Source organism: Bubalus bubalis, chromosome X, assembly GCF_019923935.1.
Source record: "Bubalus bubalis isolate 160015118507 breed Murrah chromosome X, NDDB_SH_1, whole genome shotgun sequence".
Classification (NCBI taxonomy): domain Eukaryota; kingdom Metazoa; phylum Chordata; class Mammalia; order Artiodactyla; family Bovidae; genus Bubalus; species Bubalus bubalis.
Genome location: NC_059181.1, coordinates 50,565,055 through 50,636,105, shown reverse-complemented (window position 1 = coordinate 50,636,105; position 71,051 = coordinate 50,565,055). Strand labels below are relative to the sequence as shown.

Below are 71,051 nucleotides of genomic sequence, written 5' to 3'. Positions count from 1 at the left end.
TACTCTCACTTGATCAATAATTTGAATTTTGAGTTGGAATTTGCATTTCCTTCAGAATTGTAAAGATATTGCTCTGTCACCTTGTTGGTTATCCATTTTAAATATAACAATGTACATGTCCCAAGCTTCTTAACTTTCCCTTCATTCCACCCTCCACCCCCCTGGCAACCATAAGTTCATTCTCTAAGTCTGTGAGTCTCTTTATGTTTTGTAAGTAAGTTATTTCTGTTTCTGTTCAGTTCAGTTCAGTCGCTCAGTTGTGTCTGACTCTTTGCAACCACATGGACTGCAGCATGCCAGGCCTACCTGTCTATCACCAACTCCCGGAGTTTGCTCAAACTCATGAGTTGGTGATGTCATCCAATCATCTCATCCTTTGTCATCTCCTTCTCCTCCCGCCTTCAATCTTTCCCAGCATCAGGGTGTTTTCCAATGAGTCAGTTCTTCTCATCAGGTGGCCAAAGTATTGGAGTTTCAGCTTCAGCATCAGTCCTTCCAATGAATATTCAGGACTGATTTCATTTAAAATGGACTGGTTGGATCTCCTTGCAGTCCAAGGGACTCTCAAGAATTTTCTCCAACACCACAGTTAAGAAGGATCAATTCTTCGGCACTCAGCTTTTTTTATAGTCCAACTCTCACTACTGGAAAAACCATAGCCTTGACTAGATGGACCTTTGTTGGCAAAGTAATGTCTCTGGTTTTTAATATGCTGTCTAGGTTGGTCATAACTTTCCTTCCAAGGAGTAAGTGTCTTTTAATTTCATGATGCAGTCACCATCTGCAGTGATTTTGGAGTCCCCCAAAATAAAGTCAGCCACTGTTTCCACTGTTTCCCCATCTATTTCCCATGAAGTGATGGGACCAGACCATGATCTTAGTTTTCTGAATGTTGAGCTTTAAGCCAACTTTTTCACTCTCCTCTTTTACTTTCATCAAGAGACGCTTTAGTTCTTCTTCGCTTTCTGCCATAGGCATGGGTCATCTGCATAGCTGAGGTTATTGATTTTCTCCCGGGAATCTTGATTCCACCTTGTGCTTCATCCAGCCCAGCGTTTCTCATGATGTATTTTGCATATAAGTTAAATAAGCAGGGTGACAATATACAGCCTTGACGTACTCCTTTCCCTGTTTGACATTCTAAAACACATTTACTCCCTACCCCTACAGTTTGCATTTTTTATGTCATATTTTATATCTTCATGTTTATCCCTTAAATGTTTATTGTAGTTGTAGTTGGTTTTACAATTTTTATCATTTTATTTTCATGCTAGCTTATTTAATTGGTTGAACATCAGTCCTTTGCTTTTACTATTCTGATTTTTTCTTTTCTATAAATTCTTACTACTTGTTACAGTCTTTTCTTTTCTACTTAGTGAAGACCCTTTAACATTTCTTCAAGATGGGCTTAGTATTGATGAAAATTTTTAGGTTTTGCTTGTCTGAGAACTTCTTTATCTATTGTTCAATTCTAAATGATAATATTGCTGGGTAGAGTATTTTAATGTTGATCGCTCAGTTGTGTCTGACTCTTTGTGACCCCGTGGACTGTAGCCTGCCAGGCTCCTCTGTAGATGGAATTCTCTAGGCAAGAATAATGGAGTGGGTAACCATTACCTTCTCCAGGGGATTTTCCTGACCCAGGGAGCGAACCAGTGTCTCCTGCATTTCAGGCAGATTCTTTATCACCTGAGCCACCAGGATATTCTAAGTTGCAGGTTTTTCCATTTCAACACTTTGATTATGCCACTCCCTTCTGACCTTCAAAGTATCTATTGAAAAATCAACTGACAGCCTTGTAGGGGTTCCCTTGTATATAACTCTTTGCTTTTCTCTTGCTACCTTTATAATTCTCTCTTTATATTTATTTTTCCTTTTTAATTATGCCATGTCTTGGTGTGAGTCTCTTTGAGTTCCTCTTGATTGAGACCCTCTGTGCTTCCTGTACTTATATAACTGTTTCTTCAGGTTGGAAAGCTTTCACCCATTGTTTCATTAAATACATTTTCAACTATCTTCTCTCTCATTTCTCCTGGAACTGCTACAAGGCAAGTATTGATATGCTTGATATTATCCCAAATATCCCTTAAACTGTTCTCATTAAAACAATTTTTTCTTTTTTGTAAAATTTATTTTATTTTTTAATATAAAATTTTTTGTTTTAATTGGAGGCTAATTACTTTACAATATTGTGTTGGTTTTTGCCATACATTCACATGAATCAGCCATGGGTGTATACATATGTTCCCCATTCATACTCTTCCTCCCACCTCCCTCCCCATCCCATCTTTCAGGGTCATCCCAGTGCACCAGCCCTAAGCACCCTGCCTCATGCATTGAACCTGGACTGGCGATCTATATCACATACGATAATATACATGTTTCAATGCTGTTCTCTCAAATCATCTCACCCTCGCCTTCTCCCACAGGTCCAACAGTCTGTTCTTTACATCTGTGTCTCTTTTGCTGTCTTGCATATAGGGCCATCATTGCTATCTTTCTAAATTCCATATATATGCATTAATAGACTGTATTGGTGTTTTTCTTTCTGACTTACTTTGTTCGGTATAATAGGCTCCAGTTTCATCCACCTCATTAGAACTGATTCAAATGCATTCTTTTTAATAACTGAGTAATATTCCATTGTGTATATGTACCACAGCTTTCTTATCCATTCGTCTGCCAATGGACATCTAGGTTGCTTCCATGTCCTGGCTATTGTAAACAGTGCTGCAATGAACACTGGGGTACATGCATCTCTTTCAATTCTGGTTTCCTTGGTGTGTATGCCCAGCAGTGGGATTGCTGAGTAATGTGGCAGTTCTATTTCCAGCTTTTTAAGGAATCTCCACACTGTTATCCATAGCGGCTGTACTAGTTTGCATTCCCACTAACAGTGTAAGAGGGTTCCTTTTTCTCCACACCCTCTCCAGCATGTATTCTTTGTAGACTTTTTGATAGCAGCCATTCTGACTGGCGTGAGATGGTACCCATTGTGGTTTTGATTTGCATTTCTCTGATAATGAGTGATGTTGAGCATCTTTTCATGTGTTTGTTAGCCATCTGTATATCTTCTTTGGAGAAATGTCTGTTTAGTTCCTTGGCCCATTTTTGATTAGGTCATTTATTTTTCTGGAGTTGAGCTGCAGGAGCTGCTTGTATATTTTTTTGAGATGAATTCTTTGTCAGTTGCTTCGTTTGCTATTATTTTCTTCCGTTCTGAAGGCTGTCTTTTCACCTTGCTTATAGTTTCCTTCGTTGTGCAAAAGCTTTTAAGTTTAATTAGGTCCTATTTTTTATTTTTTTCTTTTATTTCCATTACTCTGGGAGGTGGGTCATAGAGGATCCTGCTGTGATTTATCTCAGAGAGTGTTTTGCCTATGTTTTCCTCTAGGAGTTTCATAGTTTCTGGTCTTATGTTTAGATCTTTAATCCATTTTCAGTTTATTTTTGTATATGGTGTTAGCAAGTGTTCTAGTTTCATTCTTTTACAAGTGGTTGACCAGTTTTCCCAGCACCACTTGTTAAAGAGATTGTCTTTTCTCCATTGTATATTCTTCCCTCCTTTGTCAAAGATAAGGTGTCCATAGGTGTGTGGATTTATCTCTGGGCTTTCTATTTTGTTCCATTGATCTATATTTCTGTCTTTGTGCCAGTACCATACTGTCTTGATGACTGTTGCTATGTAGTATAGCCTGAAGGCAGGCAGGTTGATTGCTCCAGTTCTTATTTCTTAAGATTGCTTTGGCTATTCAAGGTTTTTTGTATTTCCTTACAAATTGTGAAAGTATTTGTTCTAATTCTCTGAAAAATACCATTGGTAGCTCAATAGGGATTGCATTGAATCTATAGATTGCTTTGGGTAGTATACTCATTTTCACTGTATTGATTCTTCTGATCCATGAACATGGTATATTTCTCCATCTATTTGTGTCATCTTTGATTTCTTTCATGAGTGTTTTATAGTTTTCTGTGTATAGGTATTTTGTTTCTTTAGGTAGATTTATTCCTAAGTATTTTATCCTTTTTGTTGGGAATGGTGAATGGAATTGTTTCCTTAATTTCTCTTTCTGTTTTCTCATTGTTAGTGTATAGGAGTGCAGGGGATTTCTGTGTGTTAATTTTATATCCTGCAACTTTACTGTATTCGTTAATTAACTCTAGTAATTTTTCTGGTGGAGTCTTTAGGGTTTTCTATGTAGAGGATCATGTCATTTGCAAACAGTGAGAGTTTTACTTCTTCTTTTCCAATCGGGATTCCTTTTATTACTTTTTGTGCTCTGATTGCTGTGGCCAAAACTTCCAAAGCTATGTCGAATAGTAGTGGTGAGAGTGGGCACCCTTGTCTTGTTCCTGACTTTAGGGGAAATGCTTTCAATTTTTCACCATTGAGGATAATGCTTGCTGTGGGTTTATCATATATGGCTTTTATTATGTTCAGGCATGTTCCTTCTAGTCCTGCTTTCTGAAGGGTTTTTTTTTTTTTTTTTTTTTTTTTTTTTTTTTTTTTTTTTTTTTACCATAAATGGATGTTGAATTTTGTGAAAGGCTTTCTCTGCATCGATGCAGATTTTATCTTTTAATTTGTTAATGTGGTGTATCATGTTGATTGATTTGTGAATATTGAAGAATCCTTGCATCCCTGGGATCAAGCCCACTTGGTTATGATGTATGGCCTTTTTAATATGTTATTGGATTTTGTTTGCTAGAATTTTGTTAAGGATTTTTGCATCTATGTTCATCCGTGATATTGGCCTGTAGTTTTCTTTTTTTGTGGCATCTTTGTTTGGTTTTGGTATCAGCGTGATGATGGCTTCATAGAATGAGTTTGGAGGTTTACATTCCTCTGCATTTTTTGGGAAGAGTTTGAGTAGGATAGGTATTAGCTCTTCTCTAAATTTTTGGTAGAATTCAGCTGTGAAGCCATCTGGTCTTGGGCTTTTGTTCGTTGGAAGATTTCTGATTACAGTTTTGATTTCTTGTGCTTGTGATGGGTCTGTTAAGATTTTCTATTTCTTCCTGGTTCAGTTTTGGAAAGTTATATTTTTCCAAGAATTTGTCCATTTCTTCCAAGTTGTCCATTTTATTGGCATATAGTTGCTGATCAATTTTTTCTTTTTGCTGTTCTGTGTTGTTGATTTCCATTATGTTTTCAGATCACTTATACATTTTGCTATATCACCTAGTCTGCTGGCATTTCTTATAGTGTGTTTTTCATTTCAGTTATTGTAGTCTTCAGTTATGACTGGTTCCTTTCTATATTTTTGAGTTCCTTGTTAAAATTCTCACTGATTTCATCTATTCTTTCCCCTAATTCAGTTAGCATTCTTTTTATCTGGTAGGTTAACCAAGGATGTAAAACATCTTTACTCTGAAAAATATAAGATGATAATGAAAGATATAAAAAATAACAGAAATAGATGGAGAGATATACTATTTCTTGGATAGGAGGAATTAATATTGTTAAAATGGCCATATACCCAGAGCAATCTACAAGTTTAATGTGATTCCTATCAAATTACTCAGAGAAAATTACTAGAGCAAATAATCCTAAAATTTATATGGAATCATTAAAGACCCAGAATTGCCAAAGCAATACTGAAGAAAAAGAACAAAGCTAGAAGTATTTACACTCCTTGACTTAAAATTATACTACAAAGCTACAATAATCAAAATAACATGATACTGGCACAAAAACAGGCACATAGGTCAGTGGAACAGAATAGAAAGCCCAGGAATAAACTCACACACTTATGGTCTCATTTACAACAAAGGAAGAGAAAAGATATTTAATGGAGAAAAGAGAGTCTCTTTAGTAAGTAGTGCTTGGGAAACTGGATAGCTACATATAGAAGAATGAAATTAGAACATTCTCTCACACCATACACAAAAAATAAACTCAACATGGATTAAATACCCAAACATAAGATGTAAAACCAAAAAAACACTTAGAAGAAAACACAGGCAGAACACTCCTTGACATAAATTGTTGCAATATTTTTTTTGATCTTTCTACAGCAAAAATAAAAGCAAAAATAAAGGAATAAGACCTAATTAGCCTTAAATTTTTTTGCACAACAAAGGAAGCCATTGACAAAATGAAAGACAACCTACTGAATAAGAGAAAATATTTGCAAATGATATGACTGATAAGCAGTTAATATCCAAAACATATAAACAGTTCATACAGCTCAACACCAAAAAATAAAAAAACCCAATTAAAAAATGAGCCAGAAGATCTGAATAGACATTTCTTCCAAAGAAAACATATAAAAAGATGCTCAACATCACTAAGTAAAAAAGCAATGCAAATCAAAACAGCAGCAAGACATCACACCACATCTGTCAGTATGACTATTTTCAAAAAGTCAAATAATTAATGCTAGAGAGGATATAGAGAAAAGAGAACCGTTGTACACTGTTGGTGGGAATATAAATTGGTGCAGCCACTATGGAAGACAGTATGGAGGTCCCTCAAAAAACTAAAAATAGAGCTACCATATGATCCATCAATTCCATTCCTGGGTATATATCTGGAAAAACCAAAAATACTGATTCAAAAGATACACACACCTTATGTTCATCGCAGCACTATTTACAATAGTCAAAATATGGAAGCAGTCTGTATCCATCAATAGATGAATGGATAAAGAAGTTATAATTTATATATGTATAAGTACATGCACATATATATATATTTATATACATAACCATAAAAAAGAATGTAATTCTGTCACTTGCAATATTGTGGATGGATGAGCCTACAGAATACTAAGCTAAGTGAAATAACTGACAGAGAAAGACAAATACTATATGATGTCACTCATATGTGAAATCTAAAACAATAATACAAATGAATGTATATAGTAAAATAGAAACAGACTCATAGATATAGAAAGTAAACTAGTGGTTACCAGCAAGGAGAGGGAAGAGGGAAAGGGCAAGTTAGGAGTATAGGATTAAGAGATACTAATTAGTATGTATAAAATAGATGAGCAACAAGGTATAATGTACAGAACAGGGAATTATAGCCATTTTTATAATAACTTTTAATGGAGTATAATCTATAAAAATATTGAATCACTATGTTGTACATCTGAAACTAATATAATATTGTAAATGAACTATACATCAGCTTTAAGAAAAGGAGTGTGAATATGTGCCAAGGATAGAAGCTTTGTGTTTGTTCATTCTTACCCACTAACACTCAGAAAGGCATTCTTCTCCCCACTCTTCTCCTCCCATCCTATCAGACCAAGCTCCTTAGTGGGGCTTCAGACACCTCATCCCTTGCCCCAAGCTGCACTGGTTCCACTGGCCTGGAAGAAAACTCACATTTCTCATCCACACTCCCTCTTTTCACTTCTCTTGTTCTACCCTTCCATCCACCTTCCTCTCCAGTCATCCATCACCCTCTTCATAAGAGCACTCTCATACTTAGCCCTGTCCCAAGACTCAGGATCAGACCACACCCTCTCCTCGTCTTTCCTTTCCTCCTCTTTGTTAATGGTAAAGCAATGGTAAAATTCCTACAAGGCCTGACATCAAAAACACCTCAGATTCTTTGTGTTTCTCAGTTTCTTTTTTTTTGTTTGTTTGTTTCTCAGATTCTTTGTGTCCCATTTCTGTCTATGCCTCCCATTGTTTGTATATCCCAGTGTCTTTGTGTCTCAGTGTTTGAGCATCAGAATGTTTGTGTACATCCCAGTGACAATGTGCCCAAGTGTCAGTATGTTTTAGCTTCTGTGTGTCCTAATGTCTTTATGCCTTAGTGTCTTTCTGTTTCAGTGTTAGTATATCCTAGTGTTTGTATGTCCTAGCTTTTCTGTATGCTCAAGTATCTATGTGTCTTGGGGTTAGTGTTTGGATATCTCAGCATCTGTGTTTCCTGCTGTTGGTATTTACCCTTATGTGTAAATGCCAGTGTCTCTGTGCCCCAGTCTCTGTACATGTCACAATGACTATATTAAACAGTGTTTTTGTCTTAGCATCTGTGTATACCTCAGAATCTTTGCTTTTACAGTTTCAGTATTTCCTAGTGGCTGTATACCTCAATGTCTGTGTTTCCTAGGTCTGTGAATTGCAAGGTCTGGGTCTGTTCCAATGACTGTTTGTCCTACTCTGTGTGTCCCAGTGTGTGTGTCCGTCCCAGGGTCTCTATGTGTCCCATGGGCCAAGTGTGCCTGTGTTTGTGTCCCAGTCAATTGTTCTTATTGTCCCTCTTATTGTCAGTTCAGTTCAGTCACTCAGTCGTGTCCGACTCTTTGCAACCCCATGGACTGCAGCACGTCAGGCCTCCCTGTCCATCACCAAATCTTGGAATTTATTCAAACTCATGTCCATTGAGCCGGTGATGCCATCCAACTATCTCATCCTCTGTTGTCCCCTTCTCCTCCCACCTTAAATCTTTCCCAGCATCAGAATCTTTTCAAATGAGTCAGTTCTTTGCATCAGGTAGCCAAAGTATTGGAGTTTCAGCTTCAACATCAGTCCTTCCAATGAATATTCAGGACAGCTTTCCTTTAGGATGGACTGGTTGGATCTCTTTGCAGTACAAGCGACTCTCAAGAGTTTTTTTCAACACCACAGTTCAAAAGCATCAATTTTTTGGTGCTCAGCTTTCTTTATAGTCCAACTCTCACATCCATACATGACTACTGGAAAAACCATAGCCTTGACTAGATGGACTTTTTTGGCAAAGTAATGTCTCTGCTTTTTAATATGCTCTTTTATTGTCAGTATATACTAATTCCTGTTTCCTGGTGTCCATGTATCCTATTTACTATATGTTCCAGTGGTGTATATTTCCTAGTGACAGTGTATTTCAGTGTTTAAGAGCATTACTTTCCATGGTTCTCATATCTGTAGGCCCAAGTGTTTGTATATCCCAATGCTTGTGATTCCTGGTGTCTGTGTGTTGTAGAATCTGTGAATGTCCTAGTGTTCAGTTCAGTTCAGTTCAGTCGCTCAGTCGTGTCTGACTCTTTGAGACCCCATGAACCAGAGTACACCACGCCTCCCTGTCCATCACCAACTCCCGGAGTTCACTCAAACTCACACCCATCGAGTCGGTGATGCCATCCAGCCATCTCATCCTCTGTCGTCCCCTTCTCCTCCTGCCCCCGATCCCTCCCAGCATCAGAGTCTTTACCAATGAGTCAACTCTTCGCCTGAGGTGGCCAAAGTATTGGAGTTTCAGCTTTAGCATCATTCCTTCCAAAGAACACGTAGGACTGATCTCCTTTAGGATGGACTGGTTGGATCTCCTTGTAGTCCAAGGGACTCTCAAGAGTCTTCTCCAACACCACAGTTCAAAAGCATCAATTCTTTGGCACTCAGCTTTCTTCACAGTCCAACTCTGACATCTATACATGACCATAGGAAAAACCATAGCCTTGACTAGACAGACCTTTGTTGGCAAAGTAATGTCTCTGCTTTTGAATATGCTATCTAGGTTGGTCATAACTTTCCTTCTGAGGAGTAAACATCTTTTAATTTCATGGCTGCAATCACCATCTGCAGTGATTTTGGAGCCCCCCAAAATAAAGTCTGACCCTGTTTCCACTGTTTCCCCATCTATTTCCCATGAAGTGATGGGACCAGAGGCCATGATCTTAGTTTTCTGAATTTTGAGCTTTAAGCCATCTTTTTCACTCTCCTCTTTCACTTTCATCAAGAGGCTTTTTAGTTTCTTTTCACTTTCTGCCATAAGGGTGGTGTCATCTGCATATCCGAGGTTATTGATATTTCTCTTGGCAATCTTGATTCCAGCTTGTGCTTCTTCCAGCCCAGCGTTTCTCATGATATACTCTGCATATAAGTTCAATAAGCAGGGTGACAATATACAGCCTTGACATACTCCTTTTGCTATTTGGAAGCAGTCTGTTGTTCCATGTCCAGTTCTAACTGTTGCTTCCTGACCTGTATATAGGTTTCTCAAGAGGCAGGTCAGGTGGTCTGGTATTCCCATCTCTTAAAGAATTTTCCACAGTTTTATTGTGATCCACACAGTCAAAGGCTTTGGCATAGTCAATAAAGCAGAAATAGATGTTTGTATGGAACTCTTTTGATTTTTCCATGATCCAGGGGATGTTGGCAATTTGATCTCTGGTTCCTCTGCCTTTTCTAAAACCGGCTTGAACGTCTGGAAGTTCATGGTTCACGTACTGCTGAAGCCTGGCTTAGAGAATTTTGAGCATTACTTTACTAGCGTGTGAGACGAGTGCAATTGTGCAGTAGTTTGAGCATTCTTTGGCCAAGAGAATGCACTGGTCATAGCAAACATGCTTTTCCAACAACACAAGGGAAGACTCTACACATGGACATCACCAGATGGTCAACACCAAAATCAGATTGATTATATTCTTTGCAGACAAAAATGGAGAAGCTCTATACGGTCTGCAAAAACAAGACTGGGAGCTGACTGTGGCTCAGATCATGAAGTCCTTATTGCCAAATTCAGACTTAAGTTGAAGAAAGTAGGGAAAACCACTAGACCATTCAGGTATGACCTAAATCAAATTCCTTATGATTATACAGTGGAAGTGACAAATAGATTTGAGGGACTAGATCTGATAGAGTGCCTGATGAACTATGGAATGAGGTTCGTGACATTGTACAGGAGACAGGGATCAAGACCATCCCCAGGGAAAAGAAATGCAAGAACAGCAAAATGGCTGTCTGAAGAGGCCTTACAAATAGCTGTGAGAAGAAGAGAAGCGAAAAGCAAAGGAGAAAAAGAAAGATTAATCATCTGAATGCAGAGTTCCAAAGAATAGCAAGGAGAGATAAGAAAGCCTTCCTCAGCGATCAATGCAAAGAAATAGAGGAAAACAACAGAATGGGAAAGACTAGAGATCTCTTCAAGAAAATTAGAGATACCAAGGGAACATTTCATGCAAAGATGGGCTCGATAAAGGACAGAAATGGTATGGACCTAAGAGAAGCAGAAGATATTAAGAAGAGGTGGCAAGAATACACAGAAGAACTGTACAAAAAAGATCTTCATGACCCAGATAATCACGATGGTGTGATCACTCACCTAGAGCCAGACATCCTGGAATGTGAAGTCAAATGGGCCCTAGAAAGCATCACTACGAACAAAGCTAGTGGAGGTGATGGAATTCCAGGTGAGCTATTTCAAATCCTGAAGGATGATGCTGTGAAAGTGCTGCACTCCATATGCCAGCAAATCTAGAAAACTCAGCAGTGGCCACAGGACTGGAAAAGGTGCTAGTATTAGTGTGTCCCAATGTCTGTGTACCTCATGTGTAGGCACTGATATCCATGTGTTCCAGCGCCTGTATATCCCAGTGTCTGTCTCTTAGTGACTATGCACCATTATCTATGTTCCCAGTGTCTGTCTCAATGACTATATATCCCCAAGTCACTATATACCAAAGTTTCTATGTGTCTTAAGTTCTGTCTGTATCTGTGTACCATGATGTCTATGTATACCAGTTTCTCTTTATCTCTGTAAATTAGTGCATTAGCATCCATGTGCCCCAGTGTCTCTGTGCCAGCATGTTGGTTGTATAGCTCAGTTTCAGTGTTTCTCTGTGCCTTAATCACAGTGTCTATCCCACTCTATGTGCCCTAGTGTTTTTGTACTAGTGTCTGTGTATCTCAGTATCTGTGAAAAGAGTGTCTGTCCCAGTGTCAGTATATCCCCATGTCTATAAGTTCCAGTGTGTATGTATCCTAGTGTCTGTGCAAGTCCCAATTTACTGTATGTTCTATTATCTGTGTCAGTGTTTGTTTGTCCCAGTATTTGTCCCACTTTGTTCTAAAGTGATTGTGTGTTCCAGAGTAAGCATGTTGCAGTGTGTCTATGTATTTCAGTGTTTTGTGTGCTTAGTGACTGTATCCCAGTTTCTGTGTGTTTGAGTCTGTGTATCCCAGTGTCTACATATTTCAGTGACTGTGTCCCTTTGTTAGCATGTGGTAGTCTGTCTGAGTCTCAGTGTTTGTGTGCCTCATGACTATATCACACTGTATGTCCTAGTGTTTGTGTGTTCCAGTATCTGTAGGCTTAAGTGTTTGCTACTGTGTATGCCAGTGTCTGTATGTTTTCTGCTGTCTGTATGTCCTAGTTTGGGAGGACCCTGATGTTTATGTATTCCATTGTGTACCACACATCTCTATGTATCAGTGTTTGTGTGTCTCAGTGTCTGTATGTCCCAGTGATTTTTTTTTTCTCAGTGTTTATGTACCTTGTTTCCCAGTGTCTAGGTCCTTCGCATTTCACTAGTGTCCCTAGTGACTGTATCTCCCAGTGTTTCTGTATATCCAAGTGTCTATGTGTGTCAGGGGCTGTGTCCCATTGTCTATACACCCAAGTAGCTGTGTCTAAATGTTTATGTATCCCAGTGTCTATGTATTTTAATCTATAAGTCCCTATTTCTGTCTACTTCTGACTGTGCAACAGTTTGTGTGTCAAAATGACTGTGTGTCACAGTGTATATATACATGTTGATGTATGGCAAAACCAATACAATATTATAAAGAAATTAACCTCCAATTAAAATAAATACATTTATATTTAAAAAAATGACTGTGTGTCACAGTGTATATATAATTCCCAGTAGCTATAGATCACAGCCTCTCTGTACTCTAATGGCTGGGTGTCCCAATATTTGTTTATGTCCTAATGACTGTATGTTCTAGTATCTGTGTGTCTTTATGTTTGTGTATGTTCCAATATCTGTGCACAAAGATAGGAAAACACAGATACTGGAACACACAGAGGCTCACAAATGCCCTGACACAGAGATGCACAGATTTTTTATATGTCCCATGGTTTGTGAACCCCAGTGACTGTTTGCATGTTGTGCATGTCTCTTAATTTCAGTGTTTGTATACTTCAGTACCTGTAGCCCAGTGTCTGTGTGTCACAACATCTGTTTGATCCAGTTGTGTGGTGGTTCTATGACGGTTCCATGTCTGTATGTGCCTCAATAACTGCATGTCCCAGGATGTGTCCCAATTTCTGTGTGTTCTGATGTCAGTGTACCTCAGTGTATGTATATTCCAGTGTTTGCTTGTTCCACTGTTTGTGAGGTAAAGTGTCTGTATGTCTTAGTGTTTTTAAATGTCCTTATGTTTCTGTGCTTCAATATCTATATTCTATTTTTGTGTATTCTAGTCTCTGTATGATCCTGAGTTTCATTTTTTTCACATTTCGGTCTCTATGCCTCAGTTTCCTTGTGTCCCACTGGTGCTATGTCCCAGTGTGTGTGCGTGTCCCAGGTTCTATGTATCCTTCTGTTTGTATATCCCAGTGTCTGTGTATACCAGTACCTGTGTGGCAGTGTCTGGTCCCATTGTTTCTGTGTGCCAGCATCCCAGTGTGTTCTGATGACTGTTCTAGTATCTGTGTGTTGCATTAGTATATTCCAGTGTCTCTCTGTGTTTTATTGGTTGGCTATATTTCCCAATGGCTATGTGCCTCTTAATATATGTATGAGCAAGTGTTTGGCTGTGGTTCAGTGTCTACATATTTTAGTTTCTCAAGGTTTCTGTGTTTCAATGTCTCTGTGTTCTGGTGTCTGTGGTTTCCTTTGCATATTGTAGTTCACTATCTGCATATCCTTGGTTCCCTATAATTCTGTGAATTTCTGTTTCCTGTTCTTTATGCACCTGTCTTACACACTCTATTGGTCTTTTTATTTCAGTGTCTGTATGCTCACCTCTCTGGGTTTCTCGGAGCCTCTGACTGTATTCTCCTGCTTCTATCTGTTGTTTCTGTGTGTCCTTGATCTCTGTATGTTAGTATTTGTGTATCCTTATCCTTCAATGTACTTGAGTCTTTGCATATCTTGTGCTCTAGTGGTCTGTATCTCCCTGTCTCTGTGTGCCCATGGATCTCTGCATATTAGTGTCTGGGCATCCAATGAGCCTTTCTGTTTGAGTGTTGGTGCATTCCCTTTTCTGTTCATCATTGAATTTTTGTGTTCCTGAATCTTTACATGTTTCTGGATCTTTGCATTTTCCTGAGTCTTTATTGTGTCCTTGTGTCTTTGCTCCTCCTTGAATCTGCATGTCCCTGAGTCTTTGCATGTGATCTAGGATCTAGTGTTTGTGCATCACTGTGTCAGGGCATTCATGAGCCTCTGTGTGTTCCAGTATCTGTGTGTTTCTATCTTTCTGCATCCCCAAGTTTTGCATATCCCTGAACTTTCATGATGCACTGTAAGTGTGTCCTGGAATCTCTGTATTTCTGTTCTGGGTGTCTCTCTCTGAGCCTCTGTGTTCTAGTGTCTGTACTCATGAATCTGCATATGCCTCCTTCCACGTGCCCTTTGTTGGTGAATCCCTGAGTCTGTGCATCTCTGGGGCTTGGCTCTCCATGTCTGTGATTTAGCATTTACCCTACTTCTCCATTTATTTTCTGCAACTTTTGCCAATGTTTCTTTATTAGTTTCTTGATATTGCTATGGCTGTGTCTTAAATTGTTCTGTGCCTCAATACCATTCTTTCCTAGTCCATAGATCTTTTTATCTAGATTCTCATGACTGTGTTCTTATTTCTGTGGGTCTGTTTGTTAGGGTGTTTCTTTGTATTGGTTCCTCTTTTTGTCTTTCTCTGTCCCTGTTTCTGTTTTGATCTGACTCACCATGTCTGTGTCACTGTCTCTCTATTTGTGTCTAGTGTCTGGATCCATGTCTTTTTATTTTTTACCCACTATCTCTGTGTCCCTGGGTCTGGCTCACTGTCCCTATTTCCTCATTTGCGGCCTTGGTTCCTTTTTTGTGTGTCTCTATTTCTGGGCATCTCCAGGTGTATCTTTATTCAGTGTTTTTACCCATTTGCTTATGTTCTGTGTGTTTGTTTCTCTATGTCTAGGTTTCTTTATTCCTATGTTGATCCTTCCAGAAATGTGTCTGTGTTTCTGTCCCTATGTCTATTCTATATGACTGTGTTTGTGGGTTCACATCCCCATGTCTACTTGTTCTAAGATTTCTCATTCTGAATTCCTGTATCCCTGTCACTGTGTCACAATATCCCCATTATTCCTGTGCTTATCTTGCCTGTCCTTATGTCTGTTACCTGATCTGAAACTTATCTCTTCAATGGTTTGTCATGGTTGAGATGTCTGCATTCCCATGTCTTTGTCGTTGGATCTCTAATTATATAAATTATGCTTCTGTCTCATTCTTAGTGTGTTCCTCTGCATGTGTGTGTGTCTTTGGGTCTTTATCACCAAGTCTGTATCTGTGTAACATTGAATCTGTTTCTATGTCCTTATAGGTTTCGGGTCTTGTGTCTCTGTGTTCTCTTCTCATCCCGCATCCCATGTCTGCATGCCATCATGTCTATGTGTTTCTACCTTTCTGTCCTTGGTGTGATCTTGGCCAAAAACAAGACTAAGACTGTGGTCTTGGTCAACGTCAAGACCAAGACTAGGATCTTGACCAATGTCTCCCTGGTTACCTCTGTGTCCCTGTGTCTGAATCTCTATCTTTTCATTTTGTATGTTGTTATGTCTCAGTGTCTTCATATTAGTCACTGTGTGCCTGTTTCTGGGTGACCCATTTTTGTCTCTCTGCCATTATCTTTGTGACAGAGACAGCACCTCAAAACGGGGATATAGAAGCTCAGCCAGAGAGCATCTGTATCTCTGGGTTTATGTACCTGATGCTGTCACACTGGCTTCCTGCCCCCATCTTTGTACGTCTACATGCCCCTATGTCTATTCTCTTTATTTTGAAATCCTTGTATTTCCATATGTCTCTATCTCTACCCATTCATATCTGTGTCCTCATTGCTGTTTCTGTGTATGATCTTGTGACTTTGGTTGTGAGTAGTATACGTGTGTGCCTACTGCTGTGTCATGGGATCCTTTTTTGTTCATTCATTTCTTTATTCAGCAAATATTTACTAAGCACCTACTAAGTGCTAAGAACTGGGGATACATAGATGGTTTAGAAAAGGTCCTTGCTCTCAAGTAGCTCACAGTCTAAGTAAGGGATCCAGACAAGTAAATAGTATGCACACAGTATGTACAAGTAAGTACATAGTATGAAAGGTGAATTTGAATGGAATGGGGGTGGGCTGTGGGAACACAGGGGACCAAACTCAATCTATGGGAGGGGTCAGGGAAGGCTTCCTAGAGGAAGTGACAACTAAGACTTGAAGAATGTGTAACATTTACCTGAATGAAGCCAAGGAAGGGAATACCACATAGAAGGAAAAGCACATGCAAGGGCTGATTGGTGGGCATGTTTGTGTGCATGCATAGTCGCTCAGTCATGTCTGAGTCTTTGTGACCCTATGGACTGTAGCCCACAAGGCTCCTCTGCCCATGGGATTCTCCCAGCAAGAATACTGGAGTGGGCTGCCATTTCCTTTTCTAAAGGATATTCCTGATCCAGGGACTGAATCCACATCTTCTGCATCTTCTGCCTTGGCAGTCAGATTCTTTACCACTGAGTCACTTGGGAAACCCTAGGGGAACTGTAAGAGCTTTAAATAAGCCATGGGAGCCAGAGAAGGTTGTGAGGAGTATTGGTGCTTCAGGTTTTTGTTTTAAAGAAGTCACTTCTAAGGTTGCTCTGGAGTATGGATTAAAAAGGGTAGAGACTGGAGACAGTAAGGACTGTGAGGAGGCAGGAGTCTCAAAGCCTCTAGTTCCATAGATCTGCATATCTTTGTGTACGTGTTCTGGTGAATGTATCACTTAGAGCCTGTGTTAGTGTGTGTGTCCCTGTGTGTCTTCATGTCCTCAGGGCTTTGTTCCTGGTCAACCCTGTGCCCTGGCCTCTGAGTCGTCAGGTCTCTTGGCTGTGGGGTTCAGGGACCATCACAGGACATAAGCAATGTAGGGTTGGCCCAGAAACCACCATACATGAGAGCATTCCACCAGCCAGTAGGAAGCTCAGTGGGGCAACAGTCTTGGTGAATCCTCCAGCAGCTTCTTGCCTACGACCACAGGCACATCTGGGCCCTGGTGCCTTCTCAGATTTGGCCCCATAAGCCCTGCCACCAGCTTGATGTCTGCATGCTGGAACTGTCCTGAGGGAGAGAGATGGAATACCAGTCAGATCAGTGTCCTGAGTCCCACTGATAGCTCTGAGAGGATCCTAAAGCAGGGAACCTTGAAAGAAAAGTAGGAGGGAGAAGAGGCAGCAAAGGCCTGGAGGAGGGAAGAGACTGAGCATTGTGTGATTTGTGGAGGAGTCAGATGGGACAGGAGTGTAGCATGAAAGTAGAGGGCCAAAGTGAATGAGATGGCAGCAGATAGGGTACAGTCTGGCTTGAAGGAGATGACAAGTTAGATTAGAGAAGTGAGGAGGTTCAAAGGAAGTAAAAATATCTGTTCAATCCACCAACACTGCCCAAATTCTTTGGTGGGGGTCTCGGCCTCAGGTTCTGCTAGTGTTTCCTGACCTACAGTCTGGCTTCCTGCAAAACCCCTTTACATCCAGAGGGATCTTTGTAATACTCAGATCTGACTGTATCTTTCTCCTGCTTTCCTGATGGCTCAGACAGTAAATAATCTGTGTGCAATGCAGAGATGCAGGCTCAGTCCCTGGGTCGGGAAGATCACCTGGAGAAGAGAATGGGTACCCACTTCAGTATTCTTGCCTGGAGAATTCTATGGACAGAGGAGCCTGAAGGGCAACAGTCCATGGGGTCTCAGAGTCCAACACAACTGAGCAACTTTCACTTTCACTTTCTCCTGCCTATGTCTTTTCATGACTCCTATTGTCTTCAGGAAAAGTCAAATTCTTCATGCGGGCACTCTGGTCTGACTACTCCAGCTCCATCTCCTCCAATCTCCATTCTTTTCCTCTACACATTTGCTCAGCTTTCCATACTCAGTGTGGGTCTCTCTCCTACAGGAGATCTTTCTTGAGCTCCAAGGCTGGGCAAGGTGCCTCACCCTGGATTCCTCCAGCTCTTTGGACTGCTTTCTGTCTAGCACTGATACTCACTGGGATCACTATCCATGTCTGGGTCTGTCTTCTTCCTAGATCAGGAGCTCTCCAAGGGCAGAGCTTGGTTCTGATTCTTCTTTGTGGTTTGAGGGTCAAGGTGCTGGGGGCTAACTGACCTTTCATTGTGGCAGAGTTTCTCTTGGGACTGGTGCTCCCTGGCCACTATCAGCCTTAGTAACACTTACCCAGTAGGCCATGGGCCAAGGGGCTGAGACTTGAGCCATTGACCACATAGAACCCCAGGTGTGGTAGTTGCAGGATGTTGGGGTTCTGGTAGTGGTGCTGGAGACCTAGGAATTCAAGGTAAGGCCCAATGTAGAGGGTTTCACATGCTGCAGCAGTCACACTGGAGCTCCAGATAAGGCCTTTTCAGTAGTGCAGGCTGGTCCCAGGACAGAAGCAAGGTACCCTTACCTTGCACAGATATGGAAATGTGGGTAATGGAAACAGTGTAGGCCCAGGGTATACAGGGGTCTACAGGGCCAACACAGGGTTGGTACAGGCCTACAGACCTACCTGGAAGTAGGTACAGATCTGGTCCTTGTGCCCTGGCCTTGATGGTGCCCCAAGAAGCTGTCTACTCACATGCAGCCCTGCGGGGAGAAGAATGCTTACCAGGAGCACAGGGTTTCACATGGTCATTCACATGGTCACCCATAGCACAGGAGGGGTGAAGTCTCAGTACCTGAAATTCAGATGAAGTGGTGCAGATTTGTGGTTAGAATGCTAGCTCCTGAGGATAGTGCTTCTACCATAGCCTATCCAGCTGCTCCTTCCTGTGCAGTGTGTGAGCATGTATGTATATGTGTGCATGCTTACCCCAGTGGGGCTGTTTGCATGTGTGTGTTTGCCTCTGAATGTGTAAATGTGTGTGTTTAGTTCCATTCATCTGAATATCTCTGGGCATATCAGTGCATCTGTATATTTGGGAAAAATGTCATGGTAGAGTGTATATTTTTTTGGTTGTATGTTTATAATACGTCTCTGGATATGTGTTTCTGGGCTTCCTAGGTGGCACTAGTGGTAAAGAACTTACCTGCCAATGCAGGAGACATAATAGACTGGGGTTCGATCCCTGGGAAGATTCCCTGGAGGAGGAAATGGCAACTCACTCCAGCATTCTTGCTTTGGGAATTCCATGGACAGAGGAGCCTGATGGGCTATAGTTCATAGGGTCGCAAAGAGTTGGACACGACTGAATAGACTTGGGACTCATGCTGGATATCTTAGTGTTATAAATCTTGGTGAATAGTTTATGTCATGTGTGTCTGGTTGTGTGTTGGTAAATATTATGTATATTGGGGTGTTAGTGAGTATGCATCTGTCTGTGTATCATGGAATTTGTGTGCATTGGTGTGTTTTATGTATCTAGAGTAGCAGAGTATGTGTGCCTGTGTGTGTTAAATTCTTGTGAATTGGGATGAATCTGGGGTTATCAGTGTATGTATGTTGATAAATGTGTCATTGCGTATATCTGGGCATGTATTATGCATCAATATGTGTCTAGATGCATATTTGTATGTTACTATTTGTAGGTGTGGAAAGTGTCAAAATATATGTCCCTGGGTGTGTGTTTTTGTGAGTTTACTGTATGCCCTTGTATGTGTATGTGTATCTATGAGTGTCTTGGTGTTAGAGTGTATTTGTGTTTTCATGTGTCTGAATATGCACTTGTGTGTTAGTGAGGTGCACTGTTATGTGTTTGTATTAGTCCACAAATGTCTGGAGGTGTTGACGTGTGTATTTGGCTGTGGAGTTACATGAGATAGAGTCTTTGGTGCTCTCCCCTGCCTTTGGGTCATCTATGAGTTGTAGCAGTTCCCCTGGATGCTTATCCAGTGTGAAGAAGATCTTCTCTTCTGAGTGTGGGATGTGGATCACAAAGTAGGGTCCCATTTATTGCAAGGCAGGAGGCACAACTCTGTAGTTATAGCCTTAGAAGGTATGGGAGATGAGGAGAGGGAAAGAGAGAGGAGGGGAAGATTGGAGGCCATGTTTATCTCCCCAGAGAGACAGTCCAGCCCCAGTCCCAGTGCACAAGCTGTCCTATACTCAAGTCAGCAAGAGTGGCTGGCTTATTCAAGGATGAGAAAGTGAAGATGCTTGGCAACATGCCTGCAAAAGATAGGAGGACTGTGTTGATAGGAGACTGATTATTACATTCCTAGTAACTCTGTGGCCCCCTGACCTCTGAGTCACCCCAAATTCCTGAGCTCAGTACTTAAGTCTTTTCTGATATCTAGTCCCTGCCTAGCTCTCCACTGTTCTCTGTATGCTCCAGCCTAACTGAACTGAATATTCTTATGGGTACCTTGCCTTATCTTGCTAGTGACCCCACTGTTTCTGTTTCTCCTGCTACTTGGAATGCTCTCGTTCTTTTAACTAGTAATATTTCTAATTTCTAATCATTCTTCTAGGTCAGCTCAAATGCTATTTTAAAATTTTATTGATTTATTTTTGGCTGCACTGGGTCTTCGTTGAAGCACCTGGGGCTTTTTCTTGCTGTGTGTAGGCTTTCTCTAGTTGTGGGGGCTACTCTTACTTGTGCTGCATGGGTTTCTCATTGTGATGGCTTCTCTTGTTGCAGAGCATGGACTCTAGAGTGAGTGAGCTTTAGTAGTTGCAGCAAGTGGGCTCTAGAGTGTGGGCTCAGTAGTTGTGACACATGGGCTTAATTGCCCCACAACATATGGGATCTTCCCAAACTGGGGATCGAACTGGTGTCTCCTGCATTGTTAGGCAGATTCCTATCCACTGTGCCACCAGGGAAGTCCCATTAATATTTTAATTTGCATTTTCATTATGACTTAAGAAGTTGAACATTTGTTCTGTTTTGAAGTGCTGGTTTTAAGTCAATTTTCAATTGGATTGTCCTCATTTTTCTTCCTGTAGATTTCTAGAACTTTGTTATATATTATTAACATAAGTGGAAATGAAAGCTTGGGGGTCTTTGTCAGCGGAGCTCTTTGTTCACCTTTCGCTAGTACTGCAGAACTTTCCTGAGATTTCATGCTGCCTCCATCTCCTCCACAGATCTCTTCAGAATTGCTGTCCCAATGAAGATTCCATGCCAAATGTAAAAGAAATAGGAGAAATCCTTCACACTCTGAGGGCAAAGAGGTCTCCAGCCCAGCAAAAGGCATACCTTCCTTCTGATTAGGAGAGTCTTCATTGGCTTCCCAATCCGACCTTACACATTGCCAAGACTGAGACCTTATGCTCCCCATGGCATCTTAGTTTTTCAAGCTCAGTTCAGTTCAGTTCAGTCGCTCAGTCGTGTCCGACTCTTTGCGACCCCATGAACCACAGCACGCCATGCCTCCCTGTCCATCATGAACTCCCTGAGTTCACTCAGACTCACGTCCATCGAGTCAGTGATGCCATCCAGCCATCTCATCCTCTGTCGTCGTCCCCTTCTCCTCCTGCCCCCAATCCCTCCCAGTATCAGAGTCTTTTCCAATGAGTCAACTCTTCGCATGAGGTGGCCAAAGTACTGGAGTTTCAGCTTTAGCTTCAGTCCTTCCAATGAACACCCAGGACTGATCTCCTTTAGGATGGATGATGGGATCTCCTTGCAGTCCAAGGGACTCTCAAGCATCTTCTCCAACACCACAGTTCAAAGGCTTCAATTCTTCAGCGCTCAGACTTCTTCACAGTCCAACTCTCACATCCATACATGACCACAGGAAAAACCATAGCCTTGACTAGACGGAACTTTGTTGGCAAAGTAATGTCTCTGCTTTTGAATATGCTATCTATGTTGGACATAACTTTCCTTCCAAGGAGTAAGCGTTTTTTAATTTCATGGCTGCAATCACCATCTGCAGTGATTTTGGAGCCCCCCAAAATAAAGTCTGACACTGTTTCCCCATCTATTTCCCACGAAGTGATGGGACTGGATGCCATGATCTTCGTTTTCTGAATGTTGAGCTTTAAGCCAACTTTTTCACTCTCCACTTTCACTTTCATCAAGAGGCTTTTTAGTTCCTCTTCACTTTCTGCCATAAGGGTGGTGTCATCTGCATATCTGAGGTTATTGATATTTCTCCCGGCAATCTTGATTCCAGCTTGTGTTTCTTCCAGTCCAGCGTTTCTCCTGATGTACTCTGCATATAAGTTAAATAAGCAGGGTGATAATATACAGCCTTGACGTACTCCTTTTCCTATTTGGAACCAGTCTGTTGTTCCATGTCCAGTTCTAACTGTTGCTTCCTGACCTGCATACAGATTTCTCAAGAGGCATATCAGGTGATCTGGTATTCCCATCTCTTTCAGAATTTTGCACAGTTTATTGTGATCCACACAGTCAAAGGCTTTGGCATAGTCAATAAAGCAGAAATAGATGTTTTTCTGGAACTCTCTTGCTTTTTCGATGATCCAGCGGATGTTGGCAATTTGATCTCTCATTCCTCTGCCTTTTCTAAAACCAGCTTGAACATCAGGAAGTTCACGGTTCACATATTGCTGAAGCCTGGCTTGGAGAATTTTGAGCATTACTTTACTAGCATGTGAGATGAGTGCAAGCTCAGTTACGTTCAAAATTCTGAGCCTGGTGGGCTGCCGTCTATGGGGTCGCACAGAGTCGGACATGACTAAAGTGACTTAGCAGCAGCAGCAGCAGCATAACATTTATGACATGCATTCACTTGATCATTTATTTATTCATTCACGTGCTGTTTAAGCATCAGGAACATGGTGGTGAAAAAGTGAGTCATGATTTCTGACGTGGTGAAGCTCATATTTAAGTTGGGAAGGCAGGCATGAATGAAATTATAATTACCAATTGTGACAAATGCTATAAGAAAAAAAGAATAGATTGACCGAGAGAGTTGCAGGTACTCAACATAGTGTGAAGCAGTAGTAAGAGGTAAGAAGGACATCTGAGTTGAGATTTAATGCATGATCTGGAGCTTGAGTGACAATGGAAGAAATGAGGGTGGTAGGCAGGAGCAGGGCAAAGCAGAGCAATTTTCAAGCAGGGGGAACAGCTTGAAAGAGGTCCCTGTGTGGAGGCAGGGGAGAGGGTAGGGCCTATTGGCGGAACAGGAGGCCAGTGTGGCCTGAGTTCAGAGGGTGAGTGGAAGAAGGTGAGGTCAGAGAGGTATGGGATATAGGGCAGGTCATGCAGGGACTAGTAGCTCATTAAAAGGACTTTGAACTTTATTCTAAAAAGTATGATAAGAAATGATAAGTGCAATAGGAAACCCTTGAGGGGAGTTAAGTAGGGAAGAGACATGAAGTGATATGTTTTTAAATGATCCCTTTGCTGGGGAAGAATGTCCAAGAGAATATCTCAAAAAAGGAAGAAAGAAAACCAGTGATGAGTCTGGAACAGTTTTCTAGGTGAAGCACAATGGTAGTCTGCCCTAAGATAGTGACAGTTGGGGTAGTGAGAAGTGGGTGCATTTGACAAACAGAGATAACTGTGTCAGGTATTGAAGATGGATGGGATATTGGGAGGGACGATGGTGAAGGAGAGGGGTATGTCAAGAATGTCATCCCCAAATTTATATCCCTGTGAATTATTGTCACCACCAACTTGTTCTAATCCTGCCCTATAACATCACCCAGGAAATGTCACTCCTCTCAGAAAGGTGAATAATGAAGTAATGAATCACATTCATCATGGGACCAAAGTGTGTAGGTTCAAATCTCTTACTAGTGGTGTGAAGTAGTGTCACTTCTCTGTGCTTCAGTTTCCCCATGAGTAAAATCCAGATAATAAGAGGTTTTTGGTGAGGATTAAATGAAGACTACAAGTACAGTATGTAGATCAGTACTTGTACATAGGAAGAGCTAAAAAATGTAAAAAACTAGAAATAAAACCACCATATGAATCAGCAATCCCACTCCTAGGCATATACCCTGAGGAAACCAAAATTGAAAAAGACACTTGTACCCCAATGTTCATTGCAGCACTATTTACAATAGCTAGAACATGGAAGCAACCTAGATGTCCATTGACAGATGAATGGATAAAGAAGTTGTGGTACATATACACAATGGAATATTACTTAGCCATAAAAAGGAATGCATTTGAGTCAGTTCTAATGAGGTGGATGAACCTAGAGCCTATTATACAGAGTGAAGTAAGTCAGAAAGAGAAAGATAAATATCATATACTAATGCATATATATGGAATCTAGAAAGATGGTACTGAAGAATTTATCTGCAGGGCAGCAATGGAGAAACAGACATAGAGAACAGACTTATGAACATGGGGAGAGGTGGGGAGAGGGAGATGTATGGAGAGAGTAATATGGAAACTTACATTACCATATGTAAAATAGATAGCCAATGGGAATTTGCTGTATATCTCAGGGAACTCAAACAGGGGCTCTGTATCAACCTAGAGGGGTGGGATGGGGAGGGAGATGGGAGGGAGGTTCAAGAGTGAGGGGACATATGTACACCTATGGCTGATTCATGTTGAGATTTGACAGAAAACAACAAAATTCTGTAAAGCAATTATCCTTCCATTAAAAATAAAAAAAATGTAAACATTATTTCACAGCCTTTGGAAAATTTAAAGACAACTGTCATCATCTTCCTCATTTTTTATATTCCTCTCATTAAGCAGGGGTGTTTATGGAGCACAAAACAACGAATCAGACCTACCTTGCCCAGGGATGCTCCCATTTATAACGCCACATCCCTTCTCTGCTTGTGAAGCATAAGCAATTCTCTTGTCCAACAAAGCAAATGTCAAAGCCACAGCTTGACCAGTTTGTTTCTGTGCATTTCCCAGTCTTAACATCTCTTCACTCCCAGGGCCTCTAATTCTGTGCCTATGTGCTGAAGCCCAGAGAAGTTAAGTATCTCATTTAAAGTCTCAAAGCAAGCAAGCAAGTGGCTTAAATCATAAAAATCTGCACGGGCTTCTGGTTCTTAGTGCTCTCTATTCTCTATTCCCTTGTGGCTTGACCTCTTGTTCATAGACATAGGTGGTGCTTTGGGGCTCTGGCAACAGGTCATGCTGATGCCAGAGCCTTCCAAGGGGCAGCAGAGAGGGCAGGGTGGGGTGAAAGGGAGTAGTGAGGAATTCTCCAAGGGCAGAAATGGTCATGGTAGTGCTGGGACTTGTGGGACTTGAGACTGTGCTTGGGAGTATGCAAAGCCTCTGGAGGTGGGGGCCTGAGCTTGGCAGGCCTGGAAGGTAATGGGATTTTGTGTTTATTAGGAGTTGGTGTCCTAGATTGGAAAGTGCTAAACCTAGGGAAGGTTGGTGAGGTGGGGGCACTAGGTTTAAGAGGTGATGGAATTTTAGGGGTCTTAGGTAAGAGGATCCCAGGTTTAGGATATGGCATGTTGTTTGGGGTCTTAGGAGCAAGAACCCTTGCTGTGGTGTGTGGTGGGTATATGAGGATCTGATGTGTGGAGAATTCAGGCCTGGGCTGCGACAAGCTTTTTGATTGTGGTATAAGTAACCCCAGGTTGTGGGAGTGATGAGGCATCTCATTTAGTTTGTAATGGAGCACCAGGTTTGGAATGCAGCAGAGTAGCATGTTTCATAGGGCCACTTTGGGGAGGGGCTAGAATGCTAGAATTCAGAGGTGGGACTTGTGTCTTGAATTCATGGCTAATACAGTACCAAGGTTCTGATGTAATGGTGTGCTGGACTTCAGGAGCAATAGGGCACCAAAATTTGAGAGCACAAGGACAGCAGGTTTTGTCCTAAATTTTGGCTGAGCCAAGGTTCCAGAATCCTGTTATCCTGGAATTTGGGGCTTTGGGTATGCAATGGTGTATGGGGTACTAGGGCTCCGACTCAGTGGCCTTAATTCTTTGGAACTGGGTATCTTCTTTGTAGAGACAAGAGTAGTTGAGGATAAGTAGAACTTTGATTTCACAAGCCTTTATTTGGGAGAAACAAAGGGCACTAGGTTGGTTGGGTTGTGCCTGCCCCTAGGCCATGACTAAGGGCATGATGGTGCCTGGTCCATCTGTGGTAGAAGTCTGTTTCCTGGCTTTCTCACTGGCTTCTTTGGGCTGTGCCACGACCAGTAAAGTCAGAGGTGTGACAAAATTTTGTTAAAGGGACAGACTGAGGACTTTGGCAGCCAGCATGTGGTGAGTGCTGGCATCACAAGCGTGGAAGCATGCCTCCAGTAGCTCTCTAATGGTGATGTAGGCCCAAAGGCAGTGTATGAAGTGGGCTACATTGGGGGGCTGGCTCTTCTGGGAAACCAAAGACCTTTTGGCTGCTGTTGGTGGCCACTTCGCTGTGGCAGGCCATAGAAGCTGACCCTTGGGCCCATGGGCTTTCAGGTGGATGTGTAGTTCCTTCTTGCCTGGCTGCACTTGGCCTGCCACTACAGGCCCTGAACCACCAAAGTAGTTGGGGAAAAGGGCCCAAGGAGAGGCCCCAGTCAAGCCACCCAGGTAGTCCAGATGCACATCTGCCAGCAGAGACATGGAAATCTCTTCATAGAGGCCTCTGGCTGTAGGGGCTGCACTGGTATCTTCATATATGTGCCAGGCTGCTCCTCAGTTCTCTAGGGACAAACAACACAGCAGTGGGAAGTCAGCATCATTCCCAAAGGCCAAGCTGAAAAGGGCCACTTTGTTGCCCAGTGCCTGACGGATGTTAGAGAGGATCACACTGGAAGTTGTCACTCCAGCTGTGGGCTCCCATCTGTCAGGAAGAAGATGAGAGGGATCCTCCCCCACAATGGGGCTCCTCCCAAGCTCCTGGTTGCTATGCTTTAGCACTGCAGCAGCTGCCAGCAGAGCCATGTTGATGTCAGTCTCTAATTCGAGAGCAGACTGTGAGACTACCTTTTCTAGTAATTTCTACCCCCATTCCAGACACACTGAGCACCTCGTTAACTTCCCAGGCTCAGTCACATCTCCTTATCTTTGCTCAGACTGTTTCCGCTGCTTATCCTTCCCAATTCCCCACTCCCACACAAACTCCCTGAGATCTGACTGTGGGTCCCACATGTCCTTGGCTTTTATCACTTCCTGTCTCAGATTGCTTTGCCTGTTTCCTGGGGGGATGTCTCATTCTTTAGTCAGAGTGGCAGCTCCTCAAGGATAGCATCCCCACCTCTATGTTACAGGGGAAGAAGGGGCTGCGTGGTCAGGAGGTGGTAGGAGGGGGATTCTTCAGTAACTGTTTGAGAGAGGATTGATCAAAAGCCAAAATCAGGGCAGAAACTTACTCAAAATACTTAGAAATAAATATCTAGATTATTGATAAAATACAAAACGAAAGTTTTAGCAAATTGAGTATATGCTTTAAGGAGGAGGAAACTCAGCCCCAAAGAGGAATGTGCCCTAAAATACATGGAGAATAAGCTGTGCTCTGTTAGGCAAAGAAGCACAAAAGGATGAAGGAAGATATTTGTGTAAAATTTAAAAGTGATATTTCAGACATTATGAGAGGTAAAGTCGATGGGTGAATGATGGGAGAATTTCCAATGTCACCAGAGTCTGCCAATTTGAGTAGGTAGGTCTAACACTTACAACCAGCATCTTCCATATGGCCCAGGTAGTCCTTAGTGCTGTGGACATACTGGACGGTGGCCTGGATGGAGCCTCCAGCTTTCCAGACACTTAACTGTGTAAGAAAAGGAGATGATGTTGAAGTAGTCACTGGCCCACAGGTTACCAAGGATAACATTCATTGCCTTTTTAGTCTGTAGGATATAGATGAAGTAAAGGAGATGGACCAAGACCTGAGGTCTTGCTCAAGACTGAAAGGCACTTTCTATACAAAGTATTGAAGTCTAAGTGTTGTAGGGTTTTAACATTTTCTGATTCTGCTGCTGCTGCTGTTAAGTCGCTTCAGTCGTGTCTGACTCTGTGAGACCCCAGAGACAGCAGCCCACCAGGCTCCCCCTCCCTGGGATTCTTCAGGCAAGAACACTGGAGTGGGTTGCCATTTCCTTCTCCAACGCATGAAAGTGAAAAGTGAAAGCGAAGTCGTTCAGTCGTGTCTGACTCTTTGCGACCCCATGGACTGCAGCCTACCAGGCTCCTCCATCCATGGGATTTTCCAGGCAAGAGTACTGGAGTGGGGTGCCATTGCCTTCTCCTTTCTGATTCTAGCACTCTGTAAATCTAGAAGTCCTAAGACCTAAGTCAAAATGCTCTATAGGCTCTAATGGCGCAAAGCCTAGAACTGCACTGTCCAATGGTAACTGCTAGCCACATGTAGTTATTTAAATGTAAACATACGTTGTTGCTGTTCAGTCACTCAGTAACATCTGACTCTTTGTGACCCCATGGACTGCAGCATGCCAGGCTTCCCTGTCCATCACCATCTCCCTGAGATTGCTCAAATCATGTCCATTGAGTCAGTGATGCCATCCAACCATCTCGTCCTCTGTCATTCCCTTCTCCTTCTGCTCTCAATCTCTCCCAGCATCAGGGTCTTTTCCAATGAGTTGGCTCTTCACATCAGGTGGCCAAAGTATTGGAGCTTCAACACCAGTTTTACCGTGAATATTCAGGGTTAATTTCCTTTAGGATTGACTGGTTTGATTTCTTTGCAGTCCAAGGGACTCTCAAGAGTCTTCTCCAACACCACAGTTCAAAAGTATCAATTCTTCTGTGCCCAGCCTTCTTTATGGTCCAACTCTCACATCCACACATGACTACTGGAAAAACCATAGCTTTGACTAGACTGATATTTGTCAGCATTTAACTACTGTTTACCTTTGGAGTATATTTAACTAACGAACTGTACATTAATTAAAATTGAAGAAAAAGTCAAAATTCTGTTTCTTCACTTGCAGTAGCCACATTTCAAGAGTTCAATAACCACATGTGGACAGCAGCTACTGTATTGGACAGTAAATTAGTACATCTAAAAGTACATACTTTTAGAACATTTCCATCATCAAAAAAGTTCTACTGGACTGTGGTGGTCTAGAAGGTTCAAGCTCTGTGCTTTCAGAGCACTAGGATTCATGTTCCTATGGTTTCTGAACCCCGTGACCCAAGATTCAATGATTCCAGGGCTGCCCTAAAGTTTAAGAGTGTTGGATCCCCTGGAGAAGGGAATGACTATCCATTCCATTATTCTTGCCTGGAGAATTAAATGGATAGAGGGGCCTGGTGGGCTACAGTGGTTGCAAAACGTCAGACATGACTGATGACTAACACGTCAATGATTTTGCATGCTTTGGTTGCAGTTCTCTCTAATCTGTTCTTCTACCTTACCATCTGTTTCTTCCAGGCTGGTCTTCTCACCAGCCCCCAGATAACCTAGATTCCATTTCATCTCCACAACTTTGCTCTTTATTTATATCTTCACAGTTACTTCAGTTGCTCTTTCTCTGGGCAGCCCTTCCTTGATTGCCTACTCTGATCCATGCCTTTCACACCCAGACATTCTCTGTCCCTGGCTATTTGCTGATTATCTTATGTGGAATATTTTCATCCTCCATACAGATATTGTGTCCTCTGAGAACAGGGCTTAGAATGCTACTTCCCCTTGGCTCCCTTCTCCATGATGTATTTAGTATAGGGCTAGACTCAAGGAATATAGTATGTAGGTTCTAGTATTAGGTATCATTTATAGGATACTTGCTATGTTCCTGGCACTGTAGTTTAGATGCATAAGCTAAGCTCATTTTATCTTTACAGCAGCACAATGAACAAAGTGCTAATAATATCCTCATTTTACAAGTGATGACATTGAGGCTCAGAGAGTGAAGTGGCTAGTCATTGATGGACCAGGGACTCAAATGTGTATTTTGGAGGTGTTAAATCCAGTGATTTAAGGCATAATCTTTTATATAGGTGTGGATTCTAGAAACCACACGAAGAACATTTGTGGCTTGCCTTTCTCTCTACATCTTAAACTGATAGAAGATGCCTTGAATGTTCCTAAGTAGGTCACAAGTTTTCCTGCCATAAGATGGGATAGGTCACACATTCTGGAATCAGAAGCTGAGCATCATATTCTTATTTCCATTGAGAGGACTGTCACATAAAGGATGGCTTTTCCTAAGAATCTCCTATCCAGGGACAGATTATGTTTTTAGAAGTATGTTGCTTAATCTCCCACTACTTGGAGATTTTCCAGCTGTCTTTCTGTTGCTGATTTCCAGTTTTATTCCATTTAGTCTGAGAGCATGCTTTGTATGATTTATATTATTTTAAATTTGTTAAGGTGTGTTTTATGACCCACAATGTAGACTATTTTGGCAAATGTTCTATGTGAGCTTGGGGCAAATGTGTATTGTTGGATGAAGCATCGTATAGATGTCAGTTAGATCCAATTAATTGATGGTGCTATTCAACAGTGTCCTTATGTATTTTCTGTCTACTGGATATGTCCATTTCTAATATAAGGAAGTTGAAGTCTCCAACTATATTAATGATTTTTCTATTTCTTCTTGCAGTTCTATTAATTTTTGCCACACACATTTTGACACTGTAATTTCAGTTGAATACACAGTAAAGATTATTATGTCTTCTTGGAGACTCAACCTTTTTCCATAATATAATGCACTTCTTAATCTTAACAATTGTCTTACTCTGAAGTGTACTTGGTCTGAAATTAATATAGCTGTTCAGCTTTCTTTGGGTTAGTGTTAGCATAGCATATGGTTCTATCCTGTTACTTTTAATCTATCTGTGTCTTTATATTTAAAATGGGCTTCTAGTAGAAAACATATAGTTGGTTCTTTTGTTTTGTTTTCTTTTAATTGACACTGACAGCTTCTATCTTTTAACTGGTATATTTAGACAAGTCATCATTAAAATGATTACTGATATAGCTAGATTAATATTTGCTATATTTTAAAACTGCTTTCTCTTCATTTCCCTTTTTTGCTTTGTCTCCTACTCTTTTTTCTGACTTCTTTAATTTTAATTGAGTGTTTTATATGGTCCTGTTTTCTCTCGTCTCTTAGCATATCCATTACGTTAAGAAAATTTCTTAGTGGTTGCCCTAGAGTTTAAAATATGCCTTTACAGTTAATCCAAGTCCACATTAAAATAACACTCTATGACTTCATGCATAGTTCAAGCATCTTGTGACAGAGTAGTCCAATTCCTTTCTCTTGTCCCTTATACCACTGCTATCATTAATTTCACTTATCAATAAGCTATAATCACTGAATACATAGTTGCTCTAATTATTCTGAGTAAATTGTTATCTGTTAGATCAATTAGTTTAAAAATAAAATATATTATTTTACCTTTATTTATTATTTCTCTAACAAACTTCCTTTCTTTATATAGATCCAAGTATCTGAGCCATCTCATTTTCCTTCTCTCTGAAGAACTTCTTTTAACTTAGCTGTGCAAGACAGGTTGGTGACAATTATCTCAATATTGGTTTGGCTGATAAAGTCTTTATTTATCATTTTGGAAGGGCAATTTTGCTGTCAAATTGGGTGGTTTTCTCCTTCAACACTTTATATATTTCACTATACTCTTTTTCCTTGCATGGTTTCTCAAGAGAAATTAAATGTAATTCTTATCCTTGTTCCTCTATAAGAAAGATATTATTTTCTGTGGGCTTTTGGGCTTTTTCAGGATTTTCTCTTTGTCTTTGATTTTCTGCATATGCCTCCATGCACATCTTTTAGCATTTATCCTGCTTAGTGTGCTCTGAGCTTCTAGGACCTCTGACTTGATAGATGTCATTTGTTATTTGGAAAATCTGTGCCTGTTATTCCTTCAAATATTTCTTCTGCAACTTTCTTTCTTCTCCTTATGGGAATACTATTAAACATGTTACACTTTTGTATAAGTACATAGTTCTTGGATATTCTGTTGGTTTTCTATTTTTGTTTTCATTCTCTTTGCTTTTCACTTTGGGAAGTTTCTATTCTCATTCTTCAAGTTCACTGATTCTTTCTTTGGCCATGTTCATTCCCCTGATGAGCCATAAAAAGCATTATTCATTATTCATTATTGTTACAGTGTTTTATATTTCTAGCATTCTTATAAATTTTCTTAGAGTATACCTCTCTGGTTAAATTTCCCATATGTTTTTGCATGTTGTCCACTTTTCCCATTAGAATCCTCAGCATATTAGCCATACTTGGCTCCATATCTATGGCTCCTAAGAACTATAAGCCCAGGGCACAGTACTCTTTTGGCTATGTAGTCAAAAAACAAGAAAACAAAGCTGTGGCCCCTTGACAGTTCAGAGTCTAAAATGATCAAAGTTTTAATATTTTTGACTCAGCCTTTATGATGCCAGAGTACTCTAGCTCAAAGGCTGTTTAACTCTGAGCCCTTATGAGACCTGGAGGCTTGTGGTGGAGGCTATCGATGGGTTCAGGCCCTGTGGTCCTATGTTTCAGTATTCCTAGGGTTCTGTGGCTCCATGGCGATGGGGGTTCTAATTGATAAGGAACCAAGACACTAAGGTAGGCCTAGGCCTATAAGGTCAAAGGGTGATGGGATGGCAGGGAGTCCGGTCTCAGGGAACCACTGTTCCAGCACTCCGCTTTCTGAGCTTTCTAAATCAAAAGCTACAAAAGACCCCCAGGGCCCCTGTTACCTGCTTCATCCTGGTACCACACATGGAGCCACTCACGTCGAAAACAAACCCCACATTTTTACCAACAGGTGGAAGGCCTCTGGGTGCAATTCATAAATAAGATAGCCGTTGTAAATCTGAGGAAAACAGAAGTGAAATCAACAAAAACTGTGAAAGCGTCTAAATCAAGTCCTCTCTTATTTTGCTACATAAAACTCTACTCTTTTCCTTCCTAGGCCTTATCACTGTTGCCATTAAAATAGGCATTTGTGGGATTGCTTGCTCAATGTCCGTCTCCTCCACCAGAACTATGTATCTCTGCTGGTCAGACTGCCAGCCCAGGGCCTGCCCCTGAGTGTGGAGAGAATGAGACTGGCTTGAGGCCAAAGGCTCCAAGGATCAGGATGTCTATAATATGTGAGTTCCTGTCTGTGAGAGCCGGGCTTGCACAGTCTTGAGGGCCCCTAGGGACGATTTGCCTGCGTTCCAGGAACTGTAAGTACTGTTTCAGCCTCTCTCTATAGAGTGAGTCTGAGGCCCAGCTCCATTGCTGCCAGGGGCTGGGAGTTTGCAGGGCCTCCCTCTCCTCCTTCAGCCTCCTTTCTGCTGTTGCTGGGCAGAGCAGGGAGGGGAGGAGGGAGCAGAGTCTGAGTGAGCAGTTTGTTCAGAAGGGATTGGTTAGACCAGGTGCAGATGCCTTGGGCTATCAGGTATGTGATTGGCTGCTGACCCCCATCCCCCACTCCATCTCTCTTTCTGCAGAGCCTGGGGCCTGGGACAGCTGAGGGAAAGGGAGAGGGAAGTTGGGAGGGCCCCCAGGACCAGTGGCAGCTCAGCCTAAGCAAGTATAGGCTTGCAGAGGGTCTGTGCTGCCCAGAAGCCTGCAGCAGGCTCTACCCCAGGATAACCAGCTTATTCTCCTCTCAGACATTCAGGCATTCTCTGATCACAAAGCTGGACACACTATCTCCTCCCCTCTTGGAGGGCGGGAGCTGGGAGTAGAGAGAAGGAAGGAAGGTGGGAGGACATCTTGCTCTTCTCCTCCATGCCAGCCTTTTAATTAATTCACAAGCACAAGTTTAGGCGCTGTCTGCACTTTGCCCTTGCACACTACAGCAGTCCCCCCAAAGCCTGAGTCAAACATCCTGCAACTGCCCAAGCAACAGGCAGAGTCCAGCTCTCTTTCCATGTTCTTCCCATACCTGTGTAGGTGAGAGCTTCTGGGAAAATCACATCCCTACCTCTCCATGCACCCAGGTTCACTGGTGGTGCCACACCTCACATTTTATAAACCAGAGGCATTACCTCTCACACTCCCTTCAGCTATCATGCCACACTGTTCTCAGGAGCCGTCTCCCTTCCCTCCACAGGAGAACGGTAAGGGCACCAGGCCATGTCCCTTGGACTGCCCACTCCACTCTTGCACAAGGTCCACATGCCTATATGCCTCATCCCTCTACTGAAAGACAAAACAATCCTTCCCTGACCCCATGCATGCCCAGCTTCCAGGACCTCTTCCACCAGCCAGACTCCTACTCTCCAACCCCACCCATGCACCCGACCGGGTCTTCTTTAGAATTTAAAAATGTTGCTGTCTTTTCCATCCACTAAGAAAACCTCCATTCATCCCAATCCCACACAAACTTCAAACCAGCTCCTTTCTTCCCGGTAGCATGCCGAGGTAACGAACTCACAGCTGTAACGGTCTTCTCACCTCCAGTTTACTCCGCTGCCTACTGGAGCTTAGCTCCCACCCTCACCACTGATCCTTCTCTCACCAAAGGCAGCAATGACTAGTTGGTTTGAAAACTCACTGGATGTACTTCAGTTCTCCTCAGACTGCACCTGCCTGATGTTGTTCACAATTGACAATCACTTCTGGTCCTTAGAAGAATCTTGTCCCCTGGGATTCAGAGATGACGAAAGCTCCTTATTCTCCTACAGGCTCTCAGGCCCATAGGGTTCAGTCTCTTTCTTCAGCTCCATGTTCTCCCCGTGTTCCATAAGCAGTGTTGCCTAATATTTGTCAGTCGTGGCATGCAAAGAAAATGATTACATTTGTGTAGCACAATGGGGGAAGTGGTGGGCATTTAGAACCCTGAACAGCCCGATGTCAGTTGGTGGGGCTGGATATCCCAAGGGTTGTGGAAGTCAATAGCTGCTAGACTGGGAAGCTCTGCTTTAGCAACTGCCATCCTAGATCTGCTCTTCTGGCTCTAGACGTTCTGCTTGGGTCACCTCCCTAGCTCTCTTGGATTCAACCCATGGATCTCCATTGCTGACCCCACAAGTCCTTCTCCAGTCCAATGCTCTTCACTTGTTCCCCCTCCACAAATTCATACCCACTCACCCCTGGACCCATTCCCTTGGATGGCTCAAGCCTCTCAACATAAATTTTATATTCCTTATCAAGCCCCTGCAGCACTCATGGCCTTCAGGCTCACCTCTGAACATACCATGAGCCTCAAATCAACGCTTCAGGAGCTCCAATCCTCTTGTAGTTCCCTTCACACCCCTGGATTTTTCCAACCTCCATTCTTTGTATCATGCAACCCTCAGTTTACTAGATTGCCTTTGCCTCTGAGAGCGTCCTTCCCAACCTGGCACATGTCTTTGAATTCTTTAAGACCACAGTATGTCTTTACTTCCTCCAGGGAGCACTCTCTGACCTCCTCACCCCTCACAATGGCTTCCATCATACTTAAGCTGTCATTGACAAAGCACTTCTCATCTTGAGTCATTCTTGCATGTCTCTGTTTCACCTGGAGACAGTAAATAAGATCAGTGTGTGATTCACTTCAGGGTTCCCAACACAGGCAGTAGTGGGCATAACGGATTAGGTGTTCATGGAGTGAGGGGGTTGGGCTTTGAAAGGCAGGCATACTCAAGTAAAATGGTAGGTAGGTGGATTGAAGGGTTCTTGTTTTGGGGATGCAGGAATCAGAGCACACCCTGGGTGGGAGTATCAGTTCAATTCAGCCGCTCAGTCATGTCCGACTCTTTGCGACCCCATGGACTGCAATATGCCAGGCTTACCTCTCCAACACCAACTCCTAGAGCTTGCTCAAACTCATGTCTGTCAAGTCAGTGATGCCATGCAACCATCTCGTCCTCTGTCATCCCCTTCTCCTCCTGCCTTCAATCTTTCCCAGCATCAGGGTATTTTCCAATGAGTCAGTTCTTCACATCAGGTGGCCAAAGTATTGGAGCTTCAGCACCAATATTATTCAGGACTGATTTCCTTTATGATTGACTGATTTGATGTCCTTGAAGTTGAAGGGACTCTCAAGAGTCTTCTCCAACACCACAGCTCAAAACATCAATTCTTCAGTGCTCAGCTTTCTTTATGGTCCAACTCTCACATCCATACACGACTACTGGAAAAACCATAGCTTTGACTAGACGGACCTTTGTCAGCAAAGTAATACCTCTGCTTTTTATTTATTTTTATTTTTAAAGAAATGGCTTCAGAAACCCATAGGTATAAAGTATTCACAATTAATACCTCTGCTTTATAATATGCCGTTTAGGTTGGTGATAGCTTTTCTTCAAGGAGCAAGCGTCTTTTAATTTCATGGCTGCAGTCACCATCTGCAGTGATTTTGGAGCCCAAGAAAATAAAGTCTGTCAGGGTTTCCATTGTTTCCCCATCTATTTGCCATGAAAGGATGGGACTGGATTCCATGATCTTAGTTTTTTGAATGTTGAATTTTAAGCCAGCTTTTTCACCCCCCTTCACTTTCATCAAAGGCTCTTTAGTTCCTCTTCACTTTCTGCCATAAGGGTGGTGTCATCTGTGTATCTGAGGTTATTGATATTTCTCCTGGCAATCTTGATTCCAGCTTGTGCTTCATCCAGCCCGGCATTTCACATGATGTACTCTGTATATAAGTTTGATAAACAGGGTAACAATGTACAGCCTTGGCATACTCCTTTCCCCATTTGGAACCAGTCCGTTGTTCCATGTCTAGTTCTAACTGTTGCTTCTTGACCTGCATGCAGATTTCTCAGGAGGCAGCTAAGGCGGTCTGGTATTCCCATCTCTTTAAGGATTTTCCACAGTTTGTTGTGATCCACACGGCCAAAGGTTTTGGAGTAGTCAATAAAGCAAAAGTAGATTTTTTCCCTGGAGGTCTAATGCATTTTCTATGTTCCAGGGGATGTTGGCAATTTGATCTCTGGTTCCTCTGCCTTTCCTAAAGGCAGCTTTACATGTGGAAGTTTGAACACCTTTCCAGCTTGAACATCTGGAAGTTCTCGGTTCACATGCTGTTGAAGCCTCACTTGGAGAATTTTGAGCATTACATTGCTACCGTGTGAGATGAGTGCAATTGTGCAGTAGTTTGAGCATTCTTTGGCATTGCCTTTCTTTGGGAATGGAACGAAAACTGACCTTTGCCAGTCCTGTGGCCACTGTTGCTGTTTCCAAATTTGCTGGCATATTGAGTGCAGCACTTTCACAGTATCATCTTTCAGGATTTGAAATAGCTCAATTGCAATTCCATCACCTCCATTAGCTTTGCTCATAGTGATGCTTCCGAAGGCCCACTTGACTTCACATTCCAGGATGTCTGGCTCTAGGTGAGTGGTCATACCACACAATGGTGTGTGATGTGTCATGGTGTGAGGGCAGCTGGAGGATGGTTTGTGTGCTGGAGGCAGTGAGAGGTGCTGTGGAACAAGCAGGCTGGGACCAGACATCTCAGGCTGCCACACAATTGTTGTCAAGACAAGTGTCCCGGATCAGCCTCTACTCCTCTGGAAGAGGATGGGACCTTGGCATGTTCTTTGTGAGTGTGTGAGCTCAGAATTTAAGGGCTCCCAGTTTAGGCAAATGGCTCAAGTGAGGCTAAAAGGCTTTTTAAAATGTAGAGACATCCAGAAAGCCCAAGAGGACATGAGAGTATCAGAGCTGCAGAAAGTGTGAGAGTCTAATCACTGGCCAATATTACCCTTCCTAAAAGGACTGGTTAGGAGTGGGCTATGGCTTGCTTCACTTAGGAGCGTGTTTACCTGGAGTTCAGTTCAATTTATTGAATTCAAGTTCCAGGTCTCTAAGCCTTTGGGGTACACGTGCCTCCCCGCTGTGAAGTCATGTGTTGCTACACACCATCTTGTCTGTGTGCACTAGTCCTCACTGATCCCCGGGGAGAAACAAACAAGTACCTCGTGGAGGCCAGCACCTTGTTTCCCAGGACTGTCTGACTCCTGAGCCCACTTTCCATTCTGCTGGCCCTCTCACGTGCACGTCTCCTATGATGTCCTTCAATGCTACATCATACTGGACCACAAAGTTGGCCATGATCCCTGAACTGGGGAAGGCAGACTGGTCTTGCAGTGATGGACAAAAGGTAATTCGGACACAGGTCTCTCCCCTCTCAATCATAGTGGATGGGGGCAAGTCAGCCTCACCTGCATGGGTGGTGGTATGAAGAGTTCACCAGGCAGAAAGCCAAGTAAAGGGACATCAAAAGGGGCAATATCTGGGGAGGATGAGAAGTGAGCTCTGCACCACCTGCTGCTCCATTGCCTGCAACACCCCACCCCACCTGCCCAAATACCACATGCTTCTCCCAAACCTACAATCAGCTGCCCCTACTCTGCCTCTTCCAAGCATGCCCAGCCCAACAGACCCAGCCTCCACTCAGCTCCCAGGCTCTGGCAGTCTGGCTATCACTCACAACTTCATCCTGGCTCATTTGCCATCCATCCTGGAGCCCAGGCTCTGGAGGAGTGTCATGTCCTCATGAGCCTGGATCTCCTCCTGGAGAGACCCTGTGGTGTGCATTGCAGAGAGAGACAGATACACAGACAGGGCCTCAGCCTCCCCCAACACCCCTTACTGCTGTGGGAACTTAGTCTAGCAAGGTTCTCTTCTAGATAGAATTTCATGTTTTTCCCCCCTCTGCCTTTTGACTCTCACAGAATCACGTGTGTGAATAAGCCTTTTAGCGCCTCATGAAATCACAGACGAATTTCTGGTCCCGGATGTTTGCTGAGCTGGCCACAAGATTAACTCCTCTGGAATTTCAGTCCAAGACAAATGTCCATTTAGATATGCCTCTGTGCCTCCTTTTCTCCCCCCCAGAACATGGAAACTAGGGAATTCTGCTCCCCACCCCCTTTCCTGCTACAGCTGTCAGGAAGCTTAGGGGCAAACTGAGCCCCCATACTCTCTGAGGTGCCTGCTTACATACATTCCCTTGGCTTCCTTCCTTTCAGAGGTCTTTGTTCTGTTTGATCTCAACAGGACTGGCTCTCCCCTCTGTTTTAACCCTTGAGGAGAATGGGGGTGGGGGGAGGAGGGAGCTGCCATTTATGGCTTAGGGTTTAAGAGTGCAGGCTCCAAGGACTCAATTGCTGCCTGTGGGCCCCTGGACAAGTTATTCACACTCTCTACACCTCAGACTCCTTATCTGTAGCATGGGAAGGATAATAGCTCCTCTTTCATAGATAAAGTTAGTGCAAATTCAGTGAGATCATTCATGTAAATCATTTGGAACCATACTTGGATCTTAGTAAGTGCTTGATAATGCTGCTGCTGCTAAGTCACTTCAGTCGTGTCTGACTCTGTGCAATCCCATAGACGGCAGCCCACCAGGCTCCCCCGTCCCTGGGATTCTCCAGGCAAGAACACTGGAGTGGGTTGCCATTTCCTTCTCCAATGCATGAAAGTGAAAAGTGAAAGTGAAGTCGCTCAGTCGTGTCCAACTCTTAGCGACCCCATGGACTGCAGCCCACCAGGCTCCTCCATCTATGGGATTTTCCAGGCAAGAGTACTGGAGTGGGGTGCCATTGCCTTCTCTGATAATTATCTCTTGATAATGCTAAGGATTACAATTATCATCAGGTCTTCATTCCTGGGTACCACTGATTTGTGGGGAGGAATTTTCTCAAATTCTCACAGTGGTCCTGGGCTGAAGATTGTGCATGCTCATTGTGCAGATGGGAAAAGTGAAGGAGAGCCAGTGGGTGATTTGCCTGCTGCCTCACCTTCACAGAAGGTCAAAGCTGGGATTTAAACCCAGGTCTGTGTCTGTGTCTCCCCCCTCCGCATTCCACACTGTCTCTCTGGGTGAGCAGGGTCAAATTAGGTAGGACCTTTGAAGATAAACAGTTTAGTGAGAGTGGCCATATAACATGGGTGATTTCTCTGTGTCTGTCCACTCATCCCTCAGAGGAGGCCTCTAGCCCAGATCACTGGTTCTCCAATATGATTGGACATCAAGCTCACTTGCAAATGGGTTATAAAGATAGATTCCTGGGCCCCTCCACAACCTACTCATGCAGACTCCAGGAGGGTGAGGCCCAGGAATCCATATTTGGACAGCTCATATAATGATTCTGCTGTAGCCAGTGTGGCCTTCAAATGCCTCGAGATGAAGTTTGAAGCAAGACTGGCAGCCTCAGTGTTTCTCCACCCTTAGGGCCTGAGATATCCTCTGGGGCAGCTTGTCCTTAACATTGCCATCTCATTGCCTCCCATTCTCAGTAGTAATTCCAGAGGAATGCAAGTGTGGGTTCTGAATCCCCTAGTCTTGTTAATATATTATTTCATGGAGCCAAGCCAGGAAACCCTTCCCCACTTTTTACAATTTTGGAGGGAAATTACCAGTGTGGGAAATATGACAGTTAATGATTTCACACAGCTGGTTCAGATGAGACCAAGTTTGTAACCAAACTGTCTTCAACTTCAAACATGCCCTCTACTCCTTGAATGGGAAAGGAATGTAGGATAGAAGTGGTATCAGAGGTAAGCAGATGGAAAAGGGGCAGGCTCCTTATCAGGAAAGGCCTCTCTTATGGTTGACCCATAGTGCTGCCCCCACAGTTGTGTGGTATTGGTGCACAAGCAAGTTGTCCTCAGAGGTGGTACATGAACATATCCAATGCTTGTCTTTTCCAGCACTGTAACCTCTGCACTCAGCCTTTTCACCAATTGGCCAGGGCTCAAGCTCACCACCAGCTGGTACTGGTCCAGAGAATGGATCTCATGAAGGTGAGGGGAGCTGTTAGATGATCTAGTTTTGCCTGCCCCCTCTCTGGCCACAGCAGAACTTTTCAGACTTCTACTAAGTCCCTCGCCCACAGTGAGTATTTACCTACTTTTAAAACTGTCTTTCTCCCTCATTCACGCCTTTAAATATTCTGCCTAACAAATTTTATTACAGGCAATTTACCCATAACAAAACTATGTTATTGAAAATCTGAATCTACAATAAAACAATAAAAGGCTAATGATTTGTTTTACAAAATGAGCTTTCAATTTATACACAATACCTCTTGCTCTTCAAATAACTCCTCACACTCACCCCTCCCCCATGCTTTAGATTAAACTTATTTATATGGCATTAATTCCTCAGTATTCAATAGCCAAACCTATTCTGTCCTTGATGAAGCTCTTTTGGAGGCTAAGAGGAAACCCTGAAGAAGGCAATACATTTCTGCCAGCAGAATAGAACTCAGTTAGAAAACAGGATTTGATTTAGAGAAATCTCACTTGAACATAACTTTACTGGAAGATGCCAATTCTTAAATAAGCCACATCCTGCTGGCGGGAGGAAGGTGGAAGTGAGGAATAAATTCCCATTTATTGAACACTTACTGTCTTATAGGCTTTGATATTCATTAACTCACATCATCTTCATGTAATCCTATGAAGTAGAGATCATTGTCCCCACTTTACAAAGGCAGAGACTGAGGCCAAGTGACACCGTGTGTAAGCCCCTGATCACGCATCTAAGATGAATTTGTCATGTTTCATACTGAATGGAGCCTTACCTGATGCCTACATGAGCAGCTATTTTTCCTTGCTGATAGGCTTCTCTTCATAGATTTTCTTTGCCTGGTCCTTCTTTTTGACTTCTGCAATGTAGACTTTATTGTTGATGGTCCTAATGGAGCAGAAAAGAGGAAGGACAGACAGAAACAAAGGAAAAAAGAGATGGTCAGAGACATAAAGAGAGATATACAAAGAAGACAGAGGAGGAAGATGGGGAGTGGGGAGAGAAAAAGAGCAAAATAGTACCATAGAGCCAGAGTAGGAGAGGCCAGGAGAGGCCAGGGAGATAAAACCAGGTGAAGCAGTTATCATTATCTCCATTTGTCAGGTGGGGAAATAGAGACCACACAGTTGGTATGCGGTGGAATGGTTTTAGGAGTTTATGTTTTCAAAAGTGTTGAATGAATTTTGTTGTTTTGGCGCATAAAATAACTTTAGGAGGAATATAACTGAACATTTTTATTTTAGTTGCCATATATTGACTATAATGTGTATTAAAAATATAACTAGCATGTTGAAAACATGAGATCATAGATATTGTTGCTTAGAATAAGCCTAACAAGTAACAAGACCAGGAGCTGACTGTGGCTCAGATCATGAACTCCTTATTGCCAAATTCAGACTTAAATTGAAGAAAGTAGGGAAAACCACTAGACCATTCAGGTATGACCTAAATCAAATTCCTTATGATTATACAGTGGAAGTGACAAATAGATTTAAGGGACTAGATCTGATAGATAGAGTGCCTGATGAACTATGGACAGAGGTTCGTGACATTGTACAGAAGACAGGGATCAAGACCATCCCCAGGGGAAAGAAATGAAAAAAAGCAAAATGGCTGTCTGGGCAGGCCTTACAAATAGCTGTGAAAAGAAGAGAAGTGAAAAGCAAAGGAGAAAAGGAAAGATATAAGGATCTGAATACAGAGTTCCAGAGAATAGCAAGGAGAGATAAGAAAGCCTTCCTCAGCAATCAATGCAAAGAAATAGAGGAAAACAATAGAATGGGAAAGACTAGAGATCTCTTGAAGAAAATTAGGGAAACCAAGGGAACATTTGATGCAAAGATGGGCTCGATAAAGGACAGAAATGGTATGGACTTAACAGAAGCAGAAGATATCAAGAAGAGATGGCAAGAATACACAGAAGAACTGTACAAAAAAAATCTTCATGACCAAGACAATCACGATGGTGTGATCACTCACCTAGAGCCAGACATCCTGGAATGTGAAGTCAAGTGGGCCTTAGGAAGCATCACTATGAACAAAGCTAGTGGAGGTGATGGAATTCGAGTTGAGCTATTTCAAATCCTGAAAGATGATGCTGTGAAAGTGCTGCACTCAATATGCCAGCAAATTTGGAAAACTCAGCAGTGGCCACAGGACTGGAAAAGGTCAGTTTTCATTCCAATCCCAAAGAAAGGCAATGCCAAAGAATGCTGAAACTACCGCACAATTGCACTCATCTCACACGCTAGTAAAGTAATGCTCAAAATTCTCCAAGCCAGGCTTCAGCAATATGTGAACCGTGAACTTCCTGATGTTCAAGCTGGTTTTAGAAAAGGCAGAGGAACCAGAGATCAAATTGCCAAATCTGCTGGATCATGGAAAAAGCAAAAGAGTTCCAGAAAAACATCTATTTCTGCTTTATTGACTATGCCAAAGCCTTTGACTGTGTGGATCACAATAAACTGTGCAAAATTCTGAAAGAGATGGGAATACCAGACCACCTGACCTGCCTCTTGAGAAACCTATATGCAGGTCAGGAAGAAACAGTTAGGCCTGGGCATGGAACAAAAGACTGGATCCAAATAGGAAAAGGAGCACATCAAGGCTGTATATTGTCACCGTGCTTATTTAATTTATGTGCAGAGTACATCATGAGAAATGCTCGGCTGGAAGAAGCACAAGCTGGAATCAAGATTGCTGGGAGAAATATCCATAACCTCAGATATGCAGATGACACCACCCTTATGGCAGAAAGTGAAGAGGAACTAAAAAGCCTCTTGATGAAAGTGAAAGTGGAGAGTGAAAAAGTTGGCTTAAAGCTCAGCATTCAGAAAACTAAGATCATGGCATCTGGTCCCATCACTTCATGGCAAATAGATGGGGAAACAGTGGAAAGAGTGGCTGACTTTATTTTTCTTGGCTCCAAAATCAGTGCAGATGGTGATTGCAGCCATGAAATTAAAAAGCACCTACTCCTTGGAGGAAAGTTATGACCGACCTAGATAGCATATTGGAAAGCAGAGATATTACTTTGCCAACAAAGGTCCGTCTAGTCAAGGCTATGGTTTTTCCAGTGGTCATGTATGGATGTGAGAGTTGGACTGTGAAGAAAGCTGAGCACCGAAGAATTGATGCTTTTGAACTGTGGTGTTGGAGAAGACTCTTGAGAGTCCCTTGGACTGCAAGGCGATCCAACCAGTCCATTCTAAAGGAGATCAGTCCTGGGTGTTCTTTGGAAGGACTGATGCTAAAGCTGAAACTCCAATACTTTGGCCACCTCATGTGAAGAGTTGACTCATTGGAAAAGACTCTGATGCTGGGAGGGATTGGGGGCAGGAGGAGAAGGGGACGACGACAGAGGATGAGATGGCTGGATGGCATCACGGACTTGATGGACATGAGTTTGGGTGAACTCTGGGAGTTGATGATGGACATGGAGGCCTGGCCTGCTGCATTTCATGGGGTCGCAGAGTCAGACATGACTGAGCGACTGAACTGAACTGAACAAGTAATATTAAAAAGTGTATCTATTTAAAGAAACTAAGTAAATAATACAGTGGGTAGCACAGGCAGTAACAATTGTTAAAGCAGAATGCAAATTACTGCAAAGGCATCTAAGTTTGATCTTGACCTTAGGGGACTTGACCTTGACCTTAAGGGGCTCAGAGACCGATGAGGTACTCAGACTTGTTTCACCGACATTTTTCCTTTTGTTCTAAGGAAGGTAGTGAAATATATGGAGTTCAAAGAAGGGAGGGATCGCCTTTGCTCAAGTCTTACAGAAAAGGTCCTAGAGGAGACAGCCTTGGTTGTGTGGGAGGTCAAATCAAGAAAGATTTGGACAGATGATCATTCCTGGACATAACTTTTCAGTCCCCTTTATTGGCTCCTTCTCTTCTTGAGTCTAAATCTTTGGGACACTTGGAGGTGCTATTCTAGACCTCCCCTTCCTCTCCTCTGTTCTTTCTACAGTCACTCTGTAGGTGAGGTCATCTAGTTCCATGGCTTTAAATATCATTTGTACACAGTTGACTCCCAAATCTGTATCTCTAGTATAGACATGTCTTATGAAATCCAGACCTATATATTGTTTATTTTACATTTCACTAGCATTTCCACTAAGCACCTAAAGCTTAAGGTATCCCAAACTGAGTTCCTTGTATCTCCCCTACCTCTCAATTCCACTCCTCCCCTGGTTTTCCTTATCTCAGGAAATAGTTGTTCCACTGAAAATCTTAGAGTCATGTTTGACTCCCTTCTTCCTCTCATGCTCCACTCCTAATCCATCAGGGAATTTTGACCCTATCTTTAGATACATCAACAATCTACTTCTCGCTACTCCCACAGTTACTACTCTAGTCTAAACTACCAACTTTTCTTGTTTTGTTGTTGTTGTTTAGTTGCTAAGTTTTGCGACCCCATGGGGTGTAGCCTGCCAGGCTCCTCTGTCCATGAGATTTCCCAGGCAAGAATACTTGCATGTGTGCTCAGTCACTAATACTGGAGTGGGTTGCCATTTCCTCCTCCAGGGATCATCTAGACCCAGAGATCGAACCCACATCTCCCTCAGTGCAGGTGGATTCTTTATCACTGAGCCACCAGGGAAGCTCTTTCTTTCTTGGATAAATGCAGTATTTATACTAACTGGCCTCCCTCTTTAAAGTCTTGCCGCCTTATTATCTGTTCTCTTCACAGCAGTTAGACAGATCCTATTAAATCCTAAGTCAGGCCATGTCCCTTCTTTGCTCAAAACTCTCTGTGGCTCTTGTCTCAACTCAGAGTAAAAGCCAAAGTCCTCCCAGGACCTCCATGGCTCTATGCTTTCTGGCTTACTGTCACCTCCTTAACTCTATCTATTCCTTCTCTTCCCATTATTCATTCTTCTCCAGCCACAAAGGCCTCCTTGCTGTTTCTTGAAAATTTTTTCAGCATCCTCCTGTTTAAAAGCCTTTGCTTGGAACACTCTTCCTCTAGATATTCACAAATCTTATATTCTTTCTTCTTTTAGGTCTTTGTTCAAATGTCATTTCCTCAGAGAGACATCCTTGATCACTAAAACAGCATCTTTCTACTCTTTATCTCCCTTGCTCTACTTTCTGTTTCTTTGTAGCGCTTCTCATTCACAAACTGATATATACTTTTTTGTTTATTTTTCCCTTATCTATTTTCTCTACTGGACTGTAAGCTCCTTGAGGACAGGGATTTTGTCTGTCTTAATTGCTGCTGTATCCCCAGTGCCTGGAATGCTGCCTGGCACATAGCAGGCATTCAACAATTATTTCTGGAATGGGCATTCCCCATAGACAGCAAGAAAATACAGGGACCATGTTTTAGGGAATAAAAAAGTTAGATTTGGATGGAACAGAGAGGTAGGGAAAGGAGTTATGGAGAGAAGTCTGGAGTGGTTGGGTAGGCCTAGACAATAAAAAGCTTTGAACACCAGAATCAATGAGCTCATATGGCACTGACAACTTCATGTGGAGAATGGGAGTCCTAGATAAATCTTGAAGTAGGGATGGGTCAGACCTGGTTTTTGAGGAGTGATAGATAGTTCAGTGTCTTAAAAAATATTACTGTAATTCTGTAAGAGGCAGGAACAACAGTTTCTATTTTACAAATGGATAAACTAATGCACACATACCAGGAAGTGGTTGGGGTAGAATGAACTTATTTGCCCAAAGCAGCAGTTTCTAGGAACACTTGAGGAGCATTTGCAACCTGCAGAAGAGACCACTCAGGCAGGAAGTGTTTCTAGGCAGCTGAAACAGACTATTGCTGTGGCTAGGCTCATGTGGGGGTGGGCTGAGCTGGCATTGCCCCAAGGTCTCCTGGTGGATTGTGGGGGTGTAGGGTGGAGCTAGTCAGGCAGCAGCACACTGGGACCTCTGTGTGTGTGCTGCATCCAGCAAGCATACTTTCCATGGAGTCTGCCCAAGAGCATTTCCTCCAGCCTGGTTTGCTTAATTAAAAAAAAATTATTTTGGAGGTTTTTTTTTTTTTTTCCTAGTAGAGCAAAAATCCACATTCTGTCTGACTGCTTAGCTCTTGCATCATTTGATCAGCAACCTCCCTGGTTAGTCCTCATATGCCAAACCCATGCCATCTTTTTTTCCTTCGATTTTCCTGAATTATCCATGTACAGTGATCCTGGTTCCTTCCAATCTTACCTATTTGGAAATCATGCTTCCAGGAAGCCCTCTTTAATACCTCAGCACTTCCCCCATAAACTTCCTAGGCAGGTGCACACTGCCTACCTCCTCCAACCTTTCCTCGCTTTAGGGGAGTGCCATCTGTCCGCCAAGGCCAGGAGGTTCCTAATGACAGAGCTCAAGCCCTAGAGCTGCTGTTAATAGAGGGTTATAGATTCTTTATAGCACAAAGCACACTTCTCATGAGGGGGTCTGAGCAAAGGCCAAATCTCTGCCTGTGCTGAACTCCCTCATCTGCTAAATCTGAGTTACAAGCCAGGAGCCATTTTCTAATTCATATTAAGGTATTTTATAAGCCAATGAAGCCCCAGTAAGCTTCTTCTTATTTGCCCCTCCTCTCACATTAACCATCTCAAAGAAGGCACTGTCATCTACCGGGTCAGACAAGCTAAAATCAGGTGGGCACCCTCTATGTTTACTTACTCACTCCCCACATGTAAGCACCAGGTTGTTTCTCCCTCTTTATGGTTTCTCAAATCCCAGCCCACTGCACTGCTCTAGCGCTCAGCAGCTCTTATGTGGTAATTGTTCTGAGCGCCTTATATTTTTGTATGCTTCACGATAAACCTATTTGCTGAGTAGTATATTTATAGATGATATAAATTAATAAATAATATATACTTGGGAAGTACATGATCAAGTTTTTTCTGATGGGTGTGCAAACAGATAAGATGGTTTGGAGACCATCAAGTAAGTGCCAGGTACTCGGCTGCCCTCTACCACATAGTTCTTCCTTACCTCTCCAGTCTCACTTTTGACCACTCTCTACCACTGCTTGTGCCCTACACTCCAGTGACACTGAAGGCCTTCCAGTTCCCCTAATGAGGAAACATTTGTTCCTGTGCTCCTTTTGCTTGGATTCCCCAGCCCTGCCCTCACCTTGTTTTCCTGATGACAGCTCATACTTCAAAACTCAGTTTAGGTGTCATTTTTGTCATTGGTATGGGACAGGGGAACTGACCAGTGTCTCCTGGTTGGCCTCACCATTCCTATTATTCCACATTCTTGCTTCTCTTTCCTCCCAGCATACTTCATTAAAATTATCTGTTTTCATTTTTATTTCCCCCATTAGATTGTGAACTCTTTGGGAGCAGACCCACTGCAATTAATTTTCCTCTTTCCATAATACCAAGCCCAGTTTAAGTCACACAGTCAGCCTCAAGAAATGTTTGGTTAAAAAATAATCAAACAAATATTATCAAGGACATATTATCTGCCTGCCACTAATTTTAGCATATATTTTCACATATAATTAGTTAATTTAATCCTCACAAGTGGGTTCAATCTTATCCCCATTTTACAGATATGTAAAATTAGATGCTGATAAGTGACATGACTTGTCCTGAGTCCCATAGCTGGCAGAACCAGCATTCAAACTGAAGAGTGCATGCTCTTTATCACTATGCTTGCTGAAAGAATGAACAAAAGAATGAATAAATGTTTGCACATATGAATAAAACAGTGATTTTGGAAGCAGATTTACATGGTAAAATTGGAGATAAAAGCAAAGTGAGGCAGATCCAGGTCCAAGATGGCTTCATGGGCCTCAGCATGGGGCCTGAACAGAGGTGACCAAGCTATGGGCATAGTGGGAAACCATGGTAGAATGCATGGAATAGCTTTTCATCAACAGTGGAGGGAAAAACAGGAAGCTGGGTTAGGTAGACTCTATCCTTGGCCCAGGGCTCCTGGACAAGCCTGAAGGTACAGGTTTAGAAACTGAGGCCCAGAGAAGAGAGAAAACACACTCTCTCATTCATTTGGTGGATCTGCCTAATATTTGAGTGAGCTTTGCAAAGTCTCATAACAGAAGACTCACAGAAGATCACAAATCAAGGGACAAGTTCTTCTCCAACTGTAATGCGCATATGAATTTCTTGTATCTTTTTAAAATGCAGATTCTGGTGGAGACTGAGATTTTGACTTTGTAACAAACTCCCATGTGATGCTGATGCTCCTTCTCCATGAATTTTACTTTGAGTAGCAAGGCTTTAGAATATAACAGAGTGGCTGTCATTCATTGAGCTCTGCTCTATATAAGATACTGTGATATACAAGTCTATCTCTATATCACCAAATCTATTCCCCCTTTTTTAAAGTCTTCCCTGGTGGCTTGGATGGTAAAGAATCTGCCTGCAATGCAGGAGACTCTCAATCCCTGGCTCAGGAAGATCCCCTGGAGAAGGAAATGGCAACCTATTCCAGAATTCTTGTCTGGGAAATCCCATGGACAGAGGAGCCTGGCAGGCTACTGTTCACGGGCTAGCAAAGAGTCGGACACAACTGAGCAACTAACACTTCCTTTCTCAATTCCCTTTTTAGGAACCCAAGTGTAAAGAACTGCACCTTAGTACTTCCCTGTCTGTCCAGTAGTTAAGACTCTGCACTTCCACTGCAGGGGTGCAGGTTCTATTCCTGGTTAGAAAACTAGTATCTTGCATGTTGCATTGTTGTTGTTCAGTCACTCAGTCGTGTCCGAATTTTTGCTACTCAATGGACTGCAGCACACCAGGCTTCCATGTCCTTCACTATCTCCCAGATATTGCTCAAACTCATGTCCATTGAGTTGATGATGTCATTCAACGATCTCATCCTCTGTCACCCCCTTCTCCTCCTACCCTCAATCTTTCCCAACATCAGGGTCTTTTCCTAATGAGTCAGCTCTTCACCTCAGGTGGCTAAAGTATTGGAGCTTCAGCTTCAGCATCAGTTCTTCTAATGAACATTCAGGGTTGATTTCCTTTAGGATTGACCCCTTTCATCTCCTTGCTGTCTAAGGGAATCTCAAGAGTCTTCTTCAGCACCACAGTTTGAAAGCATCAATTCTTTGGTTCTCAGTCTTCTTTATGGTCCAACTCTCACATCTGTACATTACTGGAAAAACCACAGCTTTGACTAGATGGACTTTTATTGGTAAAGTGATGCTCTGCTTTTTAATATGCTGTCTAGGTTTGTCATAACTTTTCTTACAAGGAGGAAGCATATTTTAATATCATGGCTGCAGTCTCTGTCCACAGTGATTTTGGAGCCCAAGAAAATAAAGTCTGTCACTGTTTCCATTCTCCACCCCCTACCATCTATTTGCTATGAAGTGATGGGGCCGGATGCATGATCTTAGTTTTTTGAATGTTGAACTTTAAGCCAGCATTTTCACTCTGCTTGTACACCTTTATCAGGAGGTTCTTTTGTTCCTCTTCACTTTCTGCCATTAAGATGTCATCTACATATCTGAGGTTGCTGATATTTCTCCAGCAATCTTGATTCCAGCTTGTGCTTCACCCAGCCTGGCATTTCGCATGACGTACTCTGCATAGAAGTTCAATCTGCAAATAAGCCTGTAGCAAGGCATGGCCAAAAGATACAGAGAGAAAAAAAGAGTTGCACCTGATAAGTGAAATCAGGCACTGAAAGCAAGATAAGCATTTGGCACCCATGATCTTACTTAATCCTCACCTTGGCTCTGTGGGCTACAGAATATTTTTGTTCATATTGTACGGATGTGTTAACTGGGCCCAGCACCCGAGGTCACACAGCAAGTAACATATCAATCTCCTTCCTCACCTTTTCTGAAGCCACGATCCCTCCATCTACCCACATATCTAGTTCATTCTCAGTGTGGGACAGTGGGAAGTGAGGGCATTTGTGACCAGATGGACCTAGAATCAAATTCTGGTTTTGCCACTTCCTGTACTTAATCTCAGAAACTGAGCCTCAGTTTCCTCTCTATGTGATAGGGATAATAGTAGAAATTAGCTCACAGGGAAGCTGTAAGGACTCAAATAATAACTCTAAAATCCCTGGTGCAGCAACTGACATGTGCTCAGAAAATAGTTAACTCTTCCCTCTGGCCCTAGATTCCTAGGACTGAGAAAGCAGGCTAAATAACCATCCCCTCTTGCCCTCAAAGAGTTAATTTCCTTGCAAATCCAAAAGCTCTATTCCATCACCCCAGAACCAACCTTTGTGCTTGATGAGGAGGGCCCAGAAGGACCCTGGTATATAAGTTCCAGGAGAATGGTCAACAAAAAGCTGATGTGGATGAAGCATCTCCACTTAGACATGATACCTCTCTCCTGGTGCTGTTGTTCATGTCCAGAAGGTTTGAGCCCAATCTCCAAACTTGTGTTCTTTTAAGTCTCCAGGTATCTCTTCTCTTGAGAAGGAGGGACTATCCTGTAGGGTGAGGAAGGCTCTGAATGTGGCATTGAATACACATAAGCCAGGATTGTCCAAGATCTGGGGCTGGCATCTTGCCTGGAGAGGGGCCAGTTCCATGTTTCCCTTATCCCCGTCATCTAGATGTAAGATGAATGGAAACTAAACATACTGGAGTTCTGGGGCTGTCTGTTTGCTGGGTTGGCTCAGGGTGGGATTTTTCTTTCCTATAAACATCCACAGGAGCCCAGTAACTGAGGCCAGAGAAAGGTCACTTAGCACAGATCATCTTTAAAAGGTAGCAGCACAGAGTCGGACATGACTGACGTGACGCAGCAGCAGCAGCAGCAGCAGCAGATATGAGAAAGGGGTTGGTGGGGCAAGGCCCCAATCCTGGTCCTTTCTGACACAGATTTTAGCCTTGAGACAGGAAGGACTTATGGTCCCATAAAAATTAAGACTCATGGACATGAAACTTACAATGTGCAGAATAGTCAGAGGCCAAGACAGTCTAGAGCAGGACTGAGAAAATAAGATAATGGTTCAAAATAGAACTGCTGGACTCAGACCATCTGGGTTTGAGTCTTGATTCTGCCACTTACTGACAGTGTAATATTGAGAAATTTAATTAATTGCTCTGTACCCTCAGTATCCTTACCTATACAATGAGAATAATAATAGCACCTACTTCATAAAGTTGTTATGAAGATTAACTAAGGTTGTACTTTCAGAATGCTTGACACACAGTAAGTGTTCAGTAAACATTAGCTTCTAGGACTAGAGGGGGATGAGGCCTGATTGAGTTCAAAAGTATGGGAAACTCCCTCCGGAGACCTAGGTTGGGGAGGGGTGAGGAGATGCTGAGTTGATTGGCATCAGTCTGTCTGTGGGAACCCAGAGGTGCTCTGGACTGTGTCTGTAGGAATTGTGGAGGGCAAGAGTGAGAAGTGGAGCCTAGAAAGAAAATTACTTGAAGATTTGCACACAAGAGGTCAGCATCAATCAGAACCCCTATCTCTCTGCCCTTTCCACCCACATAGAGAACATGTAGCTCCAGCACTTACCTTCAGGCAAAATCTCTAATGACATTTTACAAACTGCATAAGGAACATTCAGATTCTACTATGGCATTTGGTACCACAGAACAAGGCCTCCTCATTCTTGTATTTGGGTGATCCATGGCCTGTTAATTGCCACCTCTCCCAAGTCCACAAGAGGTTTCCTGTCAGAATTCCCTCATGGGAGAGAGCCCTAGCTAGAATACAGTCTTGCTTATATAACAACTGGCTACCAGTCCTTTTCCCTTAACTGGGATGGATAACCAGGGGTCCTCAGGTAAATTAAGGGAACCTGCAGCATGAAAGCAAAAGACTGAAGTAAGCAAATAGAACAACTGACCCCAGATAAATTTGGAAATTTTTGAAAGAAAAGAGAATTTCATAAAAGAAATGATCTTCAGCAAAATTCAAGAGGGTAAAACAGAAATAAAACAAGAACGAAATGCCACAGAACAGGAACAATCAGAGAAAAGAAAGACTCAGGAGTGGAAATAAGTTGCTGAAATTAAAAGAAAAGCAACAGAAGGACTGGGAAATAAAATTAAGGAAATTTTCCAGGATTTAGGGCAAAAAGACACAAAGAAACACAATGTACAAGAGAAAATTTAAGAGATGAAGATCAATCCAGCAGGTTCAGCATCTGAATAACAGGAGTTTCAGCCAGAGAGAACAGAAAAAATGAAGGACAATTTATCAAAAATGAAGGACAACATATTAGAAGTTAATTTTCCAAAGCTGAAGAAGGATCTCCAGAATAGGTCCCCAGAAAAATGAACCCAGGAAACAGTGGATCCAACCCAAGCAGGTATTGCTACAGCCCCCTCACAGGTCTTCAAGTTTTCTATTTTGTCATTCCTCACCTCCCGCCCCACCCACTTCACCAGTATATCTGCACAACAGCCAGAGGGAACCTTTAAAAACTCAAGTCAGATATTCTCCCACCTCTGCTCAAAACCCTCTTGTGGATCCCACTGTATCTTTCACGGGGGAGGGGGGCTTGCTATAAGAGTAGGCCCTCATTACATATCTGGCCTCATTTTCTGTTACTTCCCTCTTTGCCTTCCTCCACCTGTCTAGCAACACTGACTTTTATATTCTTCAAAAAATGACGAGCAGGAGGCAATGCGAGGCACAGTCCTGCTGTAGGGCCTTTGCATTGATTGTTCTTTCTATTTGGAATGTTCTTTCCACAGGTATCCACTTAGCTAGTTCTCTCACTTCATGCAAGTTTTTGTTCATGTGCTACCTTTTCAGTGACTCTTTCCCTGACCAACCTATTTAAAATTGCAATAACCTCCCACTCTCACTGGCATTCCCTGTCCTTTTTTCCCTCACTTTTTTCCTCCATGGCACTAATCAAACTTAAACTTGTTATATATTTCACTTATTTATCTGATCATTTTCTTTCTTCCTCGCTAGAATATTACTCCATGGGGACAAGGATGTCTGTCTATTTCACTGCTGTATCCTCAGATTCTAGAACAATGCCTGGCACATAGTAGATACTCAATAAATATTTGTTGAAAGAATGAATACAACAAAGGCAAACAATTCAAAGAAAAAAGAAAGGCTATTAGAAAATTCATGTGTATGTGTTTGTGTGTGTGTGTAACTGTTCAAGAAAATCATGGGCTAACTACAAAGCTAAATGAAATGCAACATGATTATAAGCAGCTGATAGAATATAAGAGGGACTCCTTCTGGCCTTAATAGTAGAAACATTCTCTTTTAAGATGCCCAGATATTGTGATGTTGGACTTGTAGAGAAGTAACTGTATTCCTGGCTCACCACTTAGCTTGGTTTTTAAAAATAGTCATGATAGTGTAGATGCTGTTTATTGGTTTTCAAGTTTTAAAGTCAATCTGGGGACAAAGCGGGGAAGACCTGGATGTGGCTGCAGAACAGAATGTAAATGTTAATAACCTAGACAATGTAAAGGAAAGATGAGACTGACAATGTGGGTCACTGAATGGTAGAGGGAGGGTGGTGATTCTAATATCCTTGTCTTAAAAAGTGGGTGGTCAAAATTAACTGTCAAAAATAAATGGAATAAAGTTTAAGTATATAGTCTTTTCAAGTTACAAAGTCAACTAGGAACAAAAGAGGAATATCAGTGTTAAACATTGCAGGGGAGTCGAGGGAAAAGTGAGGCAGTGTACATAAGCAAAGCCCTCATTGTCATACTTGGGAGTCAACAGGATATTGTCTGAATTTTATAAACCAAAAGATAAAGTATATAGGTGTTATCTAGAGTTGTAAGGCAACCACCAGTAGAACTAAGTGCAAGAACTGTTAAAAGTTTGCTTTGAAGGGTGGGACAGATTGAGGAGGGTCATTCTCCTTCCATACTGTTTGATTTTTGCCTTGTATGCGCATTATTCTAATAAAAATAAGATCTTAAAAATTTATAATGATTTTACAACAAAATAATTATATATCCTATGATACTTTATGACAATATCAGAAAGGGTATGTGGATATCCAATTAGACTTGCCCTCCGGAGAGGAAAATCATACTGTAATGTGCCTTGCATATGTTCATGAAGAGGGTTGGAAAAGATATTATGGGACTTAATATCCCATATAGTGGTAAAGTCTCTGGTATTTGGCATCACAATGACCTGGGTTCAAGTTCTTTTTCTGCCATTCACTAGTTGATCTGTCATGGGCAAGTTACCTCCCTTACCCTCGATTTGTCCTTTGTAAGGAGATCCAACCAGTCCATTCTGAAGGAGATCAGCCCTGAGAGTTCTTTGGAAGGAATGATGCTAAAGCTGAAACTCCAGTACTTTGGCCACCTCATGCGAAGAGTTGATTCATTGGAAAAGACTCTGATGCTGGGAGGGATTGGGGGCAGGAGGAGAAGGGGACGACGACAGAGGATGAGATGGCTGGATGGCATCACTGACTTGATGGACATGAGTCTGAGTGAACTCCGGGAGTTGGTGATGGACAGGGAGGCCTGGCGTGCTGCGATTCATGGGGTCTCAAAGAGTCGGACACGACTGAACGACTGAACTGAACTGAACTGAACTGAAAGTGAGGCTAATGCTCATACAGTAGAAATGTAAGCCCCTGAAGAGAAAAAGCCACCTCTGTAGAGGTGTCAAATGTAAGCCCCTGAAGAGAAAAAGCCACCTCTGTAGAGGTGCCTAATATATAGTTGGTGTTCAGTGTTTGCATGTGAGGCCTGAACCTGCCTCACAGGTGTGTGCAAAGAGAAGAGGAGGAGTGTTAGTCCAAAAGTGGGTAGCTGGTTTCCTTGTCTAAGAGAAATTTGCCTTTGGTTTAACAAAATGTAGTCATTTTGGTTGTGGAAACAATAGCTCTCAGGGCTTAAAGTGATACAAATTGAATTAAATTGCCCTGTACATAAAAGGAAGAAAACAATGAGAGTTCACCAGCAGCTCCAGGGAGAGGGCACATGAGCCTGGAAATGGAAAGGAGGGGAGCTCCTCTCTCTGCATGTTTGGAACAGAAAGAGCCCAACAGAGATATGGATTGGGGTCCAGGAGAAGGGTTGGTTAGGAAGCCTGTCTCAGTGATGTGAACAGCTTAGGAAATGTGAAGAGCAAGAACGTCTGATGTTCAATATTAACTTGATTTCTATGCTGTGCTGTACAACTTAGATGACTAAAGAAGTGATAGGTAGCCTTGGAAGGAAACCTTTGCCACTTGCTCCCAGCTTTGAGAATTTTCCAACATTCAGAGGTACTGATTTTATATAGTTTGGGGAAAGGGAAATGTGTTGGGAGAGGACTGGTGGTGAGGATATTCTGGGCTTTCCATGTAAACTTTAGGGGTCTGAAATCTTGACTGCTCCAGTATTAGGCAGTTTCATTCCCTGACATTCTGCACTAAACAGTCTTTAGCTTGCCTTTCCTTATCTCCTGAACAAAGCTACCTGGTAATAACTCAGCTTTTCATCTTTGTTCCAAGTAAATATGTAGGATCTATGTGATTGCAGGTATTTGCCTGCTGATCCGTGAATGCTGGAAACCCATCTGGGACCCAGTGACCTAGGTTTGTTCAGAGTTTCTGAGCAGATGCTGAAGATCAAAAGATTCCAAGAGTTCAGAGGAGAGAAGGTGGTGGGGAATCTCTCTAGTCAAATGGTGAAGATTGCAAGTGAATTTGTTTTGTTCTCTCCTGATAAAGTTTCATCCTGTCCTTTGACCCCCCAGATCATAAGATAAGGGCGGTTATGGTATTTTTCTAGGAAGGTGGTGATAGTTCTAGACAAACTTCAAAGTCTAGGAAGTTTGACTTTGAAAATTTTGGGGAATGCCTCTCCAATGGACATGGACTGAGAGTTCGGCTGAGTTCCTTGAGTCCAATAACTGCTAAGAGTCTGACTTTATATTCTTTTAAAGTTACTCCAGGATCCTAATGGCCACAACCAGGACTTAAAATGCTGTGAAATTTAAAATGATGGAGGTATAACAGAAGGTAGATGTAACAGAGGGCATTCAATGGGGAGAAATTGTATGAACAAAGGCTCCTACATAAGAGAAGGCAGGACATGTTTGGTGATAGTGAAGTGTTTGGAATATAGGCAGCACTCAGAAGAATAGCAAGAAAAAGGCTGGAAAACTAGTCAGGGCTATATTTTGGGAGAGGCTCAGAATCAGAGTCAGACATTTCTTTAAAAAGTAGTTTATACACACTGTCAGGAATACTTCACCTGCAATTCACATTTCAACTCACTGCAATCATAGAACTGCTGTATGACTCACAGATATAGAGAACAAACTAGTGGTTATCAGTGGGGAGATGGAAGGGGATTAAGACATGCAAGCTATTAGGGAAAAAATAAGCTACAAGGGTATATTGTATTATACAAGGAATATAGCTAACATTTTGTAGTAAGTGTAAAAGGAAAGTAGCCTTTCAAAATTGTATTAAAAACATAACATTAAAAATTTAAAAAAGAAACCTTCCATATGGCATAGATTCCCAAACAGTGGCTTCAATAAGGCATACACATACTGATCTCACCTAAAAGAAATTCAGAGTTAGGCAGTCCAAAGCTGGTGAGGTGGCCCTATGAAATTGTTGAGTTTAGTTCAGTTCAGTTGCTCAGTCGTGTCCGACTCTTTGCGACCCCATGAATTACAGCACGCCAGGCCTCCCGGTCCATCACCAACTCCTGGAGTTCACCCAGACTCACGTCCATCGAGTCAGTGATGCCATCCAGCCATCTCATCCTCTGTCATCCCCTTCTCCTCCTGCCCCCAATCCCTCCCAGCATCAGAGTCTTTTCCAATGAGTCAACTCTTTGCATGAGGTGGCCAAAGTATTGGAGTTTCAGCTTTAGCATCAGTCCTTCCAATGAACACCCAGGACTGATCTCCTTTAGGATGGGCTGGTTGGATCTCCTTGCAGTCCAAGGGACTCTCAAGAATCTTCTCCAACACCACAGTTCAAAAGCATCAATTCTTCGGTGTTCAGCTTTCTTCACAGTCTAACTTTTACATCCATACATGACCACTGGAAAAAACATAGCCTTGACTAGACGGACCTTTGTTGGCAAAGTAACGTCTCTGCTTTTCAATATGCTATCTAGGTTGGTTATAACTTTCCTTCCAAGGAGTAAGCGTCTTTTAATTTCATGGCTGCAAGCACCATCTGCAGTGATTTTGGAGTCCCCCAAAATAAAGTCTGACACTATTTCTACTGTTTCCCCATCTATTTCACATGAAGTGATGGGACCAGAGGCCATGATCTTAGTTTTTTTAATGTTGAGCTTTAAGCCAACTTTTTCACTCTCCTCTTTCACATTCATCAAGAGGCTTTTTAGTTCCTCTTCACTTTCTGCCATAAGGGTGGTGTCATCTGCATATCTGAGGTTATGGATAGTTCTCCCAGCAATCTTGATTCCAGCTTGTGCTTCTTCCAGCCCAGTGTTTCTCATGATGTACTCTGCATATAAGTTAAATAAGCAGGGTGACAATATACAGCCTTGACATACTCCTTTTGCTATTTGGAAGCAGTCTGTTGTTCCATGTCCAGTTCTAACTGTTGCTTCCTCACCTGCATACAGGTTTCTCAAGAGGTCTGGTATTCCCATCTCTTTCAGAATGTTGCACAGTTTGTTGTGATCCACACAGTCAAAGGCTTTGTCATAGTCAATAAAGCAGAAATAGATGTTTTTCTGGAACTCTCTTGCATTTTCCATGATCCAGCAGATGTTGGCAATTTGAAATTGTTAGAGGTCCCTATTCTTTTTAGTTTCCTCCTCCACTATCCTTAGGGTGATGACCTTTGTCCTCAGAGCCTTTATTCCAGAAGACATCCTGTGTAAAAATCAGATGTTCTATCACTAGGGAAGGAGACGGGAGTGTATATTGAGGTAAATAATTAGACATCTATGCCACAAGTGTCTGTACTGAACCTATCCCCTCCAAGGTCACCAGAGACCAGACCACTACCTGACTGCTATAATCCCTAACCATTTTTTCAGGCCTTTTCTTGACCTCTGGGTAGCATTCAATGCTATTGACCCCTCCCTCCCTTTGAAATATTCTCTTCCCTTGCTTTTGTGACATTACTTTCTCCTGCTTTTCAATCTCCTTTGTCATTACTTATCTGTCTCTCTCCTGGGCTCCTCTTCCTTTGCATATGCTGAGGTCACTGCTGGCCTCCAGGGCTCTTCCCTGGCCTCCTTCTCTTCTTAAGGTTTTCATTCTTCCCAGGTGCTCTTGCTCTTTCCCATGGATTAAAGAATTGTTCATATTATAGATCTGTAACCTCAGTCCAGACCTCGTTTATAAGCTTCAGATATGTATATTCAACTGCCTTTGGGTCATTTCCATTTGGCTGTTGTGCAGGTACCTCAAAATCAATGGTCCCCTCCATTAGTATTTGATCTCTCAAATTAGATTCCCAAGAGTTCCCTTTGACACTTCCCTCCTCCTCACTTCTTTTCCTACATCCAATTATTCATAAGGTCTTGTCATTTTTAATTCAATATCTCTGAATTCAGCCATTTCTCACCACCTCTGCTGCTACCATTCTAGGCCTAACCACAGTCACTGCTTAGCTGGATGACTACTCTCCATTTTTCCAGGAAGACATCTAATTCATACTTCTAATGGGCTAGGCAACTAGAATGGTGTTCTTTCTTTAAAACAAATCTATGCTGTATCCAAGCCTAGAACCCTTCAATAACCTCTTGGTGTTCTCAAGATCAAGAACAAAGTCCTTACCTTGGCATTCAAGGCTTGCCGTGATTTGAAAGGGATGGGGATTTAGAGTACTGGAACTGGAAAAACGGAAGGGCTGTGTCTAGTGCGAAATAAAGCCCTGTAGCCCCATGGATGAAGGAGCCTGGTAGGCTGCAGTCCATGGGATCGCTGAGGGTCGGACATGACTGAGCAACTTCACTTTCACTTTTCACTTTCATACATTGGAGAGGGAAATGGCAACCCACTCCAGTGTTCTTGCCTGGAGAATCCCAGGGACGGGAGAGCCTGGTGGGCTGCCGTCTATGGGGTTGCACAGAGTCAGACACGACTGAAGTGACTTAGCAGCAGCAGCAGTAGCTGGGGGAGAGAACCTAGGAGACAGAAAAGTCATGAGCTGATGTCACAAACTTGGAGGAAGCAACAATTTAGAGAAAAAAAAACCAGGAGAATAGAAACCCACTGTGAATATCTATAAAGTGTGTGTATGTGTATACATATGTTGAATTGTTCACAGAACATAGGGATTCACATTTCATTTGCTTAAATGAGGAAAGGGTGACTTCATAAAGCAGAAGGTATAACCATTTAAATTATTTTTGGATGTAGGAAAGACATTGAATATTAATTCTATAACTGACCACTATGTTGAATTTTATTATGGTTTCGAATAATATCAATTGCTGCTCTCAGGTTGTCCAGCTCTGCATTCATATACTCTGTAATTAATAATAATGTTGTCTTTCCATTTTTTATACATCTTATTCTGTTCTCCTGAATAGATTCAATTACTTATATGAATCTGTTATGTGGTAAAAGTACCATTTCAAGTCATTTGGGGGAAAGATGGATGAATTTGCACATGGAATAGGGAAGAAGCTGCATTTTTTTTTTAAATAATCCTTATACAAATGCTGGAGTGATCAAACTTTTAAATGTAAATAATAGAGACATAAAACTGGAAAAAACTGATTATTATACAGTAGAAGTCTATAAAGCATCTGTAAGCATGAAGCAGAATCAGTCACGATAAAGGAAAACCTGATACATTTCACTACATAATAATTAAATCTTTTTGTACAGCTAAGAATATTATAAATAACATGAAAGACATTTGTAATATATAAAGCACACAAATGTGCAAGAGACATTGCTTGTGGAAATGTTATTCTGTGTATCTTTTTAGAGTAAGCTGACAAGTTCGTGTATCAAAATGGAGTCAGCTCTGCTTGTAACAGTAAATAAAAAATGGAAACAATCTAAATGTCTATGTACTCCTGGACTGGTTAAATACATTATGGGACATTTATACAGAAAAGATTAGGGGCTGGTGCACTGAGAGGACCCAGAGGGATGGTACTGGGAGGGAGGTGGGAGGGGGGTTCAGGATGGGGAACACGTGTATACATGTGGCAGATTCATGTTGATGTATGGCAAAACCAATACAATATTGTAAAGTAATTAACCTCCAACTAAAATAAATAAATTTATATTAAAAAAAGATTATGGAGCAGTTAAGAAAAATGTACACTATGGAAAGCTGTAAACAGCTTAATTCTAAAGAATATACAACTGGGAAAAAAACCCAGGTCACAGAATAACAGATATAGTGTACCATTTGTGGGGAGAAAACTCAAATAATCAGTATATGAATAGAAACAAATCTGGAAGAATGTATATCAAAATATTAATAGTGGCTATTTCTGGGGCATGAGCTAAGTATGTTACAAATTTCTGTATTATTTGAAATTTCACAACTACAACACATTACTTTGCAATAAGCAAAAATAAAGATATAAAAATAAATATATTCAATGAATGAATCGCTTTGAGGCGGTGGTTTTGGTTTGGAATGGCTTCAGACCGAGCCTGGTACAGTGGCATAAACACGGGCTTCGGCGTCAGACAGCCCTGAGCTGGGCCCCATTGCCCCACCCCCCGAGGAAGGAGAAGGGGGGTGGCAGGGGGCTGCGGAAAGGGGCTGGGCTGGGCTGTCTGCAGCTCTAGTCCAGGACGCTGACTTCCAGAGGGACTGAGAGACGGAAGACAAATTCCGGACTCGCTGGAGGACAAGGTGAGGGACGTTGAGATTGAGGTTTCCAGACAGTAGTTCCAGTCCTCTCGAACATAGAGCCAGGCAGGTGGGCAATTTTTACTGCACCACTGCAGCTAGGGGAGAGGTTACTCGGAGTGGGATGTAGGCAACGAAGACGACCAAGAGAGTAGTAGGTTTATGGACTGGAGAGCAGAGAGTAGTTGAGGAAGGGAGGGGAGAAAAACTGGGAACTGGGCGTGTTGAATGGTGAATGGGGAATATGAGGGGGAAGGGGAATGCTGAGGGGAACTGGAAATTCAGAAAAGAAAATAGGGGAGTGTAGAGAAGGGTTAAGGAATACTAGGGGAGGGAGTGCAATAGTAACATGAAGGAGGATGGTGTGAGGAATGGAAATAAGGAATCCTGTGGGGTAAATAGGAAAGTCAATGGAGAACTAGGGAGCGGGGATCAAGGCAGAGGGAATACGGACTGGTACGAAGTGGGGGATAAGGAATGAGGAGTAGGGAGCGGGGGAAGGGCAGACGGAGGCCCCCCTAGGGAGGCGGAAAGGGGCGGGGCCACTTCCGGCCTGGAGCGGAGAGGGAAGTCTCTGAGTTTATGAGGGGCTCAGAGGGAGTGGACGCACTCAGGAATTGTAGAAGGACGAGGTGAGCAGCCCTGGATCTGAGCCCGGGAGGGATCTGCCCCACCCTCTGGGATCTGCAGAAATTCTGCTCTAAAGGACTGGATCGTACCGGATCCATCCAGTCAGGAGGGGAGGGGACCGGACCCTGTTTGGCTGGGCCTAAAGATGGAATCACTAGCTCAGTACTGATTTGAGGAGGGGGTGTATTAGGGACGGGGAAGAACCAAGATGCACTTGGGCCCTGTTTGGAGGGGGGGCATATTATGAAAAAGGGCGGGACCAGGCGGTGTACTGGACTTGGGGTGTATTCAGTAGGGGAGGAGTCAGGACTAACGGACACTGCGACAATTTGAGAGTGAGGTTTGTTGGGGAGGGGGCGGGACCGAATGATACTCTGAACTTGGAGAGGGGCGTGTTGGAAAAAAGGTGTTGGACTGAGTCCTCGACTATTACGCATGCGCACTATGGCTCGCTAGAAAGGGGCGTGTAGAGAAGGGCCAGCTTGGAGAGACACCAGCTGCAGTGTGCGCATGTGCAGGGTGGACATCAAAGAAAGGGCTTCTGCTGGGAAAGCGGGTGGGGCTGAGATGGGCCCTGCAACGGATGCGCATGCGCATTGTCGACTTGCGGCTGGGGAGGGGGGTGCACTGGGAAAGGGGGCGGGGTCCTCAGGGCTGCCGCGCTGGCACATCTTCCTGGAGAAGGGGAGGGTGCGGCTGCAGAGAATTGAGACCTAGACGTTCTGGAATACTGAATTTGAGAACGAAGTCTTTGGGTGGGGGTGGGGGGCGTTGGGAGGGTTTGGGATTGGATGGGGATCAGCCTGCAGGCAAAGCGGGAGAGAAGACGTTTAGTGGGTTTGCCTCTTGACCCAGGCTTTCTCCCCTTCAGGCTCAGCTCTTGCCAGGCCGACTTGAGACATGTCTGACACAAGCGAGAGTGGTACAGGTCCAACCCGCTTCCAGGTAAGCCCTTCTGCCCTCTCCCTAGCTGCTTTTGCTCTCCAGCTCTTGTTGCTGCCCCCAATCCCTTGGCACCTCCCCTCCCATCCTAATCCTTCTCCACCTACCTCCTTGCTTGGGTGCTGCCCCCCTCCCCCAAGTAGAGGGAAGGAGGAGGGAAGGAAGGAGGGAGGAAGCAACGCTAGAGGGAGAGTGGGCCCGCCCCTTTTCTGCTCAGGAGAGGCCTTGTTGGGCAGAGGTGGTCAGAGCACACCGCAAATAGGAGTTAGTATAGGTAAGAGAAGTGAGGCCCTGGAATTTTGGAGCCATTTGCTTAACTGGGGGTGGGGAGAAAGTTTGTGAGCTTCCCTGCTTCATCTTGCAGGCTGAAGCTTCAGAAGAGGACCCTGGCTTGAAGATGCAGACCGTACTGACAGTGACCCAGAACTTAGAGGCCTCAGAAACACCGAAGGGCTCAAAGACACCAGAGGTCTCAAAGGCCACGAAGATCTCAAATGCTGCAGGAGTCTCAAAGGCCACTGAGGCTCAGGAGGTATCTGCCACTCAGGCTTCACCTACCACTAAGCTGACCGATACCCAGTTTCTAGCAGCCAAAAAGAAGAGTCTGGCAGCTGACACCAACATGCAGCATACTGACCCTCAGGCTGTGACAGTGCCTGCTACTGAGACCAAAAAGGTTAGCTCTGTGGCTGATACAAAGGTCAATACAAAGACCCTGGAGACTGAGTCTACTGCCTCTCAGGCTCTGGCAGATGAACCTGAGCCTGAGGGTGCAGCTGGTCAGGCTCAGGAGAATCAGGATACCCGGCCCAAGATCAAGGCCAAGAAAGCCCGAAAGGTAAGATCTTTGCTTTTCTACTTCTCTTAGTTGGTTCATGGTTCTGTAAACCTTTAGAAGGTTGGTTCCCTCTCCTCATAATAGCTGTGGGGGGACACAAAGAGGAATTTGTTATAATTCCTGTCTTCAGAAAGCTCATAGACTGGACATGAGATAGGAATACGCATAGCCGAAATCTAAACAAAATGCAGTTTATGTTTACGTAGTAGCTTACCATATGTCAAGGGCTTGAGCTAGGCATATTCACACAGGTTATCTCATTAAATCCTGAAAGTGATCTAGTTTTGTAGAGAAGGAAGTTGAGTCCCAGAGAGGTGGAGTGACTTGTCCAGGGTGATATAAACAGAATCAGTGGTGGACACAGGAAGAGGAGAAGCCTCAGGCTTTACACTTGGGTTGCTCCTGTCCTGGTGGGAAGATGAAACTCCTACTTGGAAACCAGTGAAAGATGAATCCAAGACTCAACATGGCCAATATCTAGTGAGTCGGGCTGTTACTACAAGGGTGGGATTAGAGGGGACTTCTGGAAAAGAGAAGATGAAGGAAAAAGGACCATCTGTTTCATCTGGCAATGTTGTGTTTGCTCTCTGTTGATGCAGGTGAAGCATCTGAATGGGGAAGAGGATGGCAGCAGTGATCAGAGTCAGGCTTCTGGAACCACAGGTGGCCGAAGGATCTCAAAGGCCCTAATGGCTTCAATGGCCCGCAGGGCTTCAAGGGGCCCCATAGCATTTTGGGCCCGCAGGGCATCAAGGACTCGGTTGGCTGCTTGGGCCCGGAGAGCATTGCTTTCTCTGAGATCACCCAAGGCCCGTAGGGGCAAGGCTCGCCGCAGAGCTGCCAAGCTCCAGTCATCCCAAGAGCCTGAAGTGCCACCAGCCCGGGATGTGGCCCTTTTGCAAGGGAGGGTAAGAACCCTGTCCTCTCCACTCTGCATTATTCTCTGCTTTGCCTGCCTTCTTCTCTGCCATTGTGTCAAGTTTTTTGCAAACACATTTTGATCTTTCCATCTTTTCCACTTCTCCCAGGCAAACGATTTGGTGAAGTACCTGTTGGTTAAAGACCAGACGAAGATTCCCATCAAACGCTCAGGTAGAGTCCTACTAACCCCTTCCTTCCTCCAGCTCTGCCCTCCATTGCCCTCTCCCCCACATGCTGAGGGCATTTCTTGCTCTCTTGCTTCCACTTATGCCCTCTCAAAGTTCTAATTTGGCAGTAGTAGCATCTCTGTTCACTAGCTCAGAACCTGTTTGTGCCACCCACAGCAGGGTTGGAAAAGGGTGTATAGTTTGGGTATGGGGGCCACTTGGCTTCACTTCAGCCCAGGTGCTCGCAACACTCTCCCCTTGCAGACATGCTGAAGGACATCATCAAAGAATACACTGATGTGTACCCTGAAATCATTGAACGAGCAGGCTATTCCTTGGAGAAGGTGAAGGGGCAGACCTGGGGGATGGGTGCAATGGGGAAACCTTGAATCAAACAAAGGTGTACATGTCTCTTCTGGGGGGCACCACAGAGACTAATCCAGCCCCGTCACTGTGCAGATGGGAAGACAGTGGCCTATCAAGGGGCATAGACTAGCTTGAGGTCACACAGCAAGTCCATGGTAAAATCACAGCTAGAACCCAAGCTAACCAGCTTAGTCTTGGCTTCTGTCCACTGCTGGACAGTCCTGTAATGTACTTCAGATACTCACTTCTCAATTTCTTTCCCCACTCTCTGGCTCCCTGGATTCCACTGATCACAAAGATGACAATAACAGTAATGCATTTGTTGTCTGTTTGCTGTGTGCTGGCCACTCAGCTAAGTGCTTTATGTGCATTATCTCACTGATTTCACATGCACACACACACACACACACACACACACACACACACAGACTCCTGAGTACATGGGGAGCTATGGGATGCCAAGGAAGCTGAATTCTGTGGTCTCACAAACTGTTCTCCCCATCCACAGGTTTTTGGGATCCAATTAAAGGAGATTGATAAGAATGATCACTTGTACATTCTTCTCAGCACCTTAGAGCCCACTGATGCAGGCATACTGGGAACGTAAGCTGGGATAGGGCTGGGATGGGAGGGAGGCATCTGCTTTCGTTCATGGTACTAGTTCATCCCTATCTTCTCCCTATACCCCCTTAAGAAATAGGAAGGACAGAACCCCAGACCCCTTTTCTATCACCCACACATAGTTGGAGCCCTGCACACAGGAGTGGTACCTGATTATGATTGTCTGTAGGGTGTAGAAGCCTCGGGTAGAAGTACTCTTACTGTAAGATTTTCTGGTTTTCCAGAAGCTTTCCAAGAAAGCAGACTTGTCATTCCTTGTCTCTTCATATTGGCCTTGGTAGAATAGTTCTCACAGGAGGGCTTCCTGGTATGAGTGGATCATGATGCTCGATGGGCAGGGGCATCAGTGGGGCTATGCCTAGAATTTTCTTGAAACTGATGGGTCTAGGGGAGTAAGAAGGGACTCACAGTTGACTGGGTGCTCAGATCATACCATTCTTCTATTCTCTCAGCAACACAGGAAGAGAAGGATGTGTTTTTCCCGTTTTATGAATAGGAGACTAGGCTCAAAATCATAAGTGCCTTACCCAGGATACATAGAGCTTGAAGCATAGACTGGGCAGAATTCTCCCATATCTGAAGAATCTGGGAAAAGCTAGCCTAGTGAGCTGGCTGATGTGTTTTTTTTTGCAGATGGCTGCTGGATGTAAACCTTCTCTCTGTCCCATTATTCTCCTAGGACCAAGGACTCACCAAAGCTCGGTCTCCTCATGGTGCTTCTTAGCATCATCTTCATGAATGGAAATCGATCCAGTGAGGGTGAGTGGCTGGGTTGGTAGCTGGATGGGGGGTCATGGTCAGAATTGCACATGTTCATTTTCTATCCCTGTTTCCTTTTTCCTCCCCTTGCAGCTGTCATCTGGGAGGTGCTGCGCAAGTTGGGGCTGCGCCCTGGGTATGATTGGACTCTGTCAGCACGTGCTGTCCGTGTTGTCCTTTGGCAAGAGAGGATGGTCCCAGGATTGCATCAGCCTGGTGGTCTGGTGGGGTGGGCAGGGGTGCTGGATTGGGTCCAGGGTTCTGACCTAGGTGGATGGGGAAATGGTCCTGAACTCTGCTCTATGTCACTGACTCTTGGGTTTCTATGGAATTTCCATCTTATGCTGGAAGCTTCTTTTCCATGTGGGACATGTCTCTGTCCATATCTGGGAAGTGCTGTAGCCCCAGTTATATTTATCTGTGTATGTAGTTATGTATGTATGTATTTATTTTATCATTCTCTACTGTAAGGATACATCATTCGCTTTTTGGAGATGTGAAGAAGCTCATTACTGATGAGTTTGTGAAGCAGAAGTAAGTCTGTATGGTGTTGCTGTGTTCCATGCATTTTGCCTGTCTTCGAAATGAGTGATAAAGCTATGGTGCATGTGCATGTGCTTGTGCATGTTATATAAGTGCATATGCAAGTGGTAGCTTATTCCTGAGGTAGTGGCAGAGAACATGAGTACACGTTTACCGACCTACTTGTGCTCTCATATATGCCTTTGGAGCAGTTCTTCAGGGGAAGGATTGTCATCACCAGTATTGTATGTGTGAGGAAACTAAAACTGAGAGAGGTGAAGTAATTTGCTCAGGGTTATACAGGCAGCAGATAGAAGAGTTGTATTTAAATCCTGACTTCAATACCTTGGTTCTTTTTACTATGCTAGCTAGGGCTTCATAGAAATTAATTTCCATAAAGAAATGCCATAGAATGGTAGCTTTAGGCAGCAAGGTACTGTCTTGGAGTCTTGACTTGAACATCTCATTTCATTTTCATAACTACTCTGCAGAATAGCTGCCATCATCCCAACCCCAGTATCAGTTGAGGAGCCTGGGACTCAGAGAGTAGAAGTCTGAACATGGCCCTGGCTGGTAAAGGACCCATTTGGATCTGAAACCCAGTCCTCCTGACTTTTCTGGCCAGGTCCCACCCTATTCTTGGTCCTTGGAGAACATGTGTGCACTCACGCAGCTGCACCAGCACACATACCTGTATGCTCACACACAAATGGTCCAGAGTATGCATTGAATCCGCTGCTCTTGGTTGACTGTTTTGTCCCATACAGTCATTTCCTAGGATGGACTGTACCAGGGTTCAGCCAGGCCATGGATGAGCCCATTGGTGGGGTGTGTTCAGAGCAGGGGGCCTAAAGAATTGGCTTCTCTGTTTGCAATACACCCAATAGGAATCTGGGTTATTGTGATAGAGGCACAAAACTTGTGGCCTTCCTATGAAGAAATACTCTATATAGGCCCCTTGTACCTCCACATGGCTGTTGGGTAAGGTCAGTGAGATAGGGCTGAAGATTGGAAGAAAAGCTGCAGTAGTCAGTGGGGGAGTTTGCCACCTAAATGCATGAATGGGCCATTAGTGGTCTTATAGACATAAAGGCTTTGACCCTCTCTTTTCAAGGTACCTGGACTATGTCAGAGTCCCTAATAGCAATCCCCCTGAATATGAGTTCTTCTGGGGCCTGCGCTCTTATTATGAAACCAGCAAAATGAAAGTCCTCAAGTTTGCCTGCAAGGTAATTGGAGAACTGCCCAAGCTTGGCATACCAAGAGCATGGGGTGCCACTGTCTGGGGTAGGCTGTGTGCAGAGCAGTCTGTGGTTCATGCATGAACATTCTGAAGCCTGTATTAATGTGCAAACACTTTATTTGAATCATTTAATACTTACAACTGACATGTCATTGCCTTACTGCAAGTGAGAATACTCAGGCTCAGAGGTTGTTAGGTGTCATGTCCAAGGTCACAGAGATAGTAAGTGTCAAAGCAGAGCTGGAATATTAGGTATGAGCCTGGTGGGCTGCCGTCTTAGGGGTCGCACAGAGTTGGACACGACTGAAGCGACTTAGCAGCAGCAGCAGCAGCAGCAGCAGCATGGTATTATAATTTGCATAGAGTAGGCACTTGGTGCTCAGATTTAGATTCTTCAGATGGTTGTTCTTCCTGTTGTAGGTACAAAAGAAGGACCCTAAGGAATGGGCAGCTCAGTACCGAGAGGCAATGGAAGCAGATATGAAGGCTGCAGCTGAGGCTGCAGCTGAAGCCAAGGCAAGGGCTGAGATTAGAGCTCAGATGGGCATTGGGCTCGGCTCTGAGAATGCTGCTGGGCCCTGCAACTGGGATGAAGCTGATATTGGACCCTGGGCCAAAGCCCGTATCCAGGCGGGAGCTGAAGCTAAAGCCAAAGCCCAGGAGAGTGGTGGTGCCAGTGCTGGTGCCAGTGCTGGTGGCAACTTTGGTGCCAGCACCAGCCTGACAGCCACTCTCACGTTTGGGCTCTTCGCAGGCCTTGGTGGAGCTGGTGCCAGTGCCAGTGGCAGTTCTGGTGCCTGTGGTTTCTCCTACAAGTGAGATTTCAGGTATCTACTTATTCTGGGGGGAAGCCAGGGCTCATGGGGGTGGGATAAAGAGCTGGGTGGTTATAGGAAGGCCAGGGTTGGAGGATCACATGGAGAGTGTGAGAAGACACTACTTTTGGCATTTTATTCCTTCCTATTGGTGGATATAATTGACTTTTTTATTTTCTTTTACTTGTTTTCAGATATTCCTAATCCCAGCAGTCTTTCTCTTCGAGCCAGGGTGCATCCTCAGAAACCTATTCAACACAGCGCTCTAGGCAGCCACTATCAATCAACTGAAGTTGACACTCTACATTAAATCTATTTGCCATTTCTGAGTTTATTGCCTTTTTTGGTGGGCTGTCACGTTTTTGTATCATATTTTAAAATGAACTGGGAAAGTTTCCACCTCAATCTGTGCTTAGCTTGAGGTGACATTGCTGAATTCAGTGGAGCAAGATTAGCATGTTTCCTGGGATAGGTTGGGCCCCATCTCTATCCTATAGAGCAGGCAGGGTTGCAGTGGTGTGGGAGTCATAGGGATTGTAGGCACAGAGGGCATACTTAGAAGAAGCTCTGATATGGGCAAATCTGGTCCAGAAAAATAGAGGCGATTGGGCATCAAGTATTGACTCTCCTTTTGAGAAACTTGGGTTAGACAAGAAGGAGAGAGAGGTAGGTAGCTAAAGAGAGGTACAGGAATAATGATTTTCTTGGGAAAAGAGAGATTTGAACAGGCAGGAGCCAAAAGAGGGAGATGTTGAAGGCTGACTCATGCAGCCTAGTCCCTGAGGAGGTGGGAGGGGAGGACCTGTGGGAAGGGACTGTACGGAAAGGACTTGGAGAGGAGACTGTAGGATTCCAGACAGTGGGGAGGCCCCAGTAGAGCAGGGAGCCCATGATTTAAGGTAGACCCCCTTCCCCATGGCAAAGTGCTCAGTAATCTTGTAGGAATGAAGATGAGTGTTAGTTTATTCCAAGGATTTGGTTCTGTTATTCAGTGGTGGAATAAGGACAAGACCAAGGGCAGCAAGTGTATGAGTCTGCGTCTTTGTTACCATGTCCACAGTGTAGGTTCACAGAATGGAGAAAGAGATGGACCAGGGAACCCAAGCAGGCTTGGTGAGGAAGATGGAGTTTGAGTGACAGATTGGGAAACAGTGCAGGGGTTTGTAGACAGGAGTCTCTGAAGTCTATGAACAAGACAGAAAGGTAAGTAAATATAGTAAGTGCCTGCTATGTGTGGTGTTACAGCTGTCTGAGAGGCAATGTTTAGAGAACCAGAAGGATGAACTGAGGGACTAGTTGGATGGTCAGACAGTAGAATGATTAAGAAGACAGCAGAAAGAACTCTGGGCAGTGGGAAGATCCATGGAATACCTGGTTAAAAGGGAAGAAGATGATGGTTCCTAGAGATGAGGAGGGGGTCAGTGGCCTGGTTGGGTTATCCATTTGGACAGTGAAATCACCCAGAATGGAGGCAGAAGTTAGGGTAGAGAGGAACACTGTGAGCCAAGTGCCAGAGTCCCCTTGTGTAGTTGAAGATGTCCTCCCAGCTCTACTACCAACTAAGGCATGGGACCCTCGGGCAGAGATCCACCTTTGCCCTGTTTTGGAGAGTATTTCCCTGGACCTTCCTTTCCTGGAAGCTCTCAGCATCTAATCCCCACATTATGTTCAGTTCAGTTGCTCAGTCGTGTCCGACTCTCTGCGACCCCATGAATTGCAGCATGCCAGGCCTCTCTGTCAATCACCAACTCCTGGAGTTTACTCAAACTCATGTCCATTGAGTCAATGATGCCATCCAGCCATCTCATCCTCTGTTGTCCCTTTCTCCTCCTGCCCCCAATCCCTCCCAGAATCAGAGTCTTTTCCAATGAGTCAACTCTTCACATGAGGTGGCCAAAGTATTGGAGTTTCAGCTGCAGCATCAGTCCCTCCAATGAACACCCAGGACTGATCTCCTTTAGGATGAACTGGTTGGATCTCCTTGCAGTCCAAGGGACTCTCACGAGTCTTCTCCAACACCACAGTTCAAAAGTATCAATTCTTCGGCGCTCAGCTTTCTTCACAGTCCAACTCTCACATCCATACATGACCACTGGAAAAACCATAGCCTTGACTAGACGGACCTTTGTTGGCAAAGTAATGTCTCTGC

The 71,051-nt window shown here is 43.3% G+C and overlaps 2 protein-coding genes and 1 non-coding gene across 5 annotated transcripts; 2 read left to right on the top strand and 1 right to left on the bottom strand.

Annotated features, from left to right (window-relative positions):
• Positions 1-16,801: 16,801 nt before the first annotated feature.
• ITIH6 (inter-alpha-trypsin inhibitor heavy chain family member 6) lies at positions 16,802-50,670 on the bottom strand. Its single transcript, XM_044936473.1, is given in 27 exon segments — positions 16,802-17,013; positions 18,125-18,284; positions 18,286-18,413; positions 18,452-18,532; positions 19,721-19,833; positions 20,012-20,054; positions 20,914-21,045; positions 24,558-24,624; positions 24,865-25,045; positions 25,047-25,372; positions 25,374-25,507; positions 25,510-25,824; positions 25,827-25,859; positions 25,862-26,105; positions 26,107-26,174; positions 26,177-26,689; positions 27,408-27,498; positions 27,500-27,580; positions 32,413-32,504; positions 32,507-32,528; positions 37,634-37,814; positions 40,233-40,517; positions 41,173-41,216; positions 41,219-41,285; positions 48,093-48,176; positions 48,178-48,243; positions 50,570-50,670. Coding segments are annotated over 27 exon segments (3,864 nt in total).
• Positions 50,671-60,938: 10,268 nt separating this feature from the next.
• On the top strand, positions 60,939-69,231 carry LOC102398394 (melanoma-associated antigen D2). 3 transcript variants are annotated; one of them, XM_006041092.3, is made up of 13 exons: positions 60,939-61,081; positions 62,580-62,653; positions 63,015-63,488; positions 64,088-64,396; positions 64,517-64,580; positions 64,841-64,920; positions 65,451-65,545; positions 66,243-66,322; positions 66,416-66,458; positions 66,794-66,856; positions 67,959-68,073; positions 68,508-68,914; positions 69,097-69,231. In XM_006041092.3, the coding sequence occupies exons 2-12, from the start codon at positions 62,609-62,611 to the stop codon at positions 68,904-68,906; spliced, it is 1,767 nt and encodes a 588-aa protein (XP_006041154.1). In that variant the 5' UTR covers positions 60,939-61,081; positions 62,580-62,608; the 3' UTR covers positions 68,907-68,914; positions 69,097-69,231. The 3 variants fall into 3 exon arrangements, with proteins under 3 accessions (XP_006041154.1, XP_006041155.1, XP_006041156.1); XM_006041093.3 differs by lacking the exon at positions 60,939-61,081 and adding an exon at positions 61,580-61,710; XM_006041094.3 differs by lacking the exon at positions 60,939-61,081 and adding an exon at positions 62,379-62,463.
• LOC112582424 lies at positions 67,670-67,797 on the top strand. Its single transcript, XR_003106962.1, has one exon. It is a non-coding gene; the product is annotated as a small nucleolar RNA SNORA11 (small nucleolar RNA).
• Positions 69,232-71,051: the final 1,820 nt, after the last annotated feature.

What these genes read in the sequence shown, in the direction of transcription:
- LOC102398394 (XM_006041092.3), top strand. Translation starts at nt 62,609, where the DNA reads ATGTCTGACACAAGCGAGAGTGGTACAGGTCCAACCCGCTTCCAG. An exon ending in GATTCCCATCAAACGCTCAG is followed by an intron (nt 64,581 to 64,840) that starts GTAGAGTCCTAC and finishes CTCCCCTTGCAG; the next exon opens with ACATGCTGAAGGACATCATC. An exon ending in GATGCAGGCATACTGGGAAC is followed by an intron (nt 65,546 to 66,242) that starts GTAAGCTGGGAT and finishes TTATTCTCCTAG; the next exon opens with GACCAAGGACTCACCAAAGC.